Source organism: Anopheles merus, chromosome 3L, assembly GCF_017562075.2.
Source record: "Anopheles merus strain MAF chromosome 3L, AmerM5.1, whole genome shotgun sequence".
NCBI classification, from domain to species: Eukaryota; Metazoa; Arthropoda; class Insecta; order Diptera; family Culicidae; genus Anopheles; species Anopheles merus.
This window is the reverse complement of record NC_054085.1, coordinates 20,570,823-20,642,911: the sequence shown is the minus strand read 5'-3', so window position 1 is coordinate 20,642,911 and position 72,089 is coordinate 20,570,823. Positions and strand designations below refer to the sequence as shown.

General features: G+C 43.1%; 2 protein-coding genes across 3 annotated transcripts in view; one reads left to right on the top strand and one right to left on the bottom strand.

The window, feature by feature from the left end:
- Positions 1–37,233: 37,233 nt before the first annotated feature.
- Positions 37,234–69,020, bottom strand: LOC121599161 (insulin-like growth factor-binding protein complex acid labile subunit). 2 transcript variants are annotated; one of them, XM_041926721.1, is made up of 3 exons: positions 67,501–69,020; positions 64,341–64,604; positions 37,234–42,787 (listed from the first exon to the last, which is right to left on the bottom strand). In XM_041926721.1, the coding sequence occupies exon 3, from the start codon at positions 42,745–42,747 to the stop codon at positions 41,113–41,115; it is 1,635 nt and encodes a 544-aa protein (XP_041782655.1). In that variant the 5' UTR covers positions 42,748–42,787; positions 64,341–64,604; positions 67,501–69,020; the 3' UTR covers positions 37,234–41,112. The 2 variants fall into 2 exon arrangements, with proteins under 2 accessions (XP_041782655.1, XP_041782654.1); XM_041926720.1 differs by lacking the exon at positions 64,341–64,604.
- A 2,861-nt stretch (positions 69,021–71,881) lies between these two features.
- LOC121599016 (gelsolin-like) overlaps positions 71,882–72,089 on the top strand; it is a 1,836-nt gene continuing 1,628 nt past the window's right edge. The window contains exon 1 of the mRNA XM_041926473.1: positions 71,882–71,995. The gene's annotated coding sequence lies outside the window, so the exon portion shown is untranslated. The remainder of the gene's footprint in view (positions 71,996–72,089) is intronic.

Below are 72,089 nucleotides of genomic sequence, written 5' to 3'. Positions count from 1 at the left end.
TACCAATTCTTGTGAGTGGTCATGAGCGTTTTTACCGTGGACAGGCTGACAGCCAAAGCAGAGAAAAACTGCCACATCCATTTGCTTGATTGATTATTAATAATTTATGCCTCTCTGCATCGATGAATATTGGAAAATCGAAGCGCTATCGATACCCCGCCTATACCCTGTACGCGTTCATTGATCGTGTGAAAGAAAGGAAAGTAAAAGCTGGCTTGTTGGGGCTCGAGCACTGCCCAATTAGCTGTGTGGTGCGTTAAAAAAAGGTTATTAGTAGGGTTTTTTTTTTTGCTTTTCCATTCCCTGCAGGCTATGAACAAGATGGATAATAAATAGTAAATAAATTGATAAAAAAAAAAATATCTGTAAAAATATCAAAGGTTCATATAATTTACGATGGTAAATTAAGAATAAAAAAATTATATTTAATAAAAATAAAACACAAAACACACATGTAGAAAATTACACCATGTGTGAAATGAGAGGAAAACTTGTGATATTTTGGGGAATATGAAAAATAACGTGTAGGCGGTTTAAATTTCACTTTGCTAATGTTTATTCACTTGTCCGTTTGAGTTCATTTGTACAAGCTATAATTCATTACATAGTTCAGTTAATCCCCATCTAGTTCCTTGTTTATATTCTAGCCTTCAAGTGTTGTCTGTTCCTAATCCCGTTACCATAATCCCATAATTCGTGCCATAATAAAATATAATTCAAATATAATATATACATAGATATTCAAACAAAGATAAATTAAGATTGACAAATTTTATTTAATCAAAACAATGAAATATTAAAATTAAAATAATAAATCTTATTTCATCAAAATAAAAAATAAAACACAAAACAAATAGTACGAAAATTTACAAAATGCCAAAAACATCGATACCATGTTAATAAATAAATCAATCCCAATAAAAAGCCCTGTTTTTAGTGTTGTAATCCCAGATTTTTGTAAAAAAGACATTTGTATTGTGATGCCAAAATGAAAATACAATGCAAAATAAAAGAGATTCAACATGTGAACAAGTTAATAAAAATAGTCAAATGAATTAAATGACTGTAGTCAAAAAGAGTAGAAAGATCGGATAAACTAGAATGAAACAAACATAGTATGGAATAAAGGTTGAATTAAATAATTTTGGAATTTAGGAAAGCTGATAGAACAACTTAAAGCAAAATTAAACAAAAGTAAACGAACTTTCTCAAACAATAAATTAATTGCAAACTTTGTTTGAAATACACTAGTTTATTAAAAGTTGATTTTTTTAGCTAAGAATTGCATATCTAGTCTATTGTGTACAACCTTGATCTAATTAGGCCTCCCTGGTGAAAGCAATTCATCATAACGGCCACTAGCCCGCGGCACAACTATTTTCCTCAAAAACAATTTTCTCTGCCGAAGCATCTCGTTTTGTTTCACCATCAACCACCTATATATTGAATATGAATCCAACCTTAAACCGAAATGATCTTTTTTTATTACTATTCCATTTTTACACCCCCGTGCAGGCTGAAAAACGCATTTTGTTTAACATTTAGCGTGGCAACAAAAAGGAAGAAAAAGGTCGCTTGAAAACAATAAAAAAAAAGATACAAAAACACACGCAAGCAAACGACATTCAGTGCACAACACATGGGCACCTCAATTGGTGGCCAGTGCATTATCCAGACGTAAATTCCAAAACGCGGCAAAACTGAAAGCAAACCACCGCCCATAAACATTGCACCCCTTCCGTTCGCTTTGTCCCCACTGTCTGTCCCCCCTTCTGAAAAAAAAGCATCACAACCAACAACATCAGCAATTTATGATTGTGGTCAGCAATATGGTTATTTTTTATGGCAGCAATCCTTTTTACCCCCTTTGGCTAGGTGCTCCTCACGGTGTCTTCGGTCCAATTTTTGTGCAGAATGCTTTTGGTGTGTGTGTGTGTGTGTGTGTGTGTTCTCTGTAACCTTTATTTTTGTGTTACGCTTTTGACGCACAGTTTATTTATTATCAGAAACACTCTTTTTTTCGTTATTAGCCACTGCTTATCCACACGTAAGTGACCCTCATTCAAGCCCAAGCGCAACGGACACAAAATATCCTTTCCCTCCCGACCGGAAGTTCGCATAACATACCACCCACACCACCCAACCTCCCCATTGGGGGTTTTGTTCTGAAATTTGTTTGACATTTATTTTATGCATTTTTGCACATTTGACTTTGTCTGGTTTTTTTTTTTTAATTATGCATGCCGGGTTGGGGCCGTGTGCGCACGCAAAACAAACAGAATGCCGGCGAATGTAACGACTTTTCGCGTTTTGTTGCCGGGTTTTGTGGCAAAGTTTTAATTGAATGAACCGGGACTGCTGACTGAGGAACCGCACCCGTGGATTGATGGGGTTTAGTTGCAGTTGTTCGTGCGAGTTTGTTTTCATTCCACTTGACCCCAAAATCCTTGCAAAATGAATGACTGCTTCCCCAAGGGGAGGACACCGGGGAAGGGCGGGGAATGTTGTAGTGCCACACTATCGCCACAGCTGATAAGGAATAAATTTAAAATTGGCTTCACACTTTGATTGCGTTCGCACTCGTCCCATTCCAACCCCGCCGGGCCGGGCGGTGCAATTTGCTAATGAAAAAAGCTCCACGGGTGTGTGTGTGTGTGTGTGTGTGTTTGCCAGTGATTTGATGCTCGCGAGTGTTTTGAGCGACAGCAAAAACATTCACCTGCGCGGCAACCAAACCCCACCCCACCGGTCAGGATAATCAATACGGCACGGTGCGCAGCTGGCTGGTGGCTGGTTGAGATATTTAATATGCGTAACCACTTTATGCAGGAAGTGGTGGTGCATTTCGAACAGATTAATTAATAAACATGCGGTTTCCGCGGCCGGGGAGGCATGTGTGATGCATCCGCGTTTGCGATTGTTTTTGTTTGCGCGGGGAGTCCAGTTTTAGGTATGGAAATTAATCGGTGAATCTGTTGAGCCCTGCCCTGTTTGGCAAATGATTTTATGTGCATTTCAAATGATTGAAAAAGCTTTACAAAATTATTTGAAAAAATGTATTACTTAGTTACAGATAAGTTTCTGTTAGTTTGATTAACCTTTATTCGTGATGATTCGTATCAAGGAAACATTGTAAGTTTTGCCATGCTTCGTGTTTTATCATCCAGAAACCTTAAAATTTAACCAATATATTACACAGTGCGAGCTATCTATAATCATGTGTTCATTGAAAGGTTTCATATCTTCAACTACAGCGTTTTATCATTTTTGCGATCAATAATTTTGCGATCAAGAATTTCGCGACCAGGATTTTGCGACTAACACTTATTCGACTAAGACCTGTATGACTTTTTGAGAGCTTTATGACCAAGACTTTTGCGACCAAGAATTTTGTGTCCAATAAATTTGCGACAAAGCATTTTGCGATTGACACTAATTCGACTAAGACCTTTATGAATAAGAATTTTGCGACCAATACTTTTGCGACTACGACTTGCTACCAAGACGTATGCGACCAAGAAGTTTGCGAACAACAATTTTGCGACCAACAGTTTTGCAAAAAAGGTTTTTGCGACCAAGAATTTTGCGACCAAGAATTTTGTGACCAACAAATTTGTGACTGACACTTATTCGCCTATGACCAGTGCTGCTAAATGTCATGAGTATCACGAGATTTTCACCAACGAAAACAATGAACATATCCGTGGTAGCTTAATGTTCATTGCTGATAGCCAATAAAAGTGCGTCATGACATGCTGAACACGTCATATGAATTCTTGAGTTCAACGTGATACTCTGACTGACAAGCTAAGCTTAATGCCGGCGCAAGCATAATCATGATTTTTTCTGGCTGTAAACAGTGGTGCCAAATGCCACTGTGTCAGTCATCAACACTCATGACTAAAATGAAGCTCAAATCATATCACGTACACAACTGAGATGATCAGTGACGATACTCAAACAGTTGGAGAATCAATCACATGCTTGGTGACATTTTGAATAGCACCCAACTCTTGGTCACTCTCTTGGTCACGACATTTTTGTCGGCGATAATCACGACATTCTTGGAATATACTTGGCGCGTGGGCTCTAACCACAAAATGAGCATGCTTTCTCCCTCTATCTGTTTTGATTATCTTTCAGATCAAACAGAGCGAGCAAACATGCTCATTTTGTTTCTTGGAACCACTCGCACGCACCGAATATCTCCCATGACTATCGCGATGATCATCGGCTGAAAATTTCGCGACCAAGTGAGTGACCAAGAGTTGGTTGCACACAATGTCACCAAGCATGTGATGGTCGCATCAACTGTTTGAGGTTCGCCTCTGATCATCACAGTATAGCTCGTGACGCTGACATGATTTTGTTTCAGCCGGAATTTGTCATGACTATGTCAGTGACATTTTGCAAATCTGATCATAGCAAAAAATAGTCGTTACATAGTGACTGACCAAGCGAACATGTAATGAGCATGTATTGGTCACACCGTTCTGAATATCAGCTCTGATCACAATGACGTGACGCTGATATGGATTTTGTTTCAGTCAGATGTTTGTATGACATTGACAGTGACATTTTGCTGCACTGACTAAGACCTTTATGACCAAGACTTTTGCGACCAAGAAGTTTGCGAACAATAGTTTTGCGATAAAGATTTTTGCGACCAAGACTTTTGCGACCAAGAAGTTTTCGAACAACAATTTTGCGACCAACAATTCAACAAAAATATTTTTGTGACCAAGATTTTTGAGATCAATAATCTTGCAACCAAGGCTTTTGCGACCAAGACTTTTGAGACCAACAGTTTTGCGGGCAAGATTTTTGCAAACAACAGTTTTGCGATCAACAGTTTTAGAAGAACTAAGAATTTTGCGACCAAGAATTTTGTGACCTAGATTTTTGAGACCAAAAATAAACGATGTTAAAATCTGTATCGTCCGTTCCAGGAGTTCTTGTAATATAGGAATTTTCCCGGTTTCGTGCTTAAGTTGTCAATTCGCGCGACTCAACAACATGCCCGTCATGGGTTTCCATCCATTCCTGGCGTCAATCCTGGCGTATGACACATTCTGCGAAAACATCTCTTAACACATTTCGGATCATGGCATAAGAAAGAGACAAATTTAAAATTAAACATTTGGTATGTGCGACTGATATTGGCTCAGTAAATATGAAAGCATTGCTGTTGATAACTTCATGATAAACCATATAAGTTTATTATTGAAAAAAATAATCGATTTTCGCTTTAATTTACATAAAAATAGTAAATATTACGTGAAAGTCCGCTAACGCCTTTTCTTTCAACATGTCCTTTGCGGTTCTGTCAGCTCAACACGACTTTGGACACTTCATTATCTGGAAAAAAGTAAAACATATCTTTAAACCAACCATTCTTTGTTCTCTATAAAGGTGAAATGCATCAAACGCTCCATCATCACCGCCCGTCAGCCACACACTTACTTCCCCACAATATACAACGAGCCTGTGCGCACACAACCATTACCAGCATTTTCACTCCCCGTCCGGGACCTATTGTTGGTTCTTTTTCTGTGGTTTGCAACCTTCAGTCGATGCTGCACGCACCACTGATGCGCCTTTGCCTGGTTATTTTCACCATCCGTAAGCACCGCACACATGCAGCACCGTTCCAGGGTTCGTCTTTGCATTTCGTCTGCAACGCTAGCGATGCTGTTCCGCTACGAACGAAGTGCAGCAACAAAGTAGCGTGGCGTCTCCCCGCCCGGGCGGCAGCAGTTATTTCCGAGCCGGGCACTGCGCTGCTCGCGTGCAGTACACGATCAAAGATGCGGCTCGCACCGTTCACAGCACAAATACTCGCTACAGATATTCGTCCGCGTGTCTTCGAGAACAAAAGCATAACCAAGCGCACCGAAAGTGCAGCCTGTAAGCGTGCGTGGGCTCCCTGTTGCACGTGCATAACGTGCAGCATCAAAGCATGAAGCTATCTCGGAGGGCAGGTCCCGGTCTACCAGCTGGCTTGCGGTTAATGCTACAGTGTTTTGTAAACACACAAGTTGCACGCTTATTGTGTGTGTGTGTGTGTGTGTGATTGGGTGGAATTTCTGAATGAGTTTAAATTGTGCCACGCTTAGAAGCGCGTAGCGCGAAGGACGAGCAGTCGCAAGGAGCAGAATGCTACGCAAGCACACGTGGCGGGAAAATTTATTAGCGCAGTGAATTTATGGGCATAAAGATTGTTCAGCAGATTTTACATTTTTTTTTTGTAAAACTTCAATGCTATTGCTACAGCTCTGAAAGAACATGCAACAATTGTTTCCTTACACTTGCAGGGTAGATAGTGTAGTGCTAAAAACATGTCCATCTTTTCAGATTGTATTGTATTGCTTATCGAGAACAATCCTTTATGAAACGTAATACATTTTCTCGATCGTTGAATTTCACAGTATTCAAGAATGGTTAATAATATTTTCGTATTTTGATTTACCAATATAGTCTTTTTTGCTGTATTCAATTTTATAGCTGAAATTAGACACTTTGTTATTTTGTTATTTATTAATTAAAATTCATTCAGAAATTAGATACAGATTGCAATTGAAAATGAAAAAAGGTTAATGATTATTATTTCGTTTAGTTATATCCTGAAATCATGCTTTCACCGACGTATCCTCAAGGTGATATGAATTTAAAGCAAAGATTAACGAGAATAGAAAATAAATTACTTCATTCCAATTATTGAAGAAAAGATATCGAATAGTTTAAAACCGTAATATGTTTAATATGTTTAATATGTTTATTGACCAATCCATTGCGATCTAGAAGATCCTACATGAATGTAGTTAAATTAGTGCTTATAGACTATGTAAGGTACATAAATCGATAGGGGAGAGCTGGTGCACAATGTATATTGAAAATATGATTATTAAGTAAGTTGTGTCCTGAGTCTATCTCTAAAAACATTCTATGATATGTTGAAATCAAATAAATCATAGCTATTGATGACAGTTCGACACATAGCTGACATAGGATCAGACTGACCAAAACGAGTTCTATAGCGTGGAACGGATATGAATTGACGAGTACGTAGATTCTTAGATGGCGCGTTAAATTCTATCGTATTTAATAGAGTAGGAGCATCAACGTGGTCAACTGGACACTATATTCTCTAGATGATGGTTAAATGTTAAACGCGTGTCGAGAATGATCCCAAGATCGCGGAATGTATCGGTGCGATTGATGGGGCGTTGAAGATTGATGCAGTCATTGGTATCGTTGATAGGAGCGAACAGCTCAAAGTCGTCGGCAAACAGAAGAAAGCGGTGTTCCGCTAGCAATTGCCCCACATCGTTTATATAAACAATGAAGAGCAGTGGACCGAAATAATGCAACCCTGAAGCGAAATTCGTTGTTATTATGACTCTGTATAGAGATATCTACCTTCAATCCAATAAGCGTATCATAAATAAGATAATTATTTATTTTAAATAATGTTCCGAGTTTAATACAAATACTATTTCAATAAAGATTGAGATTTCGCAGTTTTCACATCAAGTGACGCAACGTCCAAATGCACCTGATCTTTCTAATGTACCATGGTGAGTTACAACAACCTACGATTGACTACTTTCTCACTTTATTTCAACATTGCTGCAGCCTTTATCAAATCGTTCAAATTATTTGTTCTAATTCCCAATTTTGTGGAGACCTAGATCTACGTACTATAAAATTTGAGAGTTTATTTACTATTTACCTACAATGTGGATGATGTATTTGGCAAACAGGATTTTTCTGCGTGCACTACAAACGTTGTTAAAATTATTGAAGAGTTAAACTTGGTAGCTCTTTATAGAACTGAAGCAAAGATAAATAAATACATCAAAATGAAAGTAGAAGATCAAAGGACTCATTAATGCCTCGTGCAATTGTTACCAGTAAAACCCCCGTTAAATTTTCACTTCTTTATTCACTTTTTTTCAAGCTCGTGTATGAAAGGAAAGAGAGTGCTTGGACACAATCCACCAAAGTACATGTCGCTGCCTAATTTCCCTACCGAGCCCAAACCACTTAATGCAACGCTTAATGTCGCTTTCACGTTTACACCACACACAGAACCCCAAGCCCGTGAACTCATCAGACTCGTGAAAATAATTAATCATACACTCGTAGCACCAAACTCTAAACCCCGAAAGACAGGACGCACCATGTGCTCAAGGGTGCTTGCAGCGAAACGTGCAAACACCGTCCCCCGGCACAGGCGTATCCTTTGCCGCAGCCCCGTGAAGGCTGCGTGCGCTCACGAGTGGTTCGCATGCGATGGCAGCACTGCTACATGTTGCCGGTTTGCCTTTGACCCTATGCCGTAGCCCTCCGTTCCCGAGATTAAACCTTGGTAAGCGCATAAATAGGAGAAAAAAATCCCATTACCGGATGCACTTGAAGATTTCATTCTTTGCATGTTGTTTACCTGTTTAAGATTTAACTCGCTTGGATAAAAACAAAAATTCACCAAATTCTCACCGACCATAACCAGAGCTGCAGTTCGTATGCCGTATGCTACGTTCCTTCACTATGCCACATTTATGTGTGTGTGTATTCCTTCCCTGTTTGCGAAAAGATTTTCAAACTCTCGGGACTATCTGCGCTTCGCAAAATCGCAACGCCGGACCATCTGGTCTGTAACCTGTAACAAGGGGGAGTAGGACGAGCGTCAGATTTCCACTACCCACCAGACCGTAATCGAACAAGTTGCACTCAAAGAGATTAAAGCAGTTTCACCTTCTGTGCCACCAGTGGATGAAGGATTCCTCCTCTTCCGGGGGCCGCAAAGTCGGAAGTAGAAAAAAAACCCAAAATAATCAGAGAGAAAGAGAGTTTAGGCACCGGGCACGATGAACGCTTCGCTGGCGTCTCAATTACCACCCTCACGTGGGATGGATTTCAGGCTTCTGAATCGAGCACACAACCCGGTCGTCTCCCTTCCCCTTCGCCCCATGGGTCAATCGTATCAAGCGTATATTGGACGCAGTTACAGTAAATAAATGACAAGCAGCAAAAGAAAACAGGACCTCATCTCCTGCTACACACGCTTGTAGCGTAACAAGACAACAACATCAAACGGACAACGGCACACAATCTCGCAATATCCCTCTTATGTTTAACGTTTAAGCAGGGTTTTGATTCGTGCAAATGGGCACTCCTTCCATTCCTGCGGGTCGCTGTTGGCCGCCACAGCTCGCCGCAGTATCATAATCATTATCGTTATGAGAAATAATTCGGTAAATTGATATGCCGATTCTTCCGATTACTCGATAAACGAACGAGGGCGAAGATTAACGATTTATGTTTCGTTCATTTCCTGGTTGTTTTCATTTCGTTCATCTAGTTTTTTGGTTTTGTTTTGTTTAGTTAAAATATATAAGCAGCAAGCGGTTGCACCCTAAAACACGACAAAATAGGGAAGTTTTGATTTCCTCTCGTTTATGGTTGGTTTACTTCTCTTTGCAATTTCGAATTTTTTGTTTTGTTTAAGGACATTTGGCCCCTTCTATTTCCTGTCTCAGTTTTTTGGTAATCTGATTTATGTTCTGGTCTAGCAAATTCTCTTCTCTTTTTTGCCTCTTAAAGCGTTAATATTCTTTGATAGGTTTTTTTTTTAATAAATGCTGCTCCAATACTCTGTTAGAATTTCTTTTGTTTTATATATTTTTTTTTGCACAAAAATCCTTCAACGATCATTATTAGTTGTATACATCACCGTATTGTTTCTTTTTACAAAAGCACTTGAATTGACGGTTGATTCTATGATGGTTTTATCTTTTGCATCAAATTTTCAGATACCTCATTCCTACTTTTTCTATTCCTTCTCTAGACATAAATCTAAACCTAAACAAGGCATAACATCTCCCTAAAATAGAATGAGCGTTTTCCCCACTTTTAATGCCACAATATTATTGAACAACCCTTGCCCTTGAATTATTGATAAAACAACCCGCATGAAGCTGAAGCTAAAAAGGGGACAAAACGTTACTCAGAAATCCAATAGCAATAATTCACATCCTATCAACGTTTTCATTATTAAGAAAGAAAACTTCATGTGACTGTTTTGTTGGTGATGGAAAGTTTGATCACATTTAGTTCGTACTGTGCAGCACAAAAAATGTACTTCTCTAATTGCACACATGCAGTTTGCAATCGAATCGATCAGTAACATCGATGAAAACGTACGTTGAACGGAACCTGCGTGACCATCGAACCGTAATTAAGTGCTCACGAACGGTTATGGTTCCGTTAGGATTTTTTTTATATATTTGTTTTCCACCCCAGATAAGAGGGAAACGCACCCATCCAGCCTTTATCAAGCAAGGGGGAAGCTAGTTTTTTCGTGTGGAAAAAAGGAAAGGCAGAAAAAACAAAGCTGGTACTGTTAAAAACACCACAGCGCCGGCAAATGTGATGAAAACGGTGACATCTGTCGACTTTTTTTTCTTCTTCTTTCACTAACCAAACGACACATTAGACACGGTATGTAGTGTTTTTTTTTTTGTCCTCGCCGGAATTTATTTTATTTTTTGCTCGTGTAACAATTATACGGTTTAATGAAACGTGTAGTTGTTTGATTGGTGATGCAATTTTAACATTACATTCCCGTTTTATTTTAGCTCAACTGATAGAAAGCGCACCTTTTATTCTTTTATTCGTTCTTTTGTTTCGGGCATCCACCATCAGCAAAACATCAGGTTGGACGCAACAAAGATGACACCTGAATTGCATTTTGCCCGTTTGTTGGTCGGTCGATGCAAAGTGGAAGAGATTTTTTTTATTGTTGGCCACCGCTGCACAGCTCCACCTGGACGTAGCGCAAAGTGCAGTTAGATATAATGGCATGCCACACACACACACACACCCAAGCAGAAGAAGAAAAAAACTATCATGCTCCACCTGTCGTTTGATCGAGAAGCGGATGTCTTTAGTCAACCGTTTCGTTGCCATGAATTGCTTTCCTTTTCGCTTTGACTACCTCCAGTCAGCGTCGTTGCCTTTCTCGATTTGCTCCCCTCTTTCCTGCTTTTGATTTCACATTTGGCGAGCGAAGGGACTCCTTCCACCCGGCACAGTGTGTCATAAAAAATGCAAAATTTGCATTGCTCCAATCAAGCGGTCCTTTCGTCAAAATGGGAAAAGATGGTAGAAATGAAATAGAAGAGAGAGAGAGAGGAAAAAAAATCGAAAGCAAGTTTCAGCTCCGTCGGACCCCACATGGCAAGCGTGAAGAAGCTGGACGATGGAAAAAAAAGAGCGAGCAAAGCGAGAATCTCATCCCGTTAACGTGTGCATCATCTCATTGCAAGTGCAGCTTGTTCGGGGTTTTGTCAAGGATTCCTCCTGTCGCCCGAACGGAGGCACAAGATATATCTCGCTCTCTCGGAAAGCGAAAAGAAAGCGATCGAGCTCGTGAACCGATTACGATTCAATTCCACGTACAGCGAAACGCATACCCTCCCTACGCTCAGCTTTCAATCTGTTGGCAGCATTCTCGGATGGCGTGGAATCGCACTGCACTTGAACTTGTCGCTTGATTTTTGGTCCGCTTCGCAAATTCGCATGCTACTTTGATGTGCGATCAGCATTTGATTTTTAGCAAAGAAGCAACAACAAAAAACCGACCCACACACACACACACATAAACCCGGTCAACGAAAGGTTGCACTGATTGCACTTCCATTCTTTCTTTTTTTTTTGCAAGTTCTGGTTCTTTCGGTTGATAAACTTGAATCAATCAATCTAGCTGGATTGGATGGCGAAATGGGCAAAATTGAACTTATGATTTCCTTCCCGCCGATAGTGGTGAAAGGTTCTTGGAACGTTGGTCCAAGCCGGGAGAGTTTGGGGCGATTGGCGGGTATGGCCAACGATGGCCATGCGCTGTTTTTTAACGAGTACGACGAATCGGGTGAAGCAAGTCAACCGTATTTATGTGAATGAGGCTTCAACTCAAAAATGGGAATTTCATGAAACGTTGGCGTTTATCAAACATTCAGGGAAAAATATGAATTCCGCAGAATATTATACGGATATAATTTTTATTGGTTTTTGAAAATGTTCATTATTTGCATTGTTTTGTTTGTTTGTTAAATTGCATTGTTTGCCCAGATTGAATTGCTATTGGGATTTTTATAACACTCCGAAAACGTCGTTTTGTTTTCAGCGTGTTTTAAGCAACGAATTTAATGGTACTATTATGATGATGTTGCATTTTAAATTTAAATACTTGAAACGTTTGTTTAATTTCGTGTTGTAGGAGTAATGTCGTTTGAACCAAACCTGGAAAAACATCAAAAGAAATATTCGAATGAAAAAAATGCTACATGAATTTTACCCAATTTAATTTAAAAAAATTAAATGAATAATTCAATCAGGAAACTCAATTTCATGATGAAAATCCAAGAGATTTATATCAAAAATGTAATTAATATGAAATATGTAAAATATACTTACTTACTTATCCGGCGCTACAACCGCTTTGCGGTCTTGGCCTGCCTCAGGAGTGTCCGAAACCGCTCACGGTCTCGCGCCTTCGTCTGCCAGTCCGTTATCTCGGCCTTAATGGCTTAACGCTGCACGACAGTGAGGTCGCCGTGCATCTCGTATAGCTCGTCATTATACATATATGGGTACGTCCTTCCACACATATGGGGCCAAGTATCCTTCTGAGCAGACCCTCGCGGCTAAGAGGGTTTCGTCAGATTTGGACAGTATCCATATCTCAGAGGCGTATGTGAGTACTGGTGCTATATAGGTACTATATAGTCCCAGCTTCGTCCGTCGCGACAGGTTCTTTGAGGTGAACTGCTTTTTCAGGCTGTAGAATGACCGGTTGGCCGCCAGCATCCTTGCGCGCTACTCAGCTTCCATGCTATTGTCGTTGCTGACCTTTGACCCAAGGTAGGTGAATTCTGGGAGGACTTCAAAAGTACGTTCACCTATCTGTACGTCACGTCTACGTAGATTCTTATTATTCATTAGTAGGGTCGCTGAGTTTGCTACAACAAAAGTTTGGTCTTTGCCTCGTTTATCTGCAATCCGAGGTCCTCTGCCGCCTGCTCAACTTTTGGTAGGCTTCCGCTACATAGGAGAGCCGCAGACCAATGATGTCTATATCCTCAGCGTATGCCAGGATCTAGGTTGACTTATAGAAGATGGTTCCCGTAGTCTCCACCCTCGAGTCACGGATGGCCCTCTCTAGCGCCAGGTTGAATAGGAGACAGGCAAGCCCCTGCCCCTGGCACAGACCCTTGGTGGTAGCAAAAGGTCCTGAGAGTTTTCCATCCTCCCTCAATTGGCAAGTGACGTTGGTCGTAGTCATTCTAACTAGCCTTATCAGTTTGGTCGGGATTCCAAAAAAGCTCATAGCGTCATACAGTTTTGCCCTGGCTATGCTATCATATGCGGCTTTGAAGTCAATGAAGAGATGGTATGTGTTGTGTCTGTATTCAGCCATCTTCTCGAAGATCTGCCGCATGGTGAAGATCTGATCAGTGGTTGATTTTCCGTTTCGGAATCCTCTTTGATAGTTTCCGACTATCTCTTCAACGTGCGGGACCTGGCGATCCTGAAGGATCAGGGAGAATATTTTATAGGCGGTATTCAACATCGTAATACCCCTGTAGTTGTAGCAGTCCAAATCTATCTCCTATCAAAGATACATAAAGTACATTAAAGATAATAATCCAAACTGTTGGGATCCAAAGTATCATATCAACCGAAACCGCGAGAGGACTAAGTTGTGACATTCATCAAGACATTCAGTTGTGAGCAAATGCACCTGTTAAAAAGGGATAAAACCATTTCAATAGGAAGCTCCTCTCCACGGACTGTACAATTTAGATATTGTTGCTTCGTATTACTGTTTGTTTTGATCGATCAAACATGATCTGATTGATAAGTGCTAAAATGACAACTAGACAAAAATCTAAAGAACAATGCATGAAAAACGGCCAAAGAGCTCTTTTTTTTTGCTGCATAATACAACTCAAACATGAGTAAAAGTAGTTTAAAATTATATTTTTTAACCTAAAACAGTTTTTCTAGAAAAGCAAAAAAACACGACAATATGTTATTTATGATAACCAATACGATACGTCCAACTAGACCAAAATTTAGCAAAAATATGAAATTGAAATGGTTTTAGCTACATTTGATAAAAATAACATTAAGTCCTTAAAAGTGCATCTAAACACTGTTTGAAGCCCCACTTCTTACTTAATCAACACTCACATGCGAGCAAAAAGAGCTCAATTTTTATCGTTTCAACTTCATAAAAGCACCTTTAAAAAAACCTTTTTTTTACCAACCCCAAGTCTGAACCGATCCGAATCGATTTCTACCCCCGAAGCAACAACAAATAAAATAAAAAAACAACACCAAAAAACATTATTGCCAAAAATCATTACTTTTTAAACGCCACTCACGGGTTAATGGGCAGCCCCTCCCCCAGGTTTGCTAACGTTCGGTTTCAAATTTTACACCCTTTGTAAGTAACAACATCGTGTTGGGCTATCGTTGGGAAAAAAGGCGAGAGAGAGTGTGTGTGTGTGTGAGTGTGTGTGCAAAAAAGGGCCACACTAACACCACAAAACTCTTTATCACCTAAGCACGCTAAACCATTTCACTCGATCTGACCGTCGTTCAATGGGCGCTTAGGGATTAAGGAGGAGAGTAGAAAAAGCAAAAAACCACACACACACACCCAAGTTGACCCCAGTGGAAAGCAACTGAAAATGCGTAGAAAAAAAGTGTGCAAAAATTCTAAACGGAAATCGAGCATCGGAAGCGTTCCTCCAGTATCCCGGACCCGACCACCAACAAAGACTTGCCACAATCGGGACGCGCACAGTGCGAGTGAGCCATTACCTTACTTTATGCGTCAGTATTGTTTACCGAAAAATCCGCAATCAAGGCACCCATTCAGCGTTCCCTCGCCAGAACGGGAGCCACGGAACACTGCGTCCCATCGACCGGCAGGGAAAGAAGGGCCCCGGTGCGTGTTTACCCATCGCTACACACATTCCACTCTCGCCGCTTGCACACACACACACACACACACACACTTGCACGCTACACGCCCATTGGCAGCCGACAGCAAACAACTTACACACAGCGAAAAAGGGCTCGCTCCTTCAGTTTTGAATTCCGGATAACAACAATCACTTAATCAAATTTCAATCTCATTTCTGACTTTTCACTTGCTTGCCGGTAGCAAACGTGTCTTCCCTGTGTCCTGTGGCTGTCTGTGTTGTTAGGGTCCGCGTTTGTGTCCTTCCTAGATAGTACCAGCTTGAAGGGTTTGCCGATTCCGTTCGTTAGTGGTCGCCAGACCACTTTCGTTCGTCAAACCGGATGCGTTACTTTAACAGGTTTGCTCGTTGAAAAAGGGACGATATTTTTACAGCATTCCTTTCGAGCAGCGAAGCTGGACCCACTTTCAAGTGTTCAGTGCCACGTGAAAAGGGTATCGAAATTTCCGCAACCATACGGATGACACGCGTACGTGCCACGGTGGAAGCTAGGATTATATTGCACCATTTTTTTGCGCACAAGTGAGAATCCTACAAGTCAGGTTGTGTGGTCCGGGTTTGGATTGAGGTTTGCTTTTTCAACATTGCATGGACGACGTGTTACAAAATCAAACATAGTTCAATCGTTTTATGGGATCAAATATTTTTGTTTGGACTAGCCCAACAGTGTTTACCTTAGACTTCGTGTAAAGGTACTTGTAAAACAAGAATAGGAACGATGTTTGGTTTTATTTTTTTCATAAAGAAGATAAATTTCTCAACGATCTTCGTTTTCATTCTCCAATTAATTCATCCAAATAACCATTTCCAAGAAACCAAGGAGGACTGATAATGTTTTTTATGCTTTATTTGGCGCAACAATCGTATTCGGTCGTAGCAGGAACGTATGAGCACAGTTCATATAGGCCTTGAACCCATCAAGGACATGCTGTTAGGTTGTGCTTGCTTGAAAAAAAAATTCATTGTACAATTATCCATTGCTCCCACGATTCTTCTAACTATTGCGTTTGAAATGTTTTTAGTTGCACATATTTTACCTGGATATCCTTACTTGACGCCTGAATGTATGCAATATGTTTATATATTACTGCGTGAAATAACTCGCTGAACACCTAAATGTAGGCAAATTATTGAATATTTTAATTTATTTCTATACATAGTTTATTTTTTAGATTTACAACGGATTATTATAACTAATTTCATATAAAAAAATTTTTTTTTTTGAAATTGAATAATATTAAAGAAATTAAAAAAAATCGCAGTTTTCAATCTTCATTTCCTGCACTCTACAACAATTTGCATAATTTCAGGGGTATTGAATATCTAGCAGGATATCCCTTTAAGTCTCAAATTTCAAATCAAATTGTTTAATTGACATGTCCCCTGTTTTAAACGCCGTGAATTCTTTTTTAGTTAAAAAAAATTAAAAAATCTGCAATAAAATCAAATGCAGTATAATTTCATTTTCTTCAAGGACGCACACTACTCCCAAAAAACGGAGGGGCCAATTCATGATTTGTGCAACCGATCTGAGACCGAAACCGCCCTTAGATTGGCCTGGGTTTTTTATACGTACATGAGCATAAAATTTAAGATTTTATTACTAAGCCCAACGTAACAAGAAGCGCTCGTAAAACTCGTTGCGATACGGTTGAATTCCGCCAGTCAAGCCCAGTTATATGCTGCGTCGGTCTGGGACACGTTCGCCCGGTTCTTATAATCGAAAGCGATCATAGCTTGTTTTTCTTCCAGTTCTGCAGCTCTTCCCGTTCATTTTCCTTTATTTTAGTTTGTTTTCTACACACTCACACACACACAAACATTTCCATTTCAAAAAGGGAATAGAATGGGCAAAAAATCACAGGCAACAAATGCGCCCATTTGCCTGCCGGCACCACAGCTACAATTGGCATGCAAAAATGGCACTCTCGTTCGATTCGCTTCCGTAGCAAAGCATCCGCATACCGATATGCCGCTCAAGATATTCAAGATTTGTGATGGTCACGGACGCTTCGGTGCCTCAGCACGGGGTCTACGGGTGAGGGTTTTGCACTTATTCCTTGTTTGGGTACACGCAAAAAAGCTGTAGAATGGTTCCGGTAAACGAGCAGCAGCAGCAGCAGCAGTCGTACGCAATACCATGCCCTAACCCTTGGTCAGATTTTTATTCGTGAGCTGATTTTCTAAATTTCCAAAACAAACTCTTCGGATGGCATTTCCTGGAATGTTTTGGTAGGATTGGGTACGATTGACTTAGATTGCAAGCGTTCGGCAGAGGAAGTCAAGCACAAGTCGTTCAACCCTCTTTGGTTTGATGGCCATTTCCATATGGGCAATTATCATGAGGATAGTAAGGAATTGAAACGATTCGTATTGGTCGTTTCAATTGATGCGTAGCAGTAGTTTAGGTTTGGAGGATATGGATTGCACCTGAACAAGTGAATGTGAATCCAATTATTTTGTCCAAACCAGATTACATGATTTTTTTTTTTTTTTTGTTGAAAAGATGTGCAGGATGAAGAAAATCGCCGTCTGTGCATCTGTTCAATTTAGGAAAAAAAAGATTTAATAATCTTTTTTTATTCAGGATTGTCTTGCTGTATTCCTTACAGTCATGCATAAACATTTTTGTAAATAAACATTGTATAAACAACATAAATGACTGTGCTGATTTTTTTATGTTGAATTACACTTCGAAAATTTTATTTATTTACACTTTTTCAACCATTCGAGGAACTGATACACAACTGAATTACATTTTTCAAATAGAAATATTAGTTTATGATTATTTGATAATAATTATGATTTGTCAAAGATTGTTTATGAAAATGTTAATCTTTATGAATAAATGAAATAAATGAAAAATGAATAATCTTTTTTTGAGCCTACATTTGTTTTGCTTTATTTAACTGAGACAACTCAAATTGTATACTATTGTTACATCTTAATTAGGCCATACGGCCCGATGAAGATTAAATAAATAATAATAATAATAATTAATTCTACCCTATTTAAATCACTATCAGGTTTTTACGTCACCAAGTTTTAGAAAAAATGAAATCTGCTTTATTATTTTTATTATATTAAAATAAAAAAATTCAGATAATAATGCAATGCAGTGGAACCCCTCACAACGAGTTAAACCCGTTCCAATGAATCACTCGTTATACGAAAAACTCGTATAGGAGAGGCTCTTTTTCAAACAATTTGTATGAAAAGTAAAATAATTGGTTCCAGGTCAAGAAAAGCGCAGGTATATTGGTATTATATGCATCACAACGATATGGAACACCTCCAATTCTTATTTTCAAAATTACTCGCCTTCACGAGCAAGTAGATCAAGAATACATGCAAGAGCACACTCCTCAAAACATTTGTGAAACACACGCTTCTTGGGGAGGTACGCTACACACTAATTTCTACGTACTGCCCCACTTCCACGGTCGAAGCTGAAGAGAGCCTACAATATTGTCAAATAAGAAGGAAAGAAATGGAGCAATAAAACTGAAGACACTACCTCACTTACTCCACCAGTCGATTAGCGCATGAAAACTCTCAGCTCCGCTATCTGTTCTGGCAAGAGTTATCTGGACGTCGAGCGAAACCGTCTACGGGCCGCCCCGGCTTTTTTCGATTTTTGTATGACTTCATGAGTTTTTGGCTGGCAGTGGGTGTTAATGTGTTACCTCCCTTACACTTTTTCTCCACATTTATATAAGTCTCTTTTGGGAATAGCTTGAGATTTAACGATTCTTAGTATTGAAACTCTCGAAATGATCACGATTTAGAATCGGGTACAAAAAATAAATTGCTCGTTATGCGAGATTTTACTCGTTAAGAGGGGTATTCGGAGAGCATTTTGATTTGTTCGTTATGCGAAAAATGCGTTATAAGGGGTAATCGTTATGAGGAGTTCCATTGTCATCATCATCTAATAAAAATAAAAACAAATAAAAATAAATACATAAAAAGATACAATATTTTCAATATTTAGCTCAATTTCTATCCTTTGTCGCCCAAACAAAAGGTCCCATAGAGATCCCACTATCCATACCAGTATTCGGTGCTGCGAATATGCCTACCTTTAGGCGCCTTTTCCCTTTGCAACGCTCTCAAAAAGGACACCGTCCATCGAAACCATGAACAAGACGACTTGTTTTATAATTCCCCTCCCAGAAAAAAAAAACTGAAGCAAGGACACATTTCGTTTCGAAATTAGCATTTTCACCCAACCCGAACTGCAAGCAGTAACCATCAACATCAGGCACCATGCATCCACAATTGCAGAACAATCATCACCCGACGTCAGACTGCGCTACTGCGCCGTACGGAGGCTGCAGCAGAGAACTCATTCGCTCCGTCCCGTGAGACTACGGTCCGGTTACGGTACGGTACGAATTGCAATTTCGCAGTAAACGACCATTCGGTTAGTTGATGGGCTGCGCTGCATTGTACTACCTTCGCCCAGTACGTAGTGCAGCAGCAGCAGCAGCAGCAGCACCTTGCACAGCCATGGACACCCGCCATAATCGAATATTAGATGCCATTGAAAACATTTTAAAGTTCATTAATATTAATTGCCACTTGCGCAGAACGTCGCCTGCGTACGCAAAACTAGCTCACACATCGTTACACCGACCATTCGTCGGGTGCATTTGAAACACGGGATGGGTGGAGGAGAGGGTGAGCTGAGTGTTCTGTTTGCAAGGATTGGCAGCTTTGGTTGTAACGGTGCAGCAGGAAGCTCAGCCCCTGCCGGTCCGGCTTTGTAACGCCCCAGGGCAGCTTCTATGCTTCGGGCTTGTTTACCGTAGCTCTAACTCCTTCCAAGGCCTGTGATGAAGGGTTTTTGTAGCGATGGTGGTAATGGTGACTAGCGCTCATGTTTGCATTGCATTACACTGGCAATCAAACGTACGCAAACAACATGTCGACTATGTGGACAGAAGGGAAGATGTACCCCTGCACTGCACAACTGCAGTGGCCGTTGACGCACAGGGACACGATGAAACCATGTCAACGACATGGTGATACTGTTTTGATAAATGGACGGGGCAGGCGCTGGGTACCCGTTTGCTTTCCTCCATTGGCATTTAACAAAGCAATGTCAGATTGGGGTTGCAATATAAATATTATTAATCTTGTACTTTTCTTATCTACCATCAATGTTTTATCTTTTGCCACAAAACTGTACATCCATTCATCTACCATTTACCAATCAATCCCACAATTCTATCATTGTTCATCTCTACACTGCAGTATCTGGCCTAATATTTCACCCCTTTTACTCCCACTGGTGATTGAACAGCGCACGAATGCAACCACCATGCAATCCTTGACCGTACAGACTTCTTCAACCACGGCAAGAAGACTTGTAGCACATACATACCGGCACTCCACCGGTGCACTCGTAACGAGTGTGCTCACACCTCTTGACACTGCAGCACACCTTCCCAGCAGTTGAGGGCTGGGTTTTTTGCTCTTCAAACTGCTACTTATTGGCTTTCGACACCGATTTTTGGCACGAATCAACAACAATATCCTATTCTCAAAACTCTTCCGCCGTTGCACCTTACCGCTCCGCATCCTTTCCTCACGGTCGTTACAGACACCGAGCACGGAAGTGAACATATCGAATTCCATAACAATGATTCATGTTGTCAGCGGTGAAAACAATTTGCCGTTAAGAGAGTGGCGAACGGAGATCATAATGCTTCAATTTCGCACACATTGTGCCGAGAGCTTTCTGCTTTCTGTTCTTTGCGCAAAAAAAAAAAAATAAAAGATGGCTACAAAAACCAATGTCAGTTGTCGATGGCGAAAGTGAAATTCTATAGCACACATACTCCCATTTTCTGAGAAGTGGTACCGAGGGGGAGAGGGGCAAGGATTATTGTGAAAAGCACCCAAGCACAACTACGCCGAACCATTAGCTTTCGGGCATTGAATCTTTTCCTTTCGCGCGGGTTCTCCCGGAAATGAAGAAACACAAAATGTCCGGAAAGTTTCAGTGGTGGACGTCGGGATGCGTTGCTGATTCCAGCCCACGAGAGCAGTGGAAGGAAGTGCTATCAAATTAGAAATGGCATAAAATCGATAGCGCAGCCCGGGGAAGCGGTTTGGCTTTCTTCCTTTCCCGAGGTCGGATAAAGAAAAATGTTGCTTCTTCCGTGGCGTAATTTTCCCATGCGACTTATCATCGTCGGTTCATATAACGGAGCACAACCTTCATCCACATTGACACGCGCAGCGGATCGTTTTCGGTGGTGGTTTTTATTTCAACAGCTCTGGAGGAAAAACAGCAAGTTTCGCCCTTGTATGCACCTCAACACTCGATCCCTCTCTCTCACTCTATCTCCCTTTGTGACCTGTCAACATGAAGTCTCTGGTGGGTACGTATCAACCAAAGACCGGTCCAAGCGGCTGTCGTGTTAGTACTCCTTCGCCCGTTTCTGTGCCTTACTACCAATCCTGCCTTTTTCTAAAACGTCACGGAACGCTTTCCCGACGATTCCGGGAAGGTTTGCAACTCGAAACGAACGTATGAATGTGTAACCTATTGACAAATTGATTTCAGCTTTTCAATTGCGCTCCAGTAAAACGCAACCGAACGGTGTAACATTCTGGTGAAATGTTAATTACATTTCTGGCGAAAGGTTTTCTAAATTTGCTGCAAAAGAAAAATCAGCCCGAAATCGAAAAGAAGCAAAAACATTTGTAAGGTTTCTCAGTAAGGATTGCATACCTTCGGGATGACTGTGGCAGGCATGTGAAAGCAATGCGCCTAAATGTATGCTATTTATCTGGCATCAACCAGGACATTTTTCACAGGAGCAAAATTTTGCAAATTTGAATCGTTTTACTCAGTTTCGAAGAAATGGCATAGTCTGTAGTGTGAGCAAAAAATGGTATATTAATTATTATGAAATTTGAACAAAAAAGTTGAGCCTCACAAGTCATAATAGAGTGGCACTCTTCATAAGTTTTATATTCCGAGCTTATCGAAATGCTCAAATTAAAACAAATAATTGAAATTGAAGTTAAAAAAAAACAAAATTTTTATCAGCAGAATAAATGAAAAAAATACTCCGGTTGTCAAAGAACAACACAAAAGTAGAATGTTGAAATCAGAAATATGTCGCTGTTTAAAAACACCATATTGCAAAAGACATATGGGAAGGTAGCTTAACACGTTAAGGGAAATGGTAAAAATCTAAGGATATATAGGTGCAACGACCATGAAAATATGCAAAAATTATCTTACACTCATGTTTTATCATAAAATGTGTTGAAAATATTAAGTTTCTATCAATTTTTCGTTTTTTTCATGAATGAAAACATGATTTTTTTCGTGCAGTTTTGAAATGTTCGGGTAAGACGGATACCTGATATGGGAAAGATGGACACCATGAAGGCTAAGATGAACACCTTTTGAAAACGTTGGAAATTGAAGAGTCCTGGTACGTTTATAAACCCATTCTTGGCCAATTGCAACGACGATTCATTCAGACGTGAATTTAGGAATTGTAAGCACCGCTTCTAATATAACCGTAAAATGCAGAATCTAAGGCATCTCTTTTTTACATCGGGCACTAACAGTAGACGTTGCACCAGCTTACAGAACAACAATTTAAAACTTTACTTTAGGAAATTATTCCGCGGAAAGTCCACGACCACAGCATATTTGAGGGTCTTGTTGATAGGTCCAGCCATTTCTTACATTGAATATTGAACTTTTTGTTATCTGTAAACCCATAGAATCTCTCACCTATTCCTGAACGATTTGATATCAGTACTTTATCTTTTTTTTTATTAAAGTTGTCCAAGTCATCATAAAATATTGGATTTCGTGAAGAACCTCATCAGCGTCGAGCGAGTAATATCATAACGCATGACTACTATTTTGACTGGTGTTTCATTGCTCGCTTATTTATTACTTTTTCTAGTTGCGTAATGGTTTATATCTTCAAAATACCCTTATTTAAGGTGTTTGAAGAAATATGTTCATCACCAATTGATATAAGAAGTAAACTAACTAAAAAAATTCGATGTCCATCTTTCCCTATGACAAAGTGTCCGTCTTTCCCGCTTTGATGTCAGGATGTTTAAACCATCAGAAAACAAGATTTTTTAATTCTTTCATTCTCGTTCTTTCGCCACTTTTTGCTTAACAATCATGACAAATTGTTAATGTAATAAAACTTCCGAAAATATAAACAATGCAAGTTACAGAGCTTAAGACCTGCAGTAATCAAATTAGATCCACAAAGGATTCACAATTTGATTGTGACTCCACGCGCACGATTGACAATTAGTTTTTTTTCGTGAATTTAACTAATTTCGCATATATTACACGAAAAATGTTCTCAAATGTGTTGTTTTACCTTCAGTTTGGATTCTACCTTTGTTGAATTACTCGAAAATTACCTTTTTAATGCATTTATGAGAAGTGTCCATCTTACCCGCAGTTTCTGTCTTTACCTACCTTCCCCTACATAAATAAAAGGACTACAATTTCAACTCGATCAATAAAACTTTACAAGCTAATACCCCCTGCTTTACACAGTTCCACAACAGCCACAAACCATTACATACAACTAATAGTCGCCGGCCAAAACGGTCATTTGTTTGCAATTATTAAAAGCTGCTTATCGAACAAACATTTCATCACCAGCTAATGTGCCAACGCAGGTGCCAATCATAACCGGAAACATATGTACTGAAGCCACTTAAAAACTCGACTCGCAAACACGCCCGTACAGACAAAGCTTTTTGCAAAAAAATCCGCGCGCCACAACATGTCCACAACATTTCAAAACCCCCCCAATCCCATCACCGCCCGCATGCGTTTAGATAAACTAAGCTCTATTATGGTGGTGCCGTGTTTCGCTCGCATGTACTCAAGCGACCCGAAACATCCGCGCTAAACGTAAACCGAACTGGACAGCGGGCCAGTTCATGCGTTTCGAGCCACTTCCAAGCAGGAGGAGATGGAGGAGGAAAGTATAGGAAAAAACACACCCACACAAAGATACAGCATCCAAATCGTTTTGCACACCCACCGGGCAGCGCATTAGTATGCCGCCGGTGAAAAGTGCGCCTGTCAGTTCGTTTGTCATTCCGGCTGACCGATTCCCGTGGGGTAGGAAACTGTAGGGGCACAAGTCCAGCCTCAGAGCCGAGGGAGTCCCATATGTGTGTGTGTGTGTGAGAGAGAGTACGTGTCCCTGCCAGCGAGCCGTAGTCCGGCGGGAACGAAGCTCAAAGCCGCGTGCAAAGCTGCGTGTCCTTATCCTGGCGATGGCAGGCAAGCGGGCGCTGCTGTGCGTGATTTGTGGACTGTCGTCGTTTTAGTACCCGGGTACCCGGGAGGTAGTAGACAGTAGTAGATGTTGTTTTAAACACTTCGCTTCCACTGTCCAAACGATACAAATTTACGTTGTTTTTTTCCATTTTGTGCGCGCGCGGAAAAGCATCGTAATCGCCGTAAAGTGGCAAAGCTCTCTACGGACATGCCTCCCGCTCCCGGTGATAACGATAACGAGCGGGAGTAACATTGACGCGAATACACTACGGGTACGTTATGGGTTCCCGGCCCCGGATGGAACAGCTGTCAGGAGCAGCATCTTAAAGGCATCCCAGTCCTGACGTGGATGGAAGCAAAACTGCGTGAAGAGCAGTGCCAGCACACATTCTCTGCAAAAAAAAACACGGTTTGAAGCGTGACAAAAGTGTGCGTAACTTGGGCAGCCTAGGGGACCAAGGTACCGCATGCCTGACGTGCGCGGTAAGAAACCCATCGATTGATATTTATAGAGGCAATAAACGAAATGGAGGTAACGATGGCATCGATTTCTCTATCACATCTAGCGTAGGTGATAGCGGCCGGAAAGGGAGAAATGGTCGTGATAAGCGGAAGAGGCAGATTTTTATTTCCAAAACCAGTTTGATTTGGTGGTAGTAATAATAATGCAGACAGTGTAAGATTTACTTCATTTGCCGAATCATTATTGGAAGTGAACAGGGAAATCAATGGTTCATACATAACCAATGAGCTTGGGAGATTGTATGAAAATGAAGATGCTTGTGCTAGATGGACAGAAGAACAAGTTTTTTTACAAATTTATAAGAAGAAGTATTCAAATTCCAATAAACAAAAAAAGATACTGTGATAAAAAATAAGAAATATATTGTGCATGCTCTCCAAAAGAACCATGCTTCGTTTATAAAGAGTTGTTTAACATTGCCCCAAAAAATAAATGATCAAACAGTACAGTAGGCTCATGCAGCAACTGTACGCCTGAATGTCTGCAAAACGACATTTTCACATCCCGACATATTCAGAGCAATTGTAGGGGTTTACAACTTTTCAACACATAGGTAATCGAATATTCATAAAATATGGTGATGAAAATTAAATTAACTCTTGTAGTTTTTATGCCTCATAGTATACAACCTCAACTCTAAGCCATTTGTATGTCTTGGTGTTGAAGGTTCGCGACCTCTCCGTTTTCCTTGTTTTTTATCTTAAACTCTTTAACTGTTTTTACGATACCAGCCGATATTATATGTTGCGTTTGAAACATAACTTAATAGATAACTGATTGCACTTGAAAGTGTACGCAGTTTTCTAAAAGTTTAGAAATCGTTTTACCTATTTTTTTTTTTGCGACAAGTCTAAGGAATGTCACAACTGTCTGAGAGGCATGTACTACTAAATTAACTAAACAATAATAAATGAATAATAAAATCGCTTATTTTCATACATGTTTTGTGATAATCAACACTGTGATTTTTACATGTATTTTTCAGTAATGATTTGGAATAAAAACGACTAAGGAAAAATCGTGTTATCAAAACTTATCCAAGTTAGCCGTTAAATATAATCTACATTCAATTAAATTTAATGTAGTCTGAATCATTGTATAGAACATTATTTAAAAATTATTTTTGCAGTTTATTGTACAGCATTTAAAGGAGAAAAACTCTGTCTGCTTTTTCCTGAGAACACAAAATGTTCGGTGAGTCCGGTGAATGTCGGAAGCTGCGTATAAAGTTTTTAACCCACCTGCAGGAACGGTCATGTGGTACAGTCGTCAACTCGTACGACTTAACTACATGCCAGGTTAAAACCTCATATGGACCTTCCGTACCAAAGACTGATTTACCCGGCTGCATGGTACTGAATTCCACCATCCGAATGTTTCTCTTATTCCAAGATTGCTATTAGGTTTCTTGTTTTCTGATAAATTGGCTTCTACAACATTAACACAAATAGGCCATTTTATTCCCATGAAAATTCCCATGAATAAGTAGTAATGGCTAAGCCATTCTATGTTGCATGTTTTTCTATCATGCAATAAAAACTATGAAGGCGTCCCTTAATCAAACTTACAGGGTTTTCCATGAGTTCTAATAGCTGTGGATACTTTATGAACTCTTTCTTCCCTGAAATGAACTTAATGTAATAGGAATTTAGCTCTCTAGCACCCTTGTTGGACAAATCTAATAGGAATGCCCAAGGAGCCTGTCCGAAAAGGGTGCCATATAGTCCAATATCCAACACATGAAGTTCACTTCCAATAGGAAAGAGTCAAAGAAGTGTCCCACAACTATGAAAAACCCTGGAAAACCCTGTATTTATGCTTCAAATAGTTTGAAAAATGGTACATACAATGAAAACGCTTTTTTACAAGTTATTTTTCATCAAATCTCTGTTGCATCATTAACAGCCTTTGAGCAGCTTTGGAAAAAGCACTTCGCCAAACAAAAATCTCTCCCCACCGTACCAACAACGGTGGCCGGCCGGTTCATCAACACATGTGCCGCCTCGGTCGGGCCTTCTGCTAAACGGTCCGGAAAAATGTAACGGTCCCGCAAACGACACCACCAACGGCAGTAAACAGTGCACGCGAAACGCTTCAACGTTTCCATTGCCCGTGCCATACGCCATACCAGACAGTACTCGCGAGAGTAAGTGAAATAAAAATCCATACACCGTACGTAGCATGTGCGGTTATAGTAACGAGACACGGGAAAGGTGCTAAAACATTCTCCCTCTCCTGCAGCCTCTTCCCTTACAGGGTCCTCCTTGCACTGCCGACACTGCCCATACCAAATCCTGGGTAAATCGGAAGCAATGCTCATCCTTCACCACTACTAGCCACACCTGGCGCAGGCTTCATTTATTATTTACTTGCAAGTTTGCAATTTTTCCCCGGAGCGTACTTCCCGCAAAACGATGATGAATCCCAAACCGAGCGGTGCGGTCTGCCGCGCGGGGTGTTACGAAGGGAGGTAAGGTTTACGAAGTGATACACAGACAGAGAGAGAGAGAGAACGCAAGCTGGTGGTCTAGACGGTGTGGTTTACTTCACTAGTACAACCCATCGTTGCAGGGTTGTTTCTTTCTTTCTGACATTCGCTGATTCCTTCATGCTTCGGAGCCTTTGATGCTGGTGACTGATGACAGTGACGCACTGCAGGATGTCCGTTGACTGTGGGATCTTTGATAGCCCTTGGTGGTGTTACTTTTCAACACGCTGCGGTGCATCACGGTGGTCGATCAGGACACGCTGGAAAGATGACACAGCGGTTACGGTGAGAAGTCAATGGTATTCTATTTTTAAAAAAACATTGAAAATGAGGTCTTAGAAACGAGATAAGCGTACTATTAAGTATTGAATAATATTTTATCTTTAATATGCTCTTTACTAAATACTAAAATACCGTCTCAATTAAATTTACCTCTACAATTCACAATATCTATACATACTTCTTCTTCTTCTTCTTCTTCTTCTTTGGCACAACAACCGCTTTCGGTCAAGGCCTGCCTGTACCCACTAGTGAAGTGAGTTTGACTTTCATTGACTTATTGTTACCATAGCAGGATAGTCAGTCCTACGTATGGGAGCACGGTCTATTTGGGGCTTGAACCCATGACGGGCTTGTTATTGAGCCTATTTATACATCTCTATTATTTAAGTAAGGCTTGACAACTTAAGCACTCCAATTTCTTTTTTTCAAACCCTAGTACAGCTACATTAAATTGATTTTAAGTGCGCATAGCAATTGGTGCCGTGACCAGGATACAAAGAAAAATAATAAATATTTCAATTGGCTGAAAGCTTTCTTGCTATATATTACTCATTCATTTTCCAACTGGTCCATTTGAAAGCATTTGAAAAATGTACGATATGATTTAGATAAGCTTGCCAATTTAAAACAAATCCACCACAAACGATCAACTGTACCAAGGCTCGTCCCACAAAAATGCCCATTAATCTATCTATGGCCATTATTTACACACAGAAAGCACATCCTATTTCATACACACACAGCTGTGATGCATTCCATTAGCTTTGATAGACAGGTTAATTTTTGTATTCAAATGAGATGAAACAGCAACACCCATCGCCGTAAAGGGAAAGGACACTCCACCGCGTGTGAACCGCTCCACCAGCAGCTAAACGGGCAATTTTAAATTCCGCACATAAATCATTTCCCACCCAGTTTGCCGCAGCCCCATAAAGCATCCAGCCGGATGGCAGGAAGCGAAAAACAAATTCTACGATAAACCAAATGGACTTAAGCACACCATTTTTCCACGGTCCTATAAATTATCGAACGGGATCGACAGTTTGCAATCGCTATTTAGTGCGGTGGCCTTGCGGTGCGGCCACCTGATCCGCCGTGTAAGCATTTTTACCCATCGCTTTTTTTTGTCGTTGTTGTTCATTCCCTGCTAAACTCAACCCCAAAATTCCAGTACTCCTGCTTTGCAGTTTGTTTCGTGATTGATAGTGTGATCAACAGAAGACTGCGGATGTTTTCGTATCGGAGGCACCATTTGACCGGTGGGGTTGATTGGTGTAAAGCCGTATGCACCTGCAGATTGGCCACTTTGGATGTGCATTTCCCACTGCCTTGGATTGCTAGTATGTGGGTCAGCACCTTCAATCCGGCTATTTATTTACGATCCAAGAAAGCATGCGGTTGTGGGTGCCACAGGATGATCGAAATACTGCGGTACAGTGGTCTTGTTGGGTAAGGTACTATTTTCCATTTTCGGATGGTTTGGTTTCTAGTGGTTTGACGGCGAAGGGATAAACTAGGATTTACACCCAGAGTTGGTTGAGCTAGTTCAGCTTTTAAGTCGCTTGGAAAAGTCCTGATTGCCCTTATGGTTTCCGGTGGTTGGTTTGATTTGGAAATAAGGAAAAAAATGAACATATATTCCTCATTACATGAGTGAAACTACCTCACAAATTGTAAATGGTATTTTGAACTAAATTTAGGAAAATGGATCAGTAAAATTAAATCATTTCTTCAATAACATTACATTCAAAATCTACAAAAACTCCTTCAAGGAGTTAAATCTGTTCCCCACGCCGTGCAAGAAACAAATGCACCATCTTCTAGCTCCTGCCAAACATCTACCACTCCACGCTCGATGTGCACTACCCTCGAGCGAGCGCAGTAAGACGGAATGCACCAACCAGCCACCGAAGCATCCGAGAAACATTTATCCCATTAAGACATGAAAGCTTCCCCTGGTTTCATTCAACCGTTGCATAATTTATAAACTCAGCCACCCTACCGAAACCGAATGGCCAGTACAGTGGCGCGTATCTTCCAGCCAAAACGATCCAGACGAGCTGCTGCCGGGGCAGCACTGCAGAAGATCCCCGGCGAATCCCTGCAATCAAGAAGTGCATCTTCTCCACCGCCTGGGAAATGGAGTGAGCTGGTTTGCTTCCGCCTTTTGCTTCGTCATTTGGTGAAATGCGCTTTGAGGAAGATACCGTACCGTCCCGTGTTTGCACCAAGTAATGGCAGCCCAAGAAACGGCAACCATATAGAGGAGTTGGCCCACACAACCAACAACTACAGCAGCAGCAGCAACACAGCCCTAGCAGGAAGGTGAAATGAATCAACGGTACCGAAGTGGCCGACACCGGTGGAAAATCTATTGGCCTTTCGGTGTAAGATGTACGGCTGCCAATGGCAAACCGATTGCCAAGTGCAACCCCTCGCAGAAGCTGCTGACTTGAGAAGCTCAGGAAGCGCAAGCTTTGCCCGTCCGTAGTGCCACGAGGCTGTTAAGACGCCCCATGTTCCTTCACGTTGCCGAGAAACACATTCCACTGCGGGCATGAAGCGGTGGGAAATTATTCAATTTAAGTTTTGTTGTGAACAGATAATGTGCTCCCATAGATCTTGCGCACAAAACGGGATGCGCCGCTCCTGTACGGAGGGTTGTTATTTATTCGAAATCTTTCTGTACACTTTCCGCGGGCAGGAGCTGGAAAATTGATTCGAGGATGTATTTTTTTGTGCAATCGAAGTACCGCTCATGTTATAATTGCGACGCAATGGATGATTATTAGAATTGAAAAACCGATAACATGAGCTTTAAACAGTTTGTTAGAAGCATAAAAAACGTACTCAAATAGGTTAACAAACAGTTCTGCTACTTGAACAATTTCATAACAAAAAGTGAAATCAAACGATCAAAAGTTTGAAGATCTCCTCTTGAATTGAATTTTAATAATCATATTAACTACAAATTATCGCATAACACTACCTTCTTCAAAGATGATAGTTTTGACAAGAGCTTTATTGTATATTAGATTTATTATTATTATTATTTATTCCTAAAGTTATCCAGCTGCCATAAACTTACATAATATACTTATTTCTATAATTTCTATGCTATAGAACAGTGCTAATAAAAACGCATCGAAAGATATAACTAGTTTAACGGTCAATTAACCAAATAGATAAATAAAAAACATAATCTGTGGATGCGTCATACTAAGCTCTGTAAAAAGGTCCGTAAATTGTTTGAGTTTAAGTTCAAGTCGACATTGTTTCCTGGCGAGTTATAGGCACTTATCATTTTTAATAAAGGATCCAAAATTAATCGATCTGAATTCTATGTTGAATAATGTCCTGGTTCTTAACATTCTGCTGGGGGCCTGAAAGTTCAATTTACTTAGAATTGGCGGAGCGTCTAAAGATCCGCTTACAAGTTTGGGTATAAATAAGCACTGTGCCGTCTTTTTTCTATGTTGCAGAGGTTCTAGTCCAAATAACAGGCACCTAGTAGGGTAAGAGGGACAAACAGAATTACGAGACCACAGGAGACGATAAAACAATGAACGAGTAAGCTTGCGTTGAACCGATTCTAGCCTATCTATTTTGAATATTGCTGTGTCGGAGTGCAAATAATACTAGCAAATTCTAAGGTAGGACGGACAGTTGCACAATACCGAGTTTTTATACTGAAAGTAAAAGTATATCTTTATCAATAAATCCTTCGCTAGAATTAACCAACTCCCTATCAACTTATGAGCTGTGTCCAAGTAATGATATTTGTTAAATCTTAAATGGATATGAATGCTTGGAACTGAACAATTATACAAACAATACTAAATAACTCTTGGTTGAGCCTGAGAATGCCTGAGAATATTGAAACAGGTAAGAGAAGTTCCTACAATTAATCTGATTTATTTTGTTTCAATTACATTACGTTGTCTAGATCTATTACAGAAGTTTCCATCTACAGAGGTTGTATAATGGTTTAATGAATATCTGGGCCGCAATCTAGACGATTATCTTTACATACTTCAATCAAATCTATACTTACTAACTTATCAAATACAACCTTGGAAATACATAACATGGTCAGTCCATCGGAGCCTGACGATCTTGATACGCCATACGACACAGTAAGATCGCCCTGTCCATCTCGCATAGCTCGTCGTTGTATCGGCTCCTCCATTGTCCTTTTCAGAAATACGGGGCCAAAAATCCTTCTAAGCACCTTCGTCTCCAACGCGATTTGTCAAATTGGAACAGAGTGCATATCTCAGAGATGTATGTAAGTACTATAAAGGTACAATATCGTCCCAGCTTCATACATCACGACAACTTTTTTGAGGTGAACTGGCGACAGCATCTCAGGCTATAGAAGGCTATAGACATTATTGCACAAACAATTAGGTTAGGAGATGTGTGAAATATGTCCACTGAAGTATCAAAGACATCCCACGATGGAAGAATTGGATTAATATAACGTTTATTTCAACAAAAAGTAACTTCAAAGATGATTTATAAATTTAATAAATGACAGTTGTCTGTTAAAAAAGGGCAATGCCAAAAATATATTATTCGTCTTTCGTTGAAATAAATGTCCACACAAACAAACTTCAAACATCACATTATTAAGCTATCACAAAACCAAAAGTCACCTGCCAACGGTCCAGCAATTAAATTGAATCCAGTATCCTTTAAAATCCTCCCGCTACGTGTTCTCTCACCCTTTTCGATACGGCTAAACGCTTAATCCCTTCGCTGATCGAGTTAATGAAAATCGATTTAATTATACCACCGGCAAACAGTTCCTTTGGCCAAGCTTTTTTGCGATCACTTCCAATCTTGCAATCCGCACACCTTTTAGCGCATTATCCTCTCATCCTGCAGCTGGCGTAGTGTCGATGGCGCGTAATCCTACACCGTCGAAACCGTCTCGCCGACAGCCTCACGACCCGGCGGCCAATTTGCATGCTGCCGTTCCTCATTGCATTAATCCGCGCAATGGTACGCAAAAAAGCCTGAATCCTGCCACGAACGGTGCGTTGCTTGTTTCGCGTTTTTTTTTTTCTTCTTTTACTTTAGTTTGTGTTCGTTTCAATCGCCCAATTGACACCGGTATCGATATAGGGATTAGAAGTGTCGTTCCTGCGAAAAGTCGGCCCAGCCCTCCTCCTTTTTGTATTGTCTAAACATGAAGGCTCACTCTTATCGCCCTGTTTGCCAATTGCGCACAAAATTTGATCGAGCACGATAAAAAAGCAGCGGCAGCATCACCGCTGAAGTGATGCGTGTACCCAAAATTAATCAATGTCAGAGAGGAGATTTCCCCGTACAGTGGATTGTGTCAAACAACGAACAGGCTGATGAGCTATCGTTTGTTTTTCTTCCCATGTAGACTAAGGCTCAAGTAGACTAAGGCTCAAGAAGGCTAAAGGCACGCAATAGCTTGCCATCTTCGGCGGGTGTAAGTTTCATTTTTCCTCTGACGCACTCACTGCTCTTGACATTCTTTCGTGTTCCCGCGAGGGGGGGCGAACGTTTCCCAGAAGCGCACGATTCACTGTTCGAAGAAAACTTAGAACCTTAGAAGGCTGTGTGCCTCCAGCTCGGTGAAAAGTTTCCCTAACGACCAGCCAATGTAAGTCACGCCATTTCGTCCTCCTCCTCACGAACCTTTCGGGGCCTAACAGCTCGAAGCTCGTCCGGGATTGTTTTCCAAAATAATAAGATCTTTATGTACGACGGAGGAAAAAAAGGTTCCGATGAGCCTTTTCTTGCGAAAAACGCCGCTACTTTCCGTGTTAAGTGCTGGTTAAAGCAAATCAGCACACAGCACACACCAGAATGGGCGACGCAAGCACCCAATCTAATGCTTCACTAAAATTTAAAAGCGTAATGAAACTTTCTACCCCAAAACTCAATCAGCACGGGGCAGTATTTTCAATTATTAGGCAATAAGCCGGCAAACTGTTCCATTGGGGCTTTTTTTTTGTATTGTTTCATCCCCATCTTCCGAAAGTAATAAACCTCATTAAGGGATAAATTGAGCTTGTTTTAAAGATGTCCTGCCAGCGTCCTGTCCGGACTATTCGTTTCGGATACGGTTTGGGATGGGAGGTATAGGAAAAAAGCAAGCAAAAAAGCAAATAAACAATCATAACTTTCAATTTCAAACATGATATTATCAATTTTATTGCTAGCACTTACACCTCCTATCGCTACGATTATTACAATTTTGTTAGTCACTTTGTTATACGCCTTATAAACTGCAACTGCGTACAAGATTGTATTCCAGGTTCGGATTCGGTTCCGTTTACTTTCGTTTTCACACTCACACACACACACGCACACGCACACTTATACCACTTATCAATTGTGTTGTCTGATATATTGATATTTTTGCTGATGTTTTTGTTTTGTTTCGTTTCGATTCTTACGTTTATTTGGCTATTTGGCGACACGTCGCCTTTCGTACTGGCATTATGTTAGTGTTTGTTTTACTCCCCTTTGTTACCGTTACTTTGGTTAACATGTTCATGGTGATTTACTTTCTTTTATGCTATTTTATCTTAAACGAAAAATGTTTTCTTAAACTTCCACTACACTATTTGACTCTATCCTACCACAAGGTTTCACTTTTCTATTATTCCAATCAATGCTTTCGGGAAGCTTTATTTCTTATTTTAATGTTTCGTTTTTCGTTCTCTTTTTTTTACAAAACTTTCTTCTTTCCTTTTACCTCTTTCTTCGTTCAGTACTCTGTGCTTCAGTTCACTGTACATCCTTTCCAGTTCAGCCCACAGTTTCAAGTCTTTTTTTTTGTATTTGTATTGATGAGTTTAATGTTTGCTTTGTTAAGGTTAGTACTTTTCTCGCTATGTTTATATCTTTATTTAATTACACTTCTCGCTTCGCGTTCACGTTCCCAAACAGTTGGCTCCTTTATTTCAGTTTAAAGCAGATTAAAACACAAACGCAACACAACTGTTTCCCTCCATTCGAGCCGACGCTTCTACCTCGTTGAAACTTTGGAAAACTTGAATCAACGAAACAGTTTTCACCAGCTAAGAAACACCTTTCCGGACTAAAAGATAACCTTTCATGGCATCCCTGCTACCGACAGCCCGGGACCTGCAGAACCAAAAGACGCGGCAGCTTATGAATATTCATCACTTTTACTTTCTTTTCAAGGATGGATCATCCCTTCAGCTCTGCTCTAGCCCCCTTTCCCCTTCTGGCGGCCTAATGGCAGCCAAATGATAAAGCCCGGCTAGCCACTCCCGCCCGCTGAATCCCACCTCCCTCTCCAACCCTCCGGTTTTAGCAGCCGTCCCATGTGCCCGTTGCCCCATTGATGGGCGACTAATTCGATGCGGTCGGAAGTACGGATAAGATAAATAAAATAATAGCTTGAGCCCCGAGTTTATCCACATTTACATAATTTATCCTAATTACTACACTCTCTTAACTGTTTGCTCTGCTTTCTCTCTCTCCCTCTCTCTTTGTGTCTACTTTGTCTGTTTCTTGAAGGAAAATACCTTCGCGTGGCACTCGAACATTCCCCGCAAACCATCGTGCGTCTCCGTACGCAAATATGTACCGGGCGACAGCGGGGGTTTTCTCCTGCCACACAGACGCCGCGCGGACGATTTTATCAAAATATTCACTACCGCTAATTTGTGCGCCGGCTCTCATCATTCCATGCCGACCGATTAGCTGATTAGGACGTGGGCTGTAAAGTAATGTGGTAGCAGTTGTTGTTTTGTTTGCTTGCCATTTTCTTCCGAACCTTTCTTGAAGCTTTTCCATGGAAATAATGCCACCCTTCCAGGTGGTAGCGACGAAGAGGCCGTGCCCTGTGTTTCGCTCACCGCTCATATGCCATGCGTAGAAATGGATAGCAATGGAGCAATAAGCTGGCTACGAGAATTTGCAAAACAAAAGAGAGATCGTGTAGCAACAAAAAATCCGCCGAGTAAAACTTTTTATCCATCCCCAACCGCCCCACCGGAAGGAAAAAGGGATCGGTTTCGGAGTTTTTCCTATTGCTGAAAACTTTTTACCGGCGTAAATCGAGCCCCATGCTACCCTACTGATTGGTTGATTTTGCTTTCTATCCTGTCACAAATATGTCACGCTCTTTCTCAAGCAATTTGACAAGCCAAACCGGGGTGGCTGCTACACAGCAGCACACACAAGCTCCACCCAGCTGCACTCAATTACCTGTTAATCTAATCAAACATTTTGACTACAGCCACTCTCGTTGGAGTATCTCGCACACTCCCTCTGTCTCTCTCGGTCTCTAGGATCTCCGGAAGCAGGTCGAGCATGGTTACGACAACAGCAGGTGACAGCAGCAAGAGCCGTGCCGGGATCGTGTTGAGCTTGCGGTAAAAATTACGAAAAACTCGTCCGTTTCACTTACAGCCTCGAGTGAGCTCGCGAGCACATGCCCCCAGCCAGAGTGTGTGGTAAGTGATAGGAAACATTTCAACAATTTCTATACACCTCTACCACCCCCAGCCACATGGTTGGAACAAGCGAAAAGTGCCAGTGAAAGTATTCGATGAGTTTATTACATTACATCCCCGGCCGCACACACAGTCGTGAGTGTGGATCGATGCTGGGAGGCATTTTTTTCCAATTTACATATCACACACTCCTCTCCGCCGGTTAGTGTTGGAGGCGTAATTTGTTTAACAGCTCATTTGAAAGCACAATTTCGCTTGACTAAATTATCGCCTGATCATCCTTGCGCATTAGAAGGCGGATGGACAGAGCATTTGCTCTTGTGTGATGTCAGACATGGACGCTTTGCTTTGTGACTTGCTCTGTTGTATCATTTGCATCAAATATTCAATGTCAGTAAGTTGAATCGTAATTGAGCTCAATTTGATATTCACGATTGTGTCATAAGCGTTGATGGACAATAATCTGAACTAACTTTCTGTGAAGAGGCATTTTGATGAGGTTCAAAACTCGACTCTTGAGTTATTCAATAGATTTCTATTCGTTTGAATTTAAATCCTCGCGAATGCTTCAATCTTTTGTAACCTAAGACAGAAAACAGTTGTGATGGCATAAGGTAGTTGTCTCGCTACGTCGTTGACAGTGAAACATGAATTCTTGGCACAGATCACTACAGAACTTGGCACTTGTAGATAATGTTGCTAAAAGCCTTTTTAATTTGGCTTGTGTCATTGTGTCGAACCAGAGTAGAAAGCAGACATTGGAGACTGATATCTAAGGATTCAAAAGCGACTCTTTTGTGAAGTTCACAAATAAAAACTATATTTGAAAGTATTTGTAAAGAGCTCAAACTTTTGGAAAGGATACTTCATATAGCCTCTGTAAGTCCTAATCATGCAGTAAATGATAGAGATGACTGAGATGTCTGATCATTCTTTGCATTTTATGTAATGCTTATGTGTCTGTTCTGCCACGATGACTTCAAATTCAGTAAAAGTTTGTTTATAAAAACACATTACCAACTGTTTTGTTGTATTTTGCCCAACATCAGAGCAGAGTTCTTCAAATTCAACGTAAAGAACTCAATTTTTTCCTTGACTATAATATTTGCCTGCATACTCAAATAAGTCCAAGATTGAGTACAATCAATAATTAGCTTAGTTTCTACAATAGCTCAATTCAATGGACAACTTCAACTTCATCCAAATCTTACCCTTTGGCCGGTAATTTCCATCCATTTGCAAACGAGACACTTTTCATCGTTGGTGGAGCTCATTCCAGCGAACAATGCACAACAATCGCCGGCGTACAAGTGGCATCCTGCCAGTCGCCAAGTTTCAGCACGCCCATTATTAACGTTTCAAACGGCTGAAACCAGAACCAGAATAACGGCACACACAAAAAACCCACAACAAATGACTCCCTTTTTGTACTTCCCAGACCCACTTGTGATGGCGGCACACATTTCACCCAGCACGATCAAAGTTAAACTCATCCACTAGGAGCGTTCCAACGCTCAGGTAGACACCTCGGCTCGGCGTGTGCTTTCACCGTACATCGAAAAGCTTTAGTATCCACAATCCCTTCACAAGGGAGCGAAAACAAAAACGCGTGAAGCTCTTCACCAGCAAAACGGTTCAACCAAAAGCGGAGAAAAGCGATCTAACAACTTCCAACCAAAGCCGCTGTATGTGTGTGTTCAATGTGCTGTTAATGCTTATCTTCTCGCCAACAGCTTCCTGCCCGCCAGAGACGAGTAATGATCACGGTGTGCCAGTTTTTCCCCCAGAAAGCTGCCGCCGTCTCGTCTCGGCGAATTTTCCTGCGTGCGTTGAACCGGAAAGGGCCACCGGGCCGCGTACCATTCATAACCATTACAAGAGCTGCCAGTGAAATCGTATCTCTGCGTGTATGTGCCTGTGTGTAGAATTTCTCACTCTTGCAGGCTCGTTCCGAAAACAGCGCTCCGGTGTTATGGGAATTCAAAGTACACGATACATCACGCGAAAACATTCGCGCACGTGTCGGGCCCGTACGTACATACATTCCCGCGATCCTCGAGTGCACACCTTTGTGCACAGGTGGCCACCAAACCATCGCAGGCAAAGAGGTAATCGACCAGACAATCCCGCCACCTTAGCTAAGGATACAACAGACTTTCGCGCCGCACACATTCTCTGGGGCAGTCTGCCAACGGTAATTACAGATTCATGTAACGTGAGCTATGCGGAGAGAGTTCCAATGGAACATCCACAACACAGAGCGCCCGCCCAGACCAATCCACTCGAGACTCCACCACGTACCACGTGGTGCTGCTCCATTTGTTTTATTATCCTTTTACTGCCCCACGGACTTTGCCACCACGATTACAGCTCAGCCCACCAAGCCCACCCTATCAGCAAAAAAAAACAATGAATGTGAAAATCCATAATTTGTACAGCCATTTTCCAAAAAACAGGACCGCATCATACCTTTTCCCCCAGAAAACACACACCACAGCAACAAAAAATCCCCCAAAAGTCTAGGTCCACTACTCCAGGCTTTGGACAAACATTCGTACATTCCGACATAGCAGCAGACGCGGTATGCGAGCGGTTGTGCAGAGCATTGAAAGTAAAAGTCCCTGCCGGTCCCTGCCCCTGTTCCGGAAAAGCTCCCCACAAAACCTCCTGCCAGGTTATGAATTTGGAGAATGCAAAGTGTGCCCGATGGTAGCTCGATGCTCGCTGTGGTCTGCACGCTGTGGTACGTTGCCAAATTTCTGCTCATTATTTGTGTTGTGTGTGTGTGTGAGGCGGGGGGCAAAGTTGGTCCACCACCAGAGAACACACGCTCTACCCAAACAATGTGAAAATTGCTTAAAGCAAACACAGACGTACAGAGGCGAAACAGTTGGGAGTTTTGCACAGGCAGGATGACGGTTGCTCTTTAATTTTCCACAAACCATCCACAGACGGCGTGTACACTGATAAGAACACTCGAGCCTGGGCCGCCCCAGTATGCAAAGGTGAGCAAGCGAGAGTCGCTCGCAAATCGTTTGTTTTAATTTTTAGCCCACCATCATCATCTTCCCCATCATCACCTCCGACAATGGCTTTCCGGGCCGTAGCCGTAGCAGAAATTCAACCAACAAAAAAACAAACAAACGGTTAGCCGTCCAACCCTCCAATCCACTCACGCTCTGGCTGAAGTGCTCTGAAAAACACAGGAACGTCTGTTATGGACGGACCAGAGGACCGCACTAGCCACCCGTTCCTCGTTCTCCCGGCACGTGAAACGGCAACGGATAATCATGGCAAATGTGGAACTTTTTCCGCATTCCTAACTCAGCCACCGTGCAGTTACATCGGCCCCCTCACGGACCGACGCTTCTGGCTTTTGGTGTTGAAATTGTGGAAATGGAAATGCAAAAAAACAAAACGCCAGGATTGTGGTTAGTCTGGCTCTGTAGCTGTGGGGGATATGGACGAAGAGAGCCCCCAATTCGGGAAGCGGTACCTCTACTTTCAATTTTCTTTCACCATTTCATGGTACTACTACTACTACACATTTCCTTCACGGATTAGTGCACAAAAACGGGATTAAATTCCAACCACTTTATCTACGTGTATCCGGCGTACGCGCAGCGCAAGGAAATACAACAACGGCAAAGACCTGTTTGCACTAACTTTTTTTGGCCCTCTTGTATTTTTTTGTTAGTTCCTCGGGTTGGTTCACTTCGCTGCTGCTTTGCTCGTTACACTTCAACACATTATAATTACAATTACCCTACACGGCAAACGGGATGACCGCACGTACCGTGTGGCCCGTATGTGCTGGTGAGTGCGCAATGTTTCAGGTGGAAGTGATACGGCGCCAAAAAGTTGGAACTATTTTCGAGGATTCTACTTCATCCTTTCTTGCCGAGCGAAACAAAAAAGCAATTAACTTTGATCAAATTGAAATTCGGAGCTTAGAGGGAAGGCTAGGCGAGTTCAAAGTTTAGTCCGGGTTTCTTTTCACATGCTTTTTGCTTTGTATCTTTTTTGTATGTGGAATTATGCTTTATTTATGCGACGCTAAGAATATTAAGTGCTTCCAGAGCGCACAGGATAGAGATGTAATGAGATGTAGTGCAGATGCAGTGATAATGTGTTGTGGCGTTATTTCGGTTTGTAATTTGTTATCTGACATTTAGTTCTAAGTTTTGTAGAGCTAAACTGTATGCCCTATTGTCCTTCCTACCGTAAAAGGAGACTTGTTTTGAACCGTTTCATTATTGCTGTGCTGGTTTTCGTCTTTGTATTGTGGCAAGTTAATTTTCGTTGACGTACATTACAGATAGTGATGCTTAGTAGTAGGGGAAATACTATCGATTATTCTCTTCTCTCCTCTCCCAGCAAGCCATTTCGTCTAGTTAGTCTCACAGTACTGATGGCCCTCGCTTTTATCCTCCAGTCAAGGCAACAAGACCTTTAGATGTTCGAAGTTGTTCAAAGTTCGAGAGATGTTAAACTATACTAATACACTTAATTTTACAGATTACTCGATGGAAAAACAACTCTCGACCAAAACGGATCTCTCGATCATAGACAATATTGTACATCACGTATCGACAAGTGTAAGAGTATTTTGTTATCAAAAAAGAGTAGTTCAAGCTTATATCATACAGCAAACCTTATTGTAAATATACATGATTATTTGAAGAAAAGGGGGAAAAACATCACAATCAACTTAAAGGCTAAACCAGATCCACCTGCGCACCGAACGTCTCATGCTGGAATGTTTTGCGCAATTCTGGAAAGGTGCGCAATTCTTTCTTGGAATGTAATTGTATGGTAATGCAATGTAAACTGTTTGCTTAACACATCAAACAAAAGACTTGTAGCTCTCCGAACTTAAATAAATTAAACCTGCGCACGTAGAACCTTATCTTAAAGTAGTCAGTTAGATTCCGAAAGCGAGAACCAACTTACACGCTAGCGTCGCATTCCTCCAACCTTCAATACTATAACTCCGTAATCGGCAGCGGCTTGTTGTAGTAGACGCTTGGGTTCTGCTGCAGGTACAGCGGGTAGCCCCCGTTCAGCATCGGCTGCCCTGTACCGCCACGGTACAGATTGCCCGTCCGTATAACGTAGTCGTCGTCGGTGAGCGGTTTATCGTAGTCCACCACCGTCGATAACTCCGTACGCCCGATCGGTGGAAGCACCGGCAGCCCGGGCGGACCGGCCGGCGTCACACTAGCAGCCGCCTTGCTTTTGCACCCATTCTTCACGTACTCACGCAACAGTCCCCGGAAGCGATAGAATGCCAGCGCAATCGCAGTAACGATCGCCACCAACGGGACCACCACGGAGATCAGATTTTTGTTCTTCTCCAGCGCGTACTCACACTCCCACTGGTCGGGCAGATGGTGCGGACACCCGGTGGCATTGTAGCTGACCCGCGCCGCCGACTGTAACCGCTGCAGCAGCTTCGAGTAGTAGCAGTCGCAGTTGATCGGATTGTCCGAGATGTCGACCGTGCGCAAACTGTTCCACGAAAGCATTCCTTCATCCAGCCGCTCCAGCCCATTGTTGCGCAGGCTGAGGTGCTTCAGGTAGAGCAGCCCGGCAAAGGTGGCCTCCTCCAGCACGGTGAGCGCTTTGTTCGATTCAATCACAATCGATTCAAGGTTGGTGTTGGTCTGGAAAGCGGCACGCTCGATCCGGCGCAAGTACAGCGAGCCCTTCAGCTCGAACCGCTTCAGATTCGGAAGACCACGGAATGCATGGGCCGGCACTGTCTCAAAGTGGTTCTGTCCAATGGCCAACTCCTCTAGACGGCGCAACACAGCAAGCGTGGACGAAGGAACGCGCACGAACCGATTGTCGGCAAGGTTCAGCGTCTTCAGGTTCTCTATCCCAGCAAATGTGCCCTCCGATACGTTCGGCAGTAGACTGCTCCGCAGGTCCAACAGTGTCAGCTCCGAGAGCACCTGAAACGCACCGTCCTCGATGGTCACCAGCGAGTTGGTGCCAATGTACAGCTCTGCCAGCTTGTCGATCGGTTTGAAGGTCTCCGCCGAAGGGATCAAACTCAGCAGATTGTCATCCAGCAGCAGAATCTTCAGATCACCGATTCCCACAAACGAACTCACCGACAAACCGACACTTGCGATCCGGTTCTGACCGAGATTCAACTCCTCCAGCTTGGCAAGCGGTGTGAAGGTGAGGGCGTCGATCTGATCGATCAGATTACCGCGCAGGTTTAGGACCAGCAGCTCACCCAGCCCCACAAACGTGCGGTTCGAGATAGTGCTGATCTTGTTGTGATTCAGATGCAACTGCTGTAGCTTCCGCTGGTGGCCGAACGTACGGTCGGGAATGTTGAACAGATAGTTGAAGCTGAGATCGAGCAGCGTCAGCTCGGAGTAGAACTGGATCGACGAGTCAATTATTCGTATCTTGTTGTTCTTGATCACCAACCGCTGGATGGAAGGGTTGAGCGCGATGGGCAGCACATCCAGATGGCCTTCCTCACAGTTAACGTCCAGCTTTTCATCATCGCAATGGCAGCGATGTGGACAGTGCAGCAAGCTTGACGACAGATCCGGAACAACAAGTCCAAGTATGAAGATCCAAGAGAAGATGAGTGTCATTTTGAAGATTAAGGAAGATCCAGAGCTGTAGATGGGTATTCTGTAAACATAAGACAGAGAGATATTTCTCATTAATGATATTTGTATTTACAAAACTTCAATTTAACAATAATAGTTCCTTTACGAAATTCGTGGAAAAAAACACGCAATGATACAACAAATTCTATTGAAGTCTCAGTTTCGGACTTCAGTCAAACACGTACTCCCATCACAAATAACTTCTCCAAGAGCACCTTCCAATATCTCACTTCATGTTACATACACACGTTGGAATTATTTATTCAGCGCACACCAAAGTAAAAACTGCAACTGCGAAGCGATACCCTAACGCTGCTAACACAATTTATGCCAAGACCTTTCGAGTGCCGTGGAAATCAAATTACACCTATGCTGCTGAAGTGACAACCGGCACGGTAGCGAACCAACACGTACCGCCCAGAACGACTCGAGGGCTCGATAACGTGTGACTGAAGTCGTTATCGTTAACGCGATATGCTACCGCGTTCAGGAGGTCTTGGTGAGAGGTTGCAAGTTTCCCCCGGTGACCCGGTGGTGTGAAACAGCTAAGATGAAATCGAATTTTCCATCCATGATTGCCTGGTTGCCTGTTCTCAGCCGATTGGGAGTTTCGGATATTTTTCCTTTTTAACAAATCCATCCAATCCGCCCTTTTCTACCGAAAACTTCACCTTTCCGCTCTCCAGCAACAACAACAACCAAAAAAAGGTGAGATTAATGCGGGAGGATTCATTTCTGATTCAACGCTCGGATCTAAATTTTGCCCCTGACTTCCAGCAACGATTAACTTCTTTTTCCATTTAAAAGCATTTCCTTTCCCCTGCCCGGTGTCTCTCCGGTCCTAACTTCGAGCCGTACCTCCACTTCGGCGAGCATTTCGATGATTCAAGTGCTTAAAACTTCTGAGCAACTTCTCGCTCCCGAGCATTTTTTTTTTTTGGAGTGATTTTTCCACGAAAATCCTTCACGAATTCGCATTCCAGCGTACAGTCGGCATTTGACTTGGACCGATCTTCAATCTACCATCGCACCCGTACAGCAAACGCCCCGCAAAAGGACTCCCACGGCCTCCTCGCCATTCCAAAACCCCTCCGCTAGCACCGTAAAACAACTTTTCCAATAATTCCGTTATTTACTTCTTCTGACAGCTTAAAGTGGAGGATGATAAAGTTTAAGCAATTTCAATGGCTGGCGACAATCGGCAGCCAAGCGCCACTGTCACCATCGCCAACCAAACCGCTCAGCGTTCCGGTTTTCCCCCGAAAGTAGCATGGAATGAGTTTCATCCGGAACATGCATACGCTCGCAGTTGACTTTCCCCTAAAATGGATGGCATTTATTTGCTAAACTCACACCGACACACACGCATACGCACGTGTGGAGAAAATATGGTTTGGAACGCTTCCGGTTTCAAGAAAAAGGCACACATACACGCTCGTCACACACACTTCTTCAAGGTTCCAAAGTCGACAAAGCTCCGACTTCAGGTTCCGGCAAGTAAAGCTGAAAATGAATTGATAGGACACGAATGGAAACTTTGCAATTTCTCGCAGGCACGTCTTGGACCTCCACCACGCACGCAGCTGCCTTCCTTTCGGTCCCCGAGACTCGTACACTCGGAGCTTACTTTAATAAACGATTCAATGGGCTAAATTGAATTTGATAACGTTCTGTTCTACCGGAAACTCACTGCCTCCAAGGCCTCGAGTCCTCCAATAGCTTCAGCTTTGCACACCAAGTCCCGGGTGGGTTTTTCACAACACATGTAGACATCATCTCCTGTGCCCGCCCCCCCAAAGTGTTCTTGCCAGAGAGTTCTTTGCATTAAATTGTCGTCTTATATCGGTCCCCGACACTGCTGGGCCCGCATTGCCGGGAGGGACCGTACTGCTGCACGGGCTAGTGATATGGGCCAACCTACCTGTGTGAAAATCCGACACCTCCTCCTCCTCCCCTCCACATACGCTCCATACCATATGCACTCGGAACGGAACGGAGCCTTGCCGAGCAGTGTAAGTACACTTCCGAACAACATTTATTGCTTTCCACCGGCTGAGCGTTCGAGCGGCACCGGGAGATGTGGCCCACGGGTGCCTGAGCCTCCCTGTGCTCAACCATTCTCGCAAACAATTCCCCAACAATCCCCCGGAGTGTAATCAATTTTTTCCCGCCCTCGCTTCCCGCCAGCACACTCACTTTCGCTTATCCGAAGCATCCTCTCAGGGCAGACCCGGCTGCTGGAGCAACTTTCGGTTCACATTTCAAAGCGAATTCGGGCACCGGAGAAATGTGCGAGAAATAATGTACACCGGCCCACCTGCCTGCCTGCCTGTCCAGGACTGCGCGACCGTGCTGAGAGGTTTGAACATTGCTAATTCTGGACAAATAATGCCGCTAGCGGTGTATCCAAGGCGGCAGACTGCCGCACACAGAACTACACGTTTACGTAAGCGTAAGCGAAGAAATCGTTCATATGTACCGATGTTTCGCATACAGCATCGCAAGCGCCCCTGGTGGTTGGCAACCGAGCAGTGCAAAAACAAAAAAACACGAACCAAACGTCTGGAATTTTGGTGAAAAATCTTATCCCCACCTTCCCTCGCCATCCGTCACGTGGTGCCTTTCCGCATCGTGTTGCCTCTTCGCACCCCGAGCGGGGGACATCCGGCAGTGAAATTTCCACAACTTTTGGAAGACGGATGGACGGGAGGTACACCAAACAACGAGAAAACTCCAATGGGAATGAAATGAGCAGCCTCTGCTAAACAATTTCTCCGCCTACGCTACGCAACAGCCCCAACCGTCAACTTGCCGTCAAACGCCCGCATCGTTGCGCTTTGTGCGTGTTATGGCGGTGGTTGATGGCTAATCTACGCCCGCGATCGCAATCTTCGCATCAAAGCAACAGCAGCAGCAGCAGTAGAATGGCTGCGGGGCGAAATTATTCTGTTTTGCAACTCACACCCACACTTGCGCTTGTTTGATTTGCCAACGCACAGTCAACAAATCCCGCTTGCGTGCCGGATGGATGCCGACACGCACCCGATCGATACGCAATGAGAGCAATAGATTTGATGGGCTCGCTGTGCTCAGGGGAGAAAGTGTGTGGTGCCATGTGTGTGTGTGTCTAGCACGAAGAAAATCTTAGTACTGCGTCTTAATTTTCCATGACAATTGAAGCCACTGACTGGTTGGCTCTAATTGATTTGTCAATCTGGACCGATAAACATTCAGGAAAAAAATCCATCCAGCTGTAATAACAGTAACTACACTGCCTTGGTCCTGTAATACGTCAGAAGTTAGCAAAGAATTTCATATTTATGTGCAGCAGTCTGAGATAAAGTTCATTTCTAACCAATTTTTCCAATAAGTTTTTGACATACCAAATTTTTGAACATAACATAAAACAACTGCTTCTCCAGAAGCTCCTATTATTCTGGAGAGAATTGGGACGAATAGTCCACTTTAAACTATAAAATAATCTATGCTTCAGTAATTTAACTATTTTGATAGGAATAGATCAGGAAACACTTCTAGTAAAGATATTTCACGTTCAGAGAATTGAAAAGGACTTTGGAAGTAAAATCCAAGTCGAATAACTCACTTCAAGGGGCACGGCTATCCTTGGGCACTCTAGAGCAGTTATCCATCGTGAGCGTGGAGTTCAAGGAGGTCCCACACTGAGTACTCAATCAAATGAAGTTTTCTCATTAATCCTTGATGCTCAATTTTTGATATGGATTTCACTAAACGAGATGATCAAACTGAGTGCAACGATTGAGATAGCTCTTTGCCTCACATAACTCTTCTGAAGATCTCTAGATTATATGCTTCATTGTAGTTTATTTCTTCATAAAATACTACATCAGGTAGTAACTGTGTTCCTAAAAACAATGAAGAGTCTTAGCAAAATCACTTTATTTATTACACAAATCAAAACCCTTTCATTACCTCACATTATTTGTTTATGTGTCCCTACAGAGTTGAAAATATATTTGCTAACTAATTCCGCCAATTACAGCGCCCTATACTAAGGATATCATGCACAGCGCGCTCTTGCCGCGTGTGTCTAGCTTCTCATCCTTCGAAATCGATTTCCCTGTCGCATTCAATCGCCGCGTAAGCATGTCCCCAACGAAGTTAATCATAGCATGAAGACGCTATGATCAACTTTGCCGACGCTAAACTTTACCTTCCCCGGTCCATCCCGTAGCAGAAACCACACAGATGAACCACAGCTTACAACACATCTTCACACTTCCCGTCAGTGGCCCGGCAAACAAAACTCACAGTGACACGGCAGACCAGTGAGCATTCTTATCCTCCCATCCGCTAACCCACCGCTAAGTCGCTCATCCGGGTGGATTAACTGGCGGGCTCGTGTGTGTGTGTGTGTGTGTGTGTGTGTGTGTGTGTGTGTGTGTGTGTGTGTGTGTGTGTGTGTGTGTGTGTGTGTGTGTGTGTGTGTGTGTGTGTGTGTGTGTTTGTGTCTCCCCCGCCACTTAGATGTGTTGACGCGTGAACGACCTCCCCGAAACTTCACAAATAATTAGTACCCAAGCAGAGGTTTATGGGTGGATGGGAATGATTGGAGCTGATGTGCCGCTAGCGAGAACTTGGAGGCGAATCCTACGACGACCTTCCCAGACACCCAGAGCCCCGCGGTCGTTTCTGATGGATGAGTAATAAAAACAATAATGTCACTGCGATTTAATGCACCAATTTGCTGCAGCAGCAGCCGCAGCAGCAGCACCGGCTTCACGTCTTAAGACGAGTTGCTCGTAAGAAGTTCCCCAAGATCCTGCAGAAAGACGGTACACATCGACCCAGTTATTATTTGCTGTAGCAAAGCTGGACCTAAAGCTGCACCGCGTTGCAATGCCCGTCCCCAATTAGCTGACCTACAATGCATCGAGGGCCGCGCAAAAAATAGGTGCATCATCCCTGTGGCTCTACGCTCCGTCAGAGCGTGAAGCACAGAAGAAACAGACAGGAGTGCAGTGTCGCTGCAGTGTCATAAAATCCCAAAGTTTACCCAAAAGATGAAATCATGGAACGTGTGAACAATCGGACCGTAGATTTTATTGCATCGCTGGCACGAAGGAATGAGGCGGGAGACAGAATCAAAAAGGATGTGCTGCAGGACTGACACAGACACACACAGACACACTGCTCATACTGCATCACCGGAAATGTGCACTGGGAAACGGGGTTTGGCAGCTCTTCACACCTTCACACACCACAAAGACCCGGAGCGGAAACGAAAAAACCTGCAAACTGTTTGTGACGATTGTTTCAGCACTGCGAGCAAATAATATAACCCTTTTTTTGTGTGTGAAAAAGCCCTTCGGATCTCACACATAAACACATACACAGTGCAGCAAAAGCTAAATAGCACGATATTCAGCCCACTTTTTGCTGCCCCATAATTAGGTTAGCAGGTCAGTTGAAATTTATTTTTATGACTTTATTTTCAACATCCTGAGGGAGGAAGCGTTAACGCGTCGCTTCGTTTTTTTCTAACCAAAAAAAAAACAACAAAATGCTTGGTTTACACCACCTTCTTCACGCTTTGATTCACTATCTGGTGCAAGATAACGCGCAGTAAAATGTGTTCAAACGAGTGAAAGCACACGGAAACGGGTCCTATCTGCGGATGTGTATGCCCAAACAGACGCACACCACTAACACTCTACACGGATGTGCACAAGCTGCCATGGTGAAAAACAATTCGCCGCAGCAAAAATTGTTTCCTGTACATTTTTTAACAAACTACCGCACTGCACACACTCACACACATACTTGTCAGTGGTATGCATCGGTGGTAGGTCCCCCGTCTGGAACGGCCTCCATTCTCTCCCTCCTGCAGGACACATTAGAAAGTGCAGCTCGTTTTTGGTCCAACCATTCTATCGCCCGCATTCGTCCCATGTCGTCCCTCGCGAACTTCCCTCACACCGAAAGGGTCCCCAAAAAAAAGAAAGAAAACACGGACGTCGACCATCAACAAAACGTAGCAAACCATTTCCGTGGACATAAATAATTCCCCGGCCATTTGTTGAGCTCCCTTTTTCCCCTCTCACTCTTTGCCAGCTTGTGCCAAACGCTGTTGCCATTTTATGTCCATGTTCGTACTGTTTTCCCCCTCTACTCTCTGCTCTTTACCTATGTATTTTTGCTGCTGCATGCGATGTTGTGACTAAGATGTACCTCAATGCCCTCTGCTTGATGCTGCTGCTGCTGCTGCTGCCACCACTGTCACCCAGGCCTACACAACATGTTTTGTCTATTACAATTGTGTGCAATGCGTATTTTGGTTGCAGTTGGTTGCTGTGCATATGGTGTAGACGTGTGTGTGTGATTAGTGTGTGTTTTTTCTATTTCTGTTGTTGTTGTTTTGGTGCTGTTATCGTTTCGGGCTTTAGCCATTCTTTATTGTCGCCCATTTATTCCGCGATGCTTGTCTGGACGGTTTAAATAATAGAAAGCACTCTTTTGTTGTTTAGATGTGGGCATTGAACGGGAAGAATTACAATGCCGATAATTCGAGGCGGAGAGAATCAAGCTAAAAACCACGAAATAGTATAGCACAATGTAAACACTTCCTTTGTGTAGGACCAAGCTCGTTGTTTGGCATACTGGAAGGTAGAGGATCAATCCCCACCTGGAGCCCCAAAAGAGAGTTCATTGACAGTAATATGAACGAGAAGAATGAAAAGTAAATTATGTTACTTAATTTACAGGATTTCTCACAGATATGATGCAAGTGACCTTCGAGATACGGACCCAATCGAGGTACGAAGATTTTGATTTTGACATTTCACAATAGTCATTTAGCTGAAATCTTGACTCCGGAATTCCAGAATTGAAGATTCCATAATTACTCCAATTTTGATATTTATGTACAGTAAATGACTTTTTGTATAAAATCTATGCATTAAGGAAAAGTTAGTTAAAATACACGATGTCATAGATTTCATCGACTCTTCGACTTCGTTTACAAACTAAGTATTGACAGATATTCGACATGCGACTTTTTGGTCCCAAAATACAGTCGTTTCTCAGGGGTCTCCTGTACTTAACAATAAGATTATCTAGAGTTAGTTAGATTACATTATACGAGAAGAATAAACTCTGCAGGAACTTCCCGTCATATTTTACAGTTTCTTGTGGTACAGGCTCGACTGAGTGATTTAACATTTTGATTAGTTAGGATTTAAAATTAGTTTTAAATTTTAACTGCATTATAAAGCTCCTTAAGTAGCTCCTTTATATTAAAAATACTTTTTATTATGAATTTATGGTCCTTGGACTTTTATGTTTAGCAGAAACGGCTTTGTCGTATTGCTTTTATGGTCATTTGAGAAGAATGTTCAATAATGTATATCGTACTATGGTATTACTGAGGCTTTTCGAATTGATATCAATAAATAATTTGTTGGCATTTATATTTTAGATCAGAATAGTTTTTTTCACCAACTCAACTTCTTCAGAACTTTGAATACAATAGCAAATAGATATTGGGCCAAAAAAACTTTGGACGCCTTATAGGATCTAGGAGTAATCTATAATGTTGTACACACTCTAAACGGTTTGTAACGCAAGTTTTCGAATGGGTTCTTAAATCCCCAATAAATTTTTGTAATATGTATCACAACTATCTTGAGGCTCAAAATCTAATAAAACAGTCAGTCCACACTTCACGACATTTTTCATATAATATTTGTCTAGTTGATATGAGTCTAGTTATGAATTTAAGGTAAAACTTGTAGAGTAAAGATACTCTCCGCATGCACGAGTTTGTATTTTGTATTAATTGTAGTTTTTAATGGAATGATTAGATCCAGAATTGCTGTAATTTGCATATAATTCTATTTTTAAAGGAGAAAATTTAAAAAAATCTAAAAGTAGCAAATACCTCTTCCACAATGTTTTAAAGTCCTTCTTTTAACTCCAAAACCTCAACAAACTTAAAGCCACCACTTTGCAGCATATCGTTTGCGCTTTAATTCCACGCAAAAAGCCACACGATCAGCCTGTCCCTATCGTTCCTTTGTGCAAATTTGATTTTCCACCATATTTCACCTATTGTATCACTTTTCCCTCCATGCAATTACCCTTAATAATATGTACAAACTTTTGGCTCACGCTCGCACCCATGCACACCACAGGTCCAGTACACATTGCCTCACATTGCCCTCTACAAATCGGGCTACTACTGCTACTACCAACCCGTCCGCAAACAGTACAGCTGCGGATGGTTTTGCAACGATAGAAAACGCCAGCCCGCCATCGGTACCGGTACGGTTCAGCGTACTAAACGGAATACTAAACGGTAACAATCGAATGCAAAATTTCCCAACCAACGCCAACAACAGCAACAACAAAAAAAGAAGACAGACACGAAGGGAAAACATGCCGAAAGGACAGGGACACAAACACCAAAAACACACGCCCCCCCCCCTCACGGTCCCTGCGTGCGGGCAGGCAGAACAAAACCTCCCGTGGTACAAGATTAAACCACGTTCAACCGCCGTAGCGAATCCGATTTGTCTTGCAGCACACAACACGACGCATTTATGAATATTTATGTGCGCTTCTCGAGCATTTCTCCCTTTGCGCCGCGAATGCGCCATGCGGTGGTGGCGCTTTCACTGTTGTTCGTTCGGCTTTTTTTTACGCTGTTGTCGTCGCCGATTTACCACCGCCTGTACTATCCCTGCCGCGAGCCCTGCGAGCACCCAACAACACGAGTCGTTAGCGTCGTTTTGCGGCGTCCTTCAAAAGCGAGGACGAACGCGACGGCGTCCGCCAACTCCCAAATCCATCGCGCCGAAAAGTACCCACGGATAATCGTTACCGACAACTTGCTAATGAATCTCCAACTATCGAAGAGGCACTTGCACCTCCGCCTCTGTGGAACGTTTCCTTGCGTTCCGGTAGACGCCGTCGAGGCTCGTCCAGGATCTAGTAGTTGGGTCGGATCGGATTTCCCCACTATCGGAGCTGCCATGGAGCTGCAGATATCGAAGGGCGGGAGCAGTTGCTTGTCACGTCACTTCTGCCGCATAGTTTAAGCTCACAAACACCGGGCTGATGCTCAGGTGCGTTCCGAAAGCGTGCGGACAAACAAAACGTTGAACGTGATCGCATGCAATTCTCTCTCTCCCTGGGAGCAGAACCGGCAGAAGGGATAGCTAACCAACAAACGAGCAAGTATGCAAACAAGCCACGCCATTTACCCGGGCAACTCCCGGGCAAGACGTCAGCATCATCTGCCTCCGGTGCTCCGGTCTGCAGAGTGGGCAAGCGTTCAAGTACCGTGACAGCGGGAACGGGATCCTTCCCCCAAACTTTTACGCCAGGTGAGCCAGAAACAGGGCGTTGGGTTTCGGGTTTTTTCAGAAAAATGTTTTAAATTAGCCACCTCCTCTACCCGTTGCTTCCGGATTCTACCCATTTCCAGGCAAATCGCAAACCACCTGTGCCGTGCTATGGTTCCCGATCGGTTTCTGTCGTGCAGGGGTAAAATTTCAAATTCTACAAACAATCCCAAACCTATCGCCTGCTACAACGTTCACCACATGAAAGCAACTAGCTGGTGGAGGGGAAAGTGTAGGGAACGACTGAGCAAACAATGCACCACACACACACACACATTCCAGCCATCCAGTAGCTTGTCGGTATGTACATAAAGTGCACGCAGCAGTGCTCTCTACCCCACTCCAAAAATAGTAACAAAAAATCTCTCCCCTAACACTAAACGCCCTCTAGCCTGTCTAGGGGTGCGCCCCATCGTAGGAGCTTGCCGTGATTTGTACATCAGACCTATTCGCTCTGTAAAACACGGCACGGCACACTGGAACCAACCCCTCGTTGGTTGTACCCACGAGCCCCTTACTCTCCGGAAAAGGCCCCCGATGCGACGGGGCGAGCCAGAACAGCCTGCCGAACACGCGGTCTTTGGCATATATTTGCGTACGAAATTTGCTGTTAATAGCAGGTTCAATTTGTACTTCGTTCGTATCGGGCTACGGTACTTCCCCTGCCCCCATTTGGCACAACCCTGGCTCATTGACTGCTGCGAGGACAGAGAACCAGAGTAAAGGAAAGACTGTCATCGTGTACCAACCACTTCCACCTCCAGAGGGGGTTTTGCAAACCGACCGGAACGGTGTACCGACCGTTTTTGTTGTCCTTTCCAAAAGGGAGACAAGTGCTGTGGGAGGAATCTGTGAAACGGTTCACCTCCATTCCCTTCTGTATCATCATGGGGCCCGGGTTACACATCAAACGGTGGAAGTGCTGCTGCTTGTTTCAACTTCCTCACCAGAGAAGGGAAAAGTTTAAAGAAACAACATTCATTAGTTGGTGGTTCACCTTAATAGAAGCCAACGCCATTTTCACCCGGTAAATCTGCCCGAAAAAGGTACCCGGCATGACATACCGGATAGGACGCAGTTTGTCAATTACACCACACCACCGCAACAGCAGTTTAACGTGCGCCGGGCCGGGCGGGTTTGGAAATTGATGGGTGGGAATTTCAAACGTGAATCAGGATATGGAGATGTAACGAAATATTTGATACCTGTAGGCGGGGGGGGGGGGGGGGGTGCACACAGTAGCGGTGTAGCAGTTCGTCTTAGTTAAACGTTTTCACGAAGGTCCTGGTCCTCTTTGCAGCCGTTGGTGGGACAAAGGTAAATAAAAAGCGCTACGACATTCCCAGCCAGCAAATGTTTGTCTCATGCTCACGTGCGCGTGTGCTAGCTCTCATCAAAGAGATTTTTCGCAATTAATATGATCCATTTTAACACGGTTCAAAGGGTTTGAAGTGCGCACACTTTACCGGTGTGTCGAGTTCACATATTTTTTTTTGTGTGTTGTTAAATTTCACCCATTATGTGCAATTTGATAAATGTAATTAAAACTTGCTTCGGTTTAAATTCCAAAAAGTGTGTTGCCATTTATTAACAGCAGTAAGCTAAACAATGAAGAACAATTTACACCATTGATATAATTATACAGCTGGTGCGCTAATGTGTAGTTGATTAATAAACTAAATTACTGATTGGTATTACTCCTCCCAGATGATTTATATTAGAAAAAAGGATATTTACATTTAATTGCTATTTTTGCACACTGGCAGCTAATAAAGTTTCTGGGAAATTATGAAAATAAAACGTCAAACGCGAGCAGTTGATTGAGCGTGATAATTAAATTAAACACAAATTAATTGTACCTCTTTCCTAGAACCGTTGCTGCTAGTGATTTAAATACATCTTGTTTAATAGCGCTTATGGTTGCATCGATTTGCTTTTTGATAGTTTAATTTCAAACCTTTTCTTTGCATGGAATATTTGAAAACATAAACACACGACTACTAAAAAACTTGTTTTATACTTCAAAACTATTTGAAATTAGATTGCTGTTTTCTTATTCATTAATGGGACCCTTTCCGTTTTAAGTTCGTTGGCTGAAATTTCAGTCTGTCAGTCGTTTGTATTGTATAGCAGTTTTCGAGCAACTATCTAAGTGGGTATAAAATACAGGTGGGCATATCCCAAGATATATGAATTAAGAAGGCTGATTTTTATCCCTTCTGTTTCTGAAGGAAGATTTTAAGAGTGTTTTGGGTATTCGTCAAGCCTCCAGAAAGCTTGTTTGAACTAAAGTTTTTACCCATTCTGTCAAAAAGTGATAGTAAAATTTGGTCATAAAAACATGCTATGAGACAACCTGGACTATATGATTCTGAATTCCATCGCCAGATCTCTTTAATGCACTTTGGGATAAATGTAAACACCACCTTGTTTTGCCATTTTTCGAGCAGGTACTCGAATTTAATTCTAGCTTTGAGGCTAGAATAATCTAGACTGAAAATTGCAGGCTAGTTTTGTGTGTGGTTTTGTATGGAGTGTTTACATGAATTTCAGCCTCTAACTGTCAAACCACCGTTTCATCGACGACTCCTGCTTCCATCAACTCTTCAACTGAGTCTACCACTGCTTCATTGACGACTTCTACTTCAATGACGAGTCCTACCTCACCAACGATTCCTACATCGCCAACGAGTCCTTCTTCATCGAGGACTCGTACCTCTCCGACGGCTCCTACATCATAGAAAAAACTGAAGAGAATCGTGAAGGACCTCAATAATAGAGTATTAAAAATTGATAAAAATTATAACTATGATGAGACTTATAGGGCTGGCCGCCCTGTTCTAACAGTATATAAGAATTTAAAACAAATAAATAATTTTTTAAGGAAAGTCATCATTCAAAACACTTAAAAAATCGAAGAAATATGCGCAACCATTGCGTTGTGAAACCATGTTACACTGCTGGGATATTACACTCTTGCACTGTCGATGTTAATAACCTCAAATACTCAGACTAATCATCGCTCACTCACTCTGCGAAATAAAAGCTTAAAATAGTTCTGTGTGACCAAAGCGCCAAACTCGCCACTCACTTACGTTGATTGCCAAAAAAAAACCCCAACGTTTCAAGTGAACGTACCCGCGCAAGCTGGGTGCGGGTGACAAAACGACTCCCTCGTGCCGATTTGCCGTGATCTTTGGCACTGCCCAGAAAGGACCTTCCTCTTGTTTTGCAATCAAACTTTCGACAAAATGCGAACTCGGTGTCTTTCTCCCTTCTCAGTCGCTCTCCTAAACAATTCCCACGAAGCAATCCTAAAATAAAACGCTACATGAGTCATCCCAATACAACGATAAGTGCATATACCCTCTTTACTAAGAACAAAAAAGATCCTACAAATGACAACTACTACTCTGCGCAATGACCGACACCAACGCACGGTATGTCTGGAGCTGCCGACATAAAACACACACCGCCGCGGTCATACGGTGCTGCTGGCCGTCTCCGGGAGCGAGACAACGAACACATGTTTCTTTAAAGGTTTATTTCAAGACGCATTTGAAAAACTGCCAATCTAGCCCAAGTGTGCTTACCCGCACGCGGGTAAGTACATCGCTCTTCCTGAGGACGTGGTGTGCCTTCCCGAGCAACTGCTGCCGAGTACACCGAGAGCCCGCGCTACACGCCAATCGATACGGGGTGAGAATCGTACCGGGACTACGATAAGGCTCGCCCCCGTCTCTGCCCCATCGATTTCCATCGGCTCGCATCATTAGACCCGGTGACGGGTGCCTTCACTTCTGTGCGTCCCGGCAGGGGTTCGTTTGATTAAAACCACCGAGGGAGTATCGTCGCACCCGACGACGTACTGCAGCACAACACAACACCCAGAGTCAGACGGGACGTGTTTGACATTTATGCTTTGTTTTCTTTCTCTTTTTTCTTACCCACCCTTCCCATCGTCCAATCTGACTCCCGTGCTGGCTGGGCCACTCAGACGAATGAGCGCAAGTAGCAAGACTCCCACTGGAAGGTTGGGACGGTGCGCAGACAACGCCACACGGAACGCCAACCTTCAAGGACCTACGTAGTAGAGATCGAAGTACTTGAAGTTGCCGTCACTTGAGCGGTGACGTGCAGCATGTTCACACTCCCCACTGTCTCCCCGCAGTTCCTGCACGTGATTGGAGTACCGTGCATGGACGTGCACATTGCGTCCAATTTTTCCAACGCCCAAACTGACACGTCGACACCGGGCAGATGACGCGCTCCAAACGAGCCTTGTCGAGCCGGAACCGTCAGCGCTTTAAAGTCGACCTGATTGGACAACACTAAACGATGTGCCTGTGCTGGGGCGGGGAATGTGTTCTCCGACATCCACGCCGATAGAGCGCAATAGAGTGAAGTTTCCCGGTAGTGTGCTGGTGTGGAATCAGCTTTTCCCCCATAACCCTCAACGAAAAAGCCGAGCTCCAAAACAAAATGGGAAAATTTAATTTATGTTTATTTGCTCACGGAACACGCGAACGACCCCACTTCCACCCGACAGGCTCCCGGGTGGACGCGTCGTTTGCCGGGCGTGAAAATTGTGCTCAACCAAAGATGAGGAAGCGTCCTCGGCTATCCCACAGAGGGGTTCTACCTTCCTGCAAACGGTGCTGTGAACAAGTGAACAATTCGCAAACCCATCACGCGACGTACACGCGCACCCTTACAGATTCGGTTCGGAGTTGGTTGCTTCCCTTGATTCGCCGGCACCAAAACTCGATAATGCAATTAGCTACCGCTTTGTGCTTCGGTGCAATTTACGTTTGGACTGTCGGCCTGCTGCCAGCGGGCAAAATGGCTACCTCCCTTTGCGCAGCTCCCTGATGCGGAGTGTATAACCGGAAGAACCAAAATCAACAACTAGAGACACGCGCGCGCTCGCTAAACTCCTTCCATCTTTTTCCCCCTCAAAAAGTCGTCATGATGGTGCCCTTTTTAACGGTTGGAAAAGGTTTATGTTTTATTTCATTGCAGTACAGTGTACAGCAGCGCAAAAGTACAGCAAGGGAGTAGTGGCAGTAGGGATGGTGAAGTTTGAGTCTGCGGCACCAGCCCGGAGGAGGTGTTGTGTGAAAATTGACTACACCAAAACTCGGCAACTCCTTCCCCCAAAACGCACGCCTGGAGTGAGTCTGACAGAGCACGCGATTTTACGACTGTCGTTTTGAGGTTTTGAGACGTGCGAGGTAGAACTTTTCGAGCAGACCAGCAAAAGGGACGTGAGGACGCGACACGGAAAGCTGTGGCAGGCTACAACGACAAAAAAAACTGGTAAGTACAATAAAAAGTGGAAACAACCAATGTCCCTGTCACCTGAAATGAAGCTATTGGAGTTGGAGTTGTTTCCAGCGATACTATTGGGGAAAATTGGCAGTTCATGATAAATTGCTTGCGTTTGAGCTCCATCACGGGACCGCCCTTTTCCAGTGAAACCATTTTATTTTGAAGAGGAAGAGGGGGGAGGGGCAGACAACCGATTCCATATCATCTTACGACCCCATGGGTCGTCATATCATAAGAAACGCATCGATGGATAAATGGTTGACACTTGTGGGCACTGCTCTCACTGTGTTGTCCTGGTTTTTATTGTTCGGAGGTTTTTGAACTTCTTCAACAACCCCAAGCTGTCAACCATCCTGACCCGTCCAGGATGAGGCAGGTTTGGGGGGGTTTTGCTTTGGGGTAATAGGAAATGCCATAAATTATAGAGTTCGTTAGCCAAAACACGCGTACCATGGCGTTCTTCAGTTGATTGTTTCGCCGAAATATGATTGCCATTCTTGGTGGATTTGTGTGCTCGACGAATTCCCATCCCGGAGACACGGTGTGAAAAATTGTCCGCGTTCGCTCGGGTTCGCTTGGACCAGCGGACCAGTCTCCCGAGAGAGAGAGAGAAATGGCAAAAGAGAAAAGCGAGCAAAGGTGGCAAGAAGTTTTTCGTCCCATTTTGCACGGTGAAAGATGTCAGGATACTCGGGAGCTCCCTTGATAGCTTGTTATAAATGTTAAAATGTTCATTTTCTATTCACTGTCACGATGGTATCTCCCTGGGGAGGAGCTGTTCCCAACGAGTAGAGCATTTTTAAACATAATTTTGATCTTTTTTGGAAGCGAAATACCAAACCATTTGCTTACGTTTTGGCCTCAAACACTACTAAAAATGATACTTTTGTATTTGAATGTGCCCTGAAGGCTTTAAGAACCAGACAATATTGAAGTTGTTCTATCGTACGAATATCCCCTCCTTTGGAACAACAAAAAATTGGGTTTAGAACGCGAAAGGACTGCATGTCATGGAGACAATATCGTTGCTTCATGCATCCATTGTACCTCCAATATTGCATTGTTACGAACAAAACGGTTCGACCGTTGGTCCACTGCCTTACATTCGTGCATTTCATCCCATCCCAGTCCGAACGTTGAGCAAACATTTCAGCCAGTCGCGTTCGGACATCGCTCCACAACAGCCAACCCCGTGACGTTCGCTGCTCAACAGAGTCCCACAAAAATCCAATAAATTGAACATGAAATCGATTGAGCATATTGCATGAGCCGATGGTTGCCGCCCTTTTCCATCCCTTGGACCGAGTTCCTACCATCCACATCAACAAAGGACGATGCTAAACCCATCGTCGTCGTCGTCTCCCTGCTGTCGGGCGGGATAACGAGCGGGAGAACTAATCGGTCCCATACAACTACTGACAATCCCGGAACCCAAGGTCGGGTCCCGACTGACGAAGGCGCTCAATGGAGATTTTGAAGGGATTTGGGAATTAATCACCTCAAAAGTGGAAATCTTTTCTCGGGACCTAGTTTTTTGTGTGTGTTGCCTCCTGCTTCGGCCATTTCATACCCAGCTGTTCGGTTCCCTCTATTACACGGTGTGAGGAGGGATTTTTTTTTTTTTGGGTGACCAAAGGCTCAATACAAATCATTCGTACCATGTCAACGCCGCCTAGAACTAGCTTCATCATCCTTGGAGCATGTGATCACGGGACAGAGGAAAAATAGCCGCCTTAGAACCGGAAAAAGCGCAGAAACAGAGTGCGTTTGGCTTGGTATTTAAGCTCTCTTCTTTAACCTTGCCACTACCACAACAGGACGAGGCCCTAACTCATCCTAACTCCTCAATCACGTTGCGTTGAAGCGGCCGAAAAAGGACGACCTCCAAGCGGTTCTCGAGGGCAACCGACAAATCGAGGGTCGCGGTTACATCACGGCATTCTTCCGCTCCTTTCGCACAAAGCAGTTGTATTCAAACGTCTCCAAAGGCTAACCTACGTCTACAATGCCTTTACCTTTGCCCAGCCAACCCGCCAACCGAACTAAGCACTAAGAGCATCGCGTTGAATAGACCCTCAATAAACCATCCAGCTACAACGAGTGTGTGTGTGTGGCTGTGTAATTTTCGGATCATTCTATACCACTCTACACCGAGACGGCTCTTCGAGCTTTCGGAGCTACAATGAATAGGATCTTCCCAAAAAATCACAACGATCCAACATTTGCACCGTCATCGCTGCAGGCCGTCGTCGGAACGCTGCACACCTTGAACATCGTGAACGTGATTTTTTCCTCACGCCATGATTATCATGAATAATTTCGAGTGGCTTCTCCCATCGATCCCATCGATTCTGCGGTACCTCAACAGCAAACGGCGACGACGAGGACAGGATTACGCAGTGATTGGATTCAATTTTACGCCTCACCGAACAGCTGTCATCACCGTTCAGAACCAGCACGGTGGCGGCTGTCGTTGCGGAATAAGTTACGGGAACGAAAGGCGAAAAGGACGACACGCAGCCTCAATGTTACCCCTTTTTTTGCAACCAGGGAGTTTCATTCCATGCACCGGAAATGAGAGAGAGAGAGCAAGAGAACACGCGTGTGTTGTCTGTTTTCCTCCGTATTTATATGGAATGTTTTGAATAGTTTGACAAGGCTCACCGCATCCCGAGTGAGGACCCTTCGGACGGTCTGTGCAGTCTTGGTGCCGAACGTCAAATAAAACCTCCCATTGCAGGGCTGAGATTCGTAGCACGGGACATAGAACAACGGGACAGATCTTTCCCGGTGATCTGTTGTGCAAACAGATTAGCTTACCAAGGGCACAGGAATGTTTATTCCCCGACTTTTTAGGTTAATTTTCTGCCCAATAAAATTTAGCGATTAAAAGCGACCATGAACTGTGCGTGTTTACGGGTTTGGGAGTGAAAATAGTAATCTTTATTTGCTAAAGCGATTGCATCATTGAGCTGGAACAGGAGTGGAGTCGCAGCATCGCAAAGAAAAAATGCAACGAATAATGTAAAACTGTGGCATTTTCGCTAAAGCAGAATAAACATGGAAATTTCCGGAGTATTCATGGAATTGAAGGAACGTAAAATGTTCGGTATTTCATGCAATTTGAATTCAAGTTTTAATTGTATAGTTAGAGCTTTACGAAAAGCACTATTTTAGTTTACTATCTATTCTACTCCAAATAGCATCATAACAGGATAGATTATTAATACATTGCTAAGCGCTTAAACATAATTACTACAGAGCGTGGCCAAGAATTTTATCAGTGCATTATCCTGCAGGACATAAGTATTTCTTGCTAATATTGCACAAACCATATGTTTTTAAGTGACATTCGTAGGACAGGTTTTAGGTTTCAGGTTTATATTTCAATAATATTTGTATCACATTTATAACAAATGAAGTATTATCAATTACTCCAACTCTTGAAATAGGAGTGGAAGTCACTAGTGCATAATAACAAGTGCACATACAACAACTCTTACAATACTCTTCATATTGATTGAACTCTCTCAAGTAAGGCAATAACAGTACAAAGTCTTTAAAAATATCACAATACATATCTTATACTGGAATACGAAACTAATTTCAAAATCAAGTCACAACTTTAAACTAAAAAACTCTAGACTCTAGAAAACTGGAACAAACCAGAAGATAAATGAACTCCCGCCAAAGAATACAGCCCATCCACAGCAAACTGCTTCACTCAAAAATAATCTAATATCACTTCCAGCTTTAACTTCACTTGCTTTTCCAACCTAACAGTGCGATTCGCCGGGCTAAAAACGTTCCCATGGTGCCTTCGTTACAAATCTCATCAAACGCATCGCATCCCAACGGGCAACCTTTATGCTCCTCCTGGCCCGAAGAAACAAAGAGCCTCCTCATGGGTTCCTCATTTTTCATCATCGTCCAAAAATGGCATTCCATGGTACAAACAAAGAGGCATTTGCCGAAGCGATATTTCCCAGAATAACACCACCGTACATTTGGCTTGTGCGTTCTCGTGAGTGTTCTATTAATATTTTTTTCAGCTTCCAGCTTCCTCCTCTTCAAACGGTTGTATACGCTGCTCTTAGCACAGCGTACCTGCGGTACACTTACGTCTACGGAGGCCTAATTTTTGAACCATTTTCAGAAACATGACTCGTACGTTTCGAATCACTTCAAATCCTGCCCGGTAGCGAGGCATTATTTTCATTTCAAAAAAAAAAAAAAGGAGATGAAGATTAACCATTTCGCAAATAGGCAAAAAGAAACAAAAAAAAATGGTAAGGAAAATAAAGCGAATGCGAACACATTTCATTGCCACCTTTGCGCTGGCCGCTACTCTGAACGATAGCATCAGCGCAAACGGAGGAGGTCCCGCGTTTGAGAGTTTAACCGTAGTACATTCCACCCGTAGCTCTCAGGCTTCTGTTTGCGCTCCGGCCCTCGGGGTTATTTTTGGCAAAGGACTCCAAAAGGCGTCCTCCCTGTATATGTGTGCGTTGGTGAAATAAACAGGACGGCAAAGAGGACGGCCCGACCCGGTTAGGGAAAAACGCACATCGCACACCGCCGTTGCTGCTGCGAAGCAAAATCTATTGCTTTCATCGGGCGAACGATTTATGCGTTCGCTTCTGGTCCATAAATATAGCCATTATTTACGACTGGTGATTGCACTGACGATCATAATTATCGTAATTGTCTGAGCCGGTCTGCCGCCGCCACCCGCTCGCTTGCATGCGAAAGAAAAGGCCCTGGAATGGAGGGATGAAAGTTTCCGCTGCCGCGTTTCCGCTATTCGTGCTAGCCCGGGAGCCGTTACCGCTGCAGCTGTTTGTTGCGGTATACGGCCTAACGCACGTTTCCGCAAGGCTGCGTAGATTATTTCCAACATTAAGATCCTTGCCTGTGTGCGTTCCAGTGGCCAATGTCTGGGCGTATAAGTATAAAATGTATTATCTTTATTTTCACTTTCTCTGCCACTTAAGAGCTGTGGGAGAAATCGCTAACAACAAGAAGCTCTAAGAGCGCCGCTTGTTGGAGTTTGGGAAATTACCTTCCGTAGCATCCGCTTCCTAACGTCAGCGTAACGGTTCGGGCAGGCGGATGAAACCAAAATGACGCAACGGAACCCGGCCACACTCAGTGGAATAAATAATTAATGAATCATCGACATCGGCTTTAAGCTTGCACTTCGCCTCCGACAGCCGGAAAGAGGGTAAACTCCGAACAAGCCCAGCAGGAAATAGCAGGCATCCTCGGGCGGCAGCAAACCTTGGGCTAAATTGATGAACTTTAATTACGATTGCGGACCTCCTGGAGGATCGGACTAGACCAGGAGTAAGCAAAAACCAACGCAAACTGGGAAAGAAAGCCAATCGGAACACGGCAGAAGGTTTGTTTTTAATTCCCAAGCTAGTTTTAAAAATCGATAAGCTCTTTCACTGTCCAACTGCAGCAAAAAGCAAAAAAGCCGATCACATCGTTTACGTATCAGTTGCATCGGCAGATTAGAACTCTTGCACAATGCCGGATTGGTACCCATGGGAAATAGTGCAGCATTCTCCATTCTACCTGCTCCTGATGCAAAGCTCAAGACAAAACGAAATATACAATTCTCATTAGGATGAAGAAAATAAAACCCTCCAAGTCATGCTCATGCAGACCTGGATGAGCTTTAGAAATCCTGCATGCATCCTGCCGAGCGATGCTGAAATCAAAACAAGAACATATCCTTAAAGATGTTTAAAGCTCAGCGTATTAACGTGGAAAACCTCAGAAACAGAAATAGAATCAAAAGGGATGCTTAAGCATGCCAACTGAAAAGAATCCCCGCAGGATTCGTTCGTTGGAGTTAATTGTCTTTAATGAGCCAACCATATCAACCGATCGAGCATCGTGCAAGGCCAGCCAACCGCGTTTTCTCGAGGAACTCCATTTACATTGAAACAAAAGACCCGCAGAAGAGAAATCGATGAAAAACCAGCGGGAAAAAGAAATGGAGAGAGCAACACCAACAAAACACATTACATCCTTTGAAACAGGTGTTCTGACAAGGGTACTCCGCACGGCGTTGCTACTCCTCCGTTTCCCCTCATGCCGGTGCATCGCTGGCAAGAGATCCCAGGCTTTAGCCCATTGAAAAAGTAATTAATTTTTACTGGCCCTTTCCTTTTCCCTTTTCGGACTGCTCGGGCCTGCTCGTTGCCGGCCATTTCCGAGGAACGGGGCACGGTAAGCATACATAACAGCAGCCCTACCTCGATCCTTGGTCCAGTGTCCTTGTTGCGCTTCTCGAAAAACGGTTTCGTACAGTCGCATTCTCTACTAATCCTTATTTTGGCAGCCTGCGCGTGTGTGTGTGTGTGTTGGTACACATACAAGTTGTACAGGCTGTAATGAAGATACCTTTGCCGTCGCTCGGTAGGATAACATCTGACTTATCGCACCTCGCCCGTACACAGGTACACAGGGCCACTCTTGCGCACGGTCTTGTCTGGACCCTTTTCCCGTACAGCACCCACCGACCCATCCGATACGATCGAAACCAATTTCGACCCGTCGGAAGCCCGGCGTGTGACCGGGTCCATCCGTGTCGCTCTGGAAAAGGCCAACTTTTTAGCACCACCAGAGTGTGTGTGTGTGTGTTTGAGGACGAAGAAAGACAACAACAAAAAAAAAGGTTCTGAGGCTACAGCGGTGTTCGCTTTCCGGGAAGTGTCAAAGCGGTCCTCGGAGAGGCGTTGGACGCCAACACGCCCGGGAGCTGTCTCCGAGAGGCGCTGTCCGGCAGCCGCCGTTGGGTGAACGGTCGATCGTTGCGACGCGATAAAGATATTTAAACAAATTGCTCACAGTAATCTCGTTCGTTGATGCTGCCAGTGTCACGTGTTGCCGGGCCGATTACCGAGGCTGCAACTATTCGGTGACAAATTAGATTAGAAGCGCGCTTCGGGTAATCCAGCACCCGGTCGAAATGTTCGATGGAACATGTGTTAATCGGTTGTGTTGGGATGGGATGAGAAGGTCGGACGCAGGTGGCAAAGAGCTGTAGCCTAATGGGCAGAACGTGTACAAACAAGGGGGCAGTCATCGGTTAATGAAGCATGGTAGTGATTCCTGGAGAAACAAAAAAACTGATATCAGCTCAGAGTTGGGAGGAGTTTCTGATCAAGATAGGATGTTTAGTAAATGGGAAAGTAAACATGTGTATCAATTATGGGAATATGCTTTGTTCATTACTAAATTTACCATTATTGGGGAGGTTATTCCATTTCATTCCAAAGAAATAAATTAAGCTATGCTAGAACTTTTGATTACATCTCCAACTATGTAACCACTCAAGTAATGTGAAAAGTAATGTAATGTTAACATTTTTTTAAAGATCCAAAAGAGTGGCTCTCAACTGTCAATTTGATAAGGAAATAACAACTTACTGAATGTATCATATTCACGGTTACACAAGTTAGGTGTTCTAATTCAGTAAGTATATATCCCTCTCCGATGTTAATGCTAGCTCATACTATTTTAATCCTTCTTTGCCATCTACAGTACTAAGCAAGTCCGTCATATTGAATGGTAATGGAATTGACAGCTGTCAGTTTTCCAACTACACTGATAATTATTAGCTGTCAATGAACTATTCAATTTACTAGAAATTGTCAGTTTAAATACCCTCCCCAGTGCATTCAGAATGATGTACTAAGTGTTGAAATTCAGAATTCCTTAACAAATTTCTTGTATCAGTCAAATCTTCAATTTTTATTTAGCGTTCCAAGAAAGAATTCTGAACTGTAAGCTGTGCAAACATACCGACTTCCAAATAGGTACACCATCATGTGACCAAGCTCATGCCCTTTGATGCTACAAACTTAATATTATCCTCTCTCCACGACCGTCTCCAAACGATCGCAGCACGTTCCATGCATAAAGTCACCTTACAATGGCAAATGTAAATATCGCCGTGTTGTTTGCGGTATGTTGTCATTGTATACATTGTCGGGTTCGATGGAAAACCAACCCTCCGGGACCACGTGATACCATGGATTGGCGAAGACATCTTCCCACCTGGAGTCAACAGCCACCGTGTAATGTACTCGCACGCTCTCTCGCTCTCCGAGGCTCCTACGCCTGCTAGCGCTTGAGCATCTTGCTGTCTGACGGTGCCTAAGCCCATGCTCCAGCGGCACCATAAACAGACCCATTGCAGCCGACTTCATTTTGCAATTCATTGAAAATTTATTCCAACCATAAATCGAATTTATTTATTTCCATGTATATTGATTTACCCTCACTCAATGTGTGTTTGTGTGTGTGTCGATCGTTCCATTTTCAAAGAGCTACGGGGATCACGGTACTGGGAATCGATTTCCTTGAGCTTCGCACACGAGCCACTCAAAGGAAGCTCCACCAATGCGCCAGGTGAAACGGTCCACGGGCACGGGGAAATTGAAATTGCGAGTGCCAGACCGAAAATCATACTAAATACTGATGGGAACAGGAAAACAACAAATCAAAGTACCTTCACGGTGAAGAAGAAGAAGAAGATGAGGAAAAAATCAAATATCCCACCAACCACGGGTGTGTGTGTGTGTATCGAAGAGCACGCCCCGAAGCCTAAAACAGATTCGGCAGTCACGTCTCGTCGGCAGCTTTTTATCACCATCAGCAGCAGCGCCGCGTGTCACGCTGGCGAAGAAGCATTTCCATTCGCCCCATTACCCCCGGCAACGCCTCACATCGCCATGGAGCAGGGCTTTTCTGAAGCATTGGCGACCAGCAGAAGAAAGATCACAGGAGGCTTGCCCTGCGAACGACGTGCGCCATGAACGGTACGACAAAAAAAAGTGCCAAAAATCTTGCAGATATTGGAACACCTCAGGCCCCAAGCAGAAAAAAAGCCCAACAAATCAAACAAACAGATTGAAAAAGTTGAAGAAAACGGAATCAGTCAATAAAATTTCCGCAAATCTCAATATCAATGTCGCATCTGTCTCGCTGGTACTGGAATTTGGTGGAGTCCTTCTTGATGGTCTCGCCGAGTCTTGGGAGGTGGATGCAAAAAAAAACGCGATTCTGTACACTTCCGTATTTACCAAGGCAACACAAACGTGCTGCCCCCGGGTTCCTGCCCTGCAAACTCCGAACAAACGCACCCGGAAGTGTAAATGGACTCTCCATCTTCCCTTGGTGCCTTGCCGAAGGGTAAGGTGGTAGAATTTCAATTTAGGGCGTGACACGGTATTAAATTCGACCGCAAACGTCGGCACCTTTCGATTCACCGTAGCGAAGCTGTTTGATTGCCACACAGCAACAAAAAAAACAGGAACACGAACTCCATTCCCGCACAACTTTCACTTTCGTTGCCATTTCGCCACTTGCTCCATCCGTCTACTCACACCCGCAGGACACACAAAGGAATATAAATGTGGCTCAGTGTACTCGGGGCTCCACTCCTTTATAAACACGTAGATATCCCGCTGTACAGAGGCCGAAGCTTTCGCTTCTTTGTGTCTCGCAGTTGGCTGCGCTTTAAAATACATCACCATGGGAGTTGGCAGCGAGGCTGGCTGTGTATCTGTGTGTGTGTGTGTTTAGATCGTAGGAGGCAAAGAATCGTTTCCTTTTGTTCTTTTCGCCGCTGGGCTTTTCCACCGGACACACCCAGAAAATCGGAAGGGGAGGCCTTTGCGCGATGGCTCCATGATAAAAAAGAGGAGCTACGAAGCACCCCAACTTCTAAACAAAAAACCAGCGCAGGCAGATGGCGCTACCGAGGAGGAGGAGGTTGTGGGAGTGATAACAAAAAAAAAAAGGATAACAGAAAAAGGATACCCACTGCCCCATCCAAAGAGGACCTGCGCACGGGGACGGGGGCTACGGTAATGTTGCGATATAAATAATTCATGACCTCCCTGCAAGCTTCAAGAAAGGGGAGCGAGCGAGAAGCCTGCCGTAAAATGGTCGTGAAAGGCCAATCGTGGAGTGGTATTTAAAGAATGTAATAAATACAAACCTCTTTCTTCCGGATGCTACTGCTGCTGCTACTACTGCTGATGCTGCTCCTTCGTTTGTATGCCCTCTCTCTCTCTCTCTCTCGCGCTGAGGTGACTTTAAGTAGCTCTCCGCTCCCTGGTAGTAGCACCCGCACGTCGCATTAGTTCTTATCTTTTTCGCCCTTGATTGTCAGCCCGTCAGCCCGGAACTTTGGATGGTCATTCAGAAACAGTGCCCGCAATCAGCATGCTTTCGCTGCTTGCCTTCACCTTGCCTCAAACCGGTAGAGTCCTGGCGAACTTTAGGCGCTCACCCAATTGAGCCACTCCCTTTCGGTTGGATGGTTCACCACCGTAACTATACGCTACTCCCCCCCTCCGCTTTTCCACACTACACAAACAAAACCAAGTGTGGACACACTTCCGGAATGATAAAGAAGGTATTTTCGACACACTCTGCCCACGCCGACAAATCACTGTCCCCGTTCGGTTCGGTTCGGTTTGTTCGTTCGTTTGGGTCTTCGCTGGACTGGGTTGGTCTGCTGGATGGCCCCAATTTGTACGCTTTCCGGTTCAGCGAACCACGGTTTCGGAGGTTTCGAGCCCGCTTTCAACCCGCTTGGTCCAGAGTTTGCCGAACTACACGAAATCCGAAACCAGGCGAAAAATCCGCACCGGAACGGCCCCGGACACGCCTACACACCCGAAGTCGCTTGCCTGGGGGTCACCGTTTAAAGCTGGTCCTGGACTGGAGCAAACCAGCTGCAACTGCTACTGTTCCACGGCACTCCGTTCGGCCGTAGTCATGGATGCAGCGTGGAATAGTTTACACTTCAAATGTTTGTTTTTCGTCCATTGCACAGTAGTAGCTGGAGGAGTTTGATTTGCTTTGGCACAACACGACACAGACACACAGAAAATCACACCCAACGAACGTTACGAACCGTTTATTATCGACTCACTTGGCACTGACACTTCAGCGGATGAATTTGGCAGCTTTCAATGATTGCTTTCGGTAGTTTATACTGACTAAACAAATGTAGTTACTGTTTTCTTTTTCTTTTTTTGTTCTTCTTCACGCACGCACACACACAGCTAGAACGATTCACATCGCGCTTGTAGGCTTTAATGCAGCGAAACTGGGATGCGCCCTACGTTACGGTTCCGGTGACTCCGCAGCGCAAAACCACACCGACCCAATATTATGAAACATCCAGCTCGAACTAATCTTCGCTCTCTCGGAGCATCGGCTGTTTAGCGTCGCAGCAGCCTTCGCCTTTCGGGATGGAAGCGTATACACACACACACACACACTCACACTCACACAGTACCATCTCTCCGAATATCCTTTTGTCACCTGCTTGCGCCTACATTGACAGACGGGAGAGCAAGAGAGTCTCGCAGCGCAGCAGACGGGAGAGCGTACGAAGGCCTTCACAACGGTTCAAGTAACTGGCACTGGGACGGACGACTTTACTGTCGGGAAAATCGGGAAAAACGGCGACGACTCCTCTCGGGATGCAAAAGCTGACCCGCCGCCACATCGCGCTCTTCGCTCTATTTTCGAACACGCACACAAAAACGTGCTTTTATCTGTATCTCTTTCCTGCTTGCTAAAGTTACTTTCCCCCCGTCTCCTTTACGCTTTGTTGCAGCGCACAAAAGCCGAAACAAGGAACCTTTTCTGTTTTTGTTGTGCATGAGGGAACCCCACACAAAAGACCCTTTATTCAGGTTGGTTCCTTTTGTGTTGTTCTCCCTTCCGTTATTCTGACCGTACGCTGCAGTAATAACGAGAAACTGAGAAAAGGAGGGAAAACCAATCCCTTTGCTTTTCGAAATTTGTCCCTTCGTGTGGTTTGTGTCCTGGCTAGGTTGATCCATTTTTCGCCCCGTTTTGCTGTACGCGAACGACATCCGAGTTTCCCCTTTTTGGCGTCCGAGAAAAGGATGAATGAATCATAGAGTCGTATTTTTCTCGGAATTGAAGTTTCGTTAAGTTTTTGTTCCGCTGTTTGTTGGATGCATTCATGTCCTTTTCGGTAGGAGAGGGCATTTACTCGCGTTTGGTTTTTTGGTGGGGATGAAACATTTCAACATCAGAAATGAACGCATCGGGGAAAGTAAAAGGATACATTTTTCGGTGTTTCTATCCACCTAAAGGTTTAACTTTATGTCCTACTATTAGAGAAAACATCTTAAACTAAAATCAAAATAATTACTTTCACAATAGCATCTGTTTCCCCTATACAGTGATTAAGCAAATTCAAAATAGGTATTCAAACATGAGCTTGGCCATATTTTACTGTAAATAAATTGAAGGAGTAACGTAGCATGTAATGCTTACAATGTTAAATTACAAAAAAAAGAAGATATTAAAACAGATTGTTTTCCTCATTTACATTTAGGACCACATTACAGGTTGTCGATGGCCGGGCTTTCAATGGTCTAATGCGGTCCGAAGGTCAAAATTGAGAAAGATCTAGTATATTGAAAAGGATAGTCAGCTCTTACAATATCAAAAGGTACGGTATGTCCCTCTATATCAAAGATATACTATCCGTTTAATTTGCACTAATCAGGGGCTATCCTTAAATAACGTCACGCTCACGAGAGAGAACAGGGTGTATCTTTCAGTAACACAATAACACATGCTCCACAAATACCGTAACAGAAGCGACAGTATCGGTGAGGGGACAATATCAGGAGGCGTATAATACACAATCAATAATAGGTTTCGAAGTCCGTCGAGCGCGAAGAGACTCCACCACTCGCAATATGATTTGTGATTAAAGTATGTAAAAGTTAAGTGTTTAATCCAGCAACCTCGTTTAGACTAGAAGTGGATTCCTCCAGGCGTTACATTACAGCGATAAAAGAGGGAGAAATGTTTACATAATTTAAGATGGATTCCTGCCTAAGAAGCCCTTATAAGCCGTCAGTATAGGTCGTTACCCCTTTGCATTAGGGAAGCCGAAGTTGATCTTTTGTTAATATCACTTTTTTGTTATTTTCCTTGAAGAATATTAGTTTTGTGTATCTGAAATCAATTTCATTATTGGAAATGGCAAGTCTAAGTTGTTCCTTATAGGATCACGCATGTTATAAAATTATTTTTAAAACTCAATCAAAAATCATCAAAAATAACTAGCACAAGATGCAACCTAATATGGCCAGATAGATGATAATTTCGATGAGCACTTCCTTCAATATCGACTATTACTAGAAAAAGTAGACAGCAGTTCAAAATGCCGTGATGCCACCTTCAACACGCCAAATACAAATGATTGAAAAAAGAGCAATGACAATGACGCTATACGCGATCATATCATCTGATTAATCTGCCTGTCTTCTCTTTATACAAACAACAAACTTTCTGCAAGCACATCTCAGATTCCAGTCAATGGATTGTTCCTGCATATTCCAGTTACTACTGAACCGTTTGTTTGTCTGGCTAATGTCTGTCGCTGCAACTCGAGCCAGATCTGTTGTGGAATTTCCTTATTCAACGATAAGATTTGACATTATTGTTTCAAAACAACTCTTTCATACGATGCAGTACACTGTAGTGTTTGTGATTGATTCATACTTCAACACTAATACAATTGTGCCCTGGTCAGTGATTGTTGTTGCCCTGCTCGGTTTTGTTTGTGAGCATACTGGGCATTCCCTGGTTTAGTATCAACATTAAACGTATAGAGGTGCCATTCTCACGATCACACGATCAGCCACTTGATGGCAGGGTAGTCAAACCCCAGTGTCTGCGTAATGTATTTTGAATAATCAGAACAAAATGTGGCATAGATTGTTTAAGTAACCATTTGAAAGATGTGCCATGTTCAAATCTGGAAGGTTCAATCAGGCTCTAATAAGATTGTCAAATTAGCTAATCTTAGAAGAATTTAATTAAAACAGAAGCGAATTACTATTACAACTAAATAGAGAAAACCAATAAATAAATCAAATCAAACAATACATTAAAACTACATCTACTCATTAGACGCCGACCCTGGTTCCGGATCAATCCACCGCACCGGCCGATGCTGCATTAGAGAAGTCCAGGTTTTTTTTTTCTTAATGTTTTTGAGATTTATTATGAGTATAGTATTTTTATAATACGAAAATATGTATTAAGCAGTGTTATTATTTCAATTAGTAAACTTGTTAAATATTAAATACATTTCTACATACACTCTCCTCCCAAAGTTTTACATCTCTGGTCAAGACAGCTCACAACATGGGAGCATAGCGAGTGTGAATCAGTAAAGATGACCGCACACACTTACACCGACACTTTACTTGTCTATCCCTTCCCAATGCCTACCCAAACGTACGTCATCACTCAATCACTTCTCTACGATCTTCTTTTGCGGAATCGGTACGCTTACTTGTGTTTGTTACACCGCGGGGTCCATTCCAAAAAGCTGAACGAATATAAATGATCATGAGCTTCGTTGCGGCATAACGTTCACGGAGTTACATCGGAGACGTTGACCACCAGCGAGACTCTGCTAGGTAAGGCTGCGCACATGATCGCACATAATCTAGAAGTGATTGTTAAGGAAGTGTGTTTAGTGTTTGTGATGTGATATGCCGCATTCTACGATCA

Coding starts and splice junctions, on each gene's coding strand:
- LOC121599161 (XM_041926721.1), bottom strand. CDS start 42,747: ATGACACTCATCTTCTCTTGGATCTTCATACTTGGACTTGTTGTTCCG.